The sequence below is a fragment of the Arachis stenosperma genome, chromosome 9, assembly GCF_014773155.1.
Source record: "Arachis stenosperma cultivar V10309 chromosome 9, arast.V10309.gnm1.PFL2, whole genome shotgun sequence".
NCBI lineage: Eukaryota > Viridiplantae > Streptophyta > Magnoliopsida > Fabales > Fabaceae > Arachis > Arachis stenosperma.
In genome coordinates this window covers 103,087,084-103,159,172 of record NC_080385.1, presented here as the reverse complement: position 1 = coordinate 103,159,172, position 72,089 = coordinate 103,087,084, and the positions used below count along the sequence as shown (strand labels likewise).

Below are 72,089 nucleotides of genomic sequence, written 5' to 3'. Positions count from 1 at the left end.
AACCCATCCCCTCCCTTTTAAATACATGTTCGGACATCCCCAAACCTCTACCATTCGAATATGTCTGCCCTCTAAGTTTGGTGTGTTTTTTCGTGATCACTGAGTAAAACATCACCAAGATCATGGCTAAAGGAAAACAAACCACTTTAAGAGGCAAGAAAGAGAATAATCCAAAACCACTTTGGAATCAAGAGAGGTTCTTAACCAAAGAACATGCAGACCATTATCACAAAATAATAGGTTTGAGGTCAGCGATCCCGAAAGTTAAGTTCAATCTGAAAGAAGACGAATATCCGGAGATCCAAGAACAGATTCGAAACAGAGGTTGAAAAATCTTAGCTAATCTTGAGACAAAGGTGGGAAGAAACATGGTCCAGGAATTCTACTTAAATCTATGGCTAACAGATAAACAGAGAATGACGGGAACTGCCTTCCATATCTTTCGAACTCTGGTCATAGGGAAGACTATTTACTTCCACGTCGATAATATAAGAGAGGTCTTCAAGCTGCCTCAACTACAAGATGATCCAGAATCCTTTAATAGGAGAATGGTGAGAGTAGATAAGCGTTTGGACCAAGTTCTAGAGGACATATGCCTCCCTGGAACTAATTGGATAACCAACTCAAAAGGTGTCCCAAACCAACTCAAGAGAGAAGATCGCAAACCAGTCGCTAAGGGCTGGTTGGACTTCATTGGGCATTCTATACTACCCACTAGCAACCGCTCTGAGGTCACTGTCAAAAGAGCAATAATGATTCATTGCATTATGCTGGGAAATGAAGTGGAGATTCATCATCTAATTTCTTGTGAGATTTACACAATTGCAAATAAGAACTCCACTGAAGCCAAATTGGCTTACCCAAGCTTAATCTCTCTACTATGTAAAGATGTTGGGGTAAAGATGGGAGTGGATGAGTTCATCACAGTCAAGCATCCAATCACCAAAAAGTCAATGGAGGGACAACAAGTGCACGACAACTCCATCAAAAGGAGGGCGCAGGAGTTCCTCCCAGAAATCCCTCAATTTGACTACTGGGCCCGCCTAGAAGCATCTGTCACCAAGTTGCAAGAAGCTATGGATCAACTTAAAGAAGAACAGCAAAATCAAAATAGCATGCTCTACAAACTGCTTAAGGAACAAGAAAAGCAAGGGCGTGAGCTACAGGAGCTGAAGCGCTAGAAGCTCTCCCTTGAGGGACCAGACACCCCACAGATTGAAGGAGCATCCATCTCCCAAAATAAAGGTTGTTGAGTCCTAGTCTTAATTCTGTTGTAATTTTTATTAGAAGAAACCTATCTTAAGAATTACATGAGTATTACTAATTAGGGTCTTTCTTTTTATTTTTCTTTTATTTTTATTATCTCCAAGTAAGCTATAATTTATTCTTCTCTTCATCACTAAACATGAATAAAATAATAGATTTTCTTTAGAATAAGGAGGCAATTATTTCAAGTTTTCAATAAGAAAAATTCTAATTATTTTCATGTGGTGGCAACACTTTTTGTCTTCTGAATGAATGCTTGAACAGTGCATATTTTTTATAGTGAAGTTTATGAATGTTAAAATTATTGGCTCTTGAAAGAATGATGAAAAGAAAGAAAAATGTTATTGATAATCTGAAAAATCATAAAATTGATTCTTGAAGCAAGAAAAGCAGTGAAAAATACAAAGCTTTCAAAAAAATGAAAAATAAAGAAAAAGCAAGCTTGAAAAGCCAATAGCTCTTTAAACCAAAAGGCAAGGGTAAAAAGGATATAAGGCTTTGAGCATTAATGGATAGGAGGGCCCAAAGGAATAAAATTCTGGCATAAACAGCTAAATCAAGCTGTCCCTAACCATGTGCTTGTGTCATGAAGGTCCAGGTGAAACGCTTGAGACTGAGTGGTTAAATTCGTGATCCAAAGCAAAAGAGTGTGCCTAAGAACTCTGGGCACCTCTAACTGAGGACTCTAGCAAAGCTGAGTCACAATCTGAAAGGTTCACCCAGTCATGTGTCTGTGGCATTTATGTATCCTATAGTACTACTGGAAAACAAGATGCTTAAGGTCACAGCCAAGACTCATAAAGTAGCTGTGTTCAAGAATCAACATATTAAACTAGGAGAATCAATAACACTATCTGAATTCTGGGTTCCTATGGATGCCAATCATTCTGAACTTCAAAGGATAAATTGAGATGCCAAAACTGTTTAGGAGCAAAAAGCTACTAGTCCCGCTCATCTAATTAGAATCTGAGCTTCACTTAAAACTCTGAGATGTATTGCCTCTAGATTTTCTTTATATCCTATTTTATTTATCTAGTTACTTGGGGACAAGCAACAGTTTAAGTTTGGTGTTGTGATGAGCGGATATTTTATACGCTTTTTGGTGGTATTTTCATGTAGTTTTTAGTATGCTTTAGTTATTTTTTAGTATATATTTTTTAGTTTGTATGCAAAAATCACATTTCTGGACTTTACTATGAGTTTGTGTGTTTTTATGTGATTTCAGGTATTTTTTGGCTGAAATTGAGGGACCTTGATGATTTGATTTTTGATGGTTTAGAATTTCACAAATGAATTCTCGTTGCAAGTATAGTTCCTAAACCAAACAATAATCTTTTCATACAAAAAGTTGTTTGTCACTAAAACAAACCCCTAAATTTATAAACCGAAGTATTGAAACCTCGGGTCGTTCTCCCTAGAAATTACAATAAAGTGTCTCGTTGTTGGTTGTGAGTTATTTTGGGGTTTTTGATGAGAAACATGAATAGTAAAGGGTAATGAAATTTTATTAACAAAATGATCTTGGCAAGGTTTGGTTGTCAAGGGTCTTCATCATTATCACTAGCCACAAGTATGGTAGTTGCAAGGATTAATCCCACTTAGTCATCCTTAAATCAATTAACAAAAGAAAGTCAAGTGAGTTATATCAATCCTAGTCCATAAATCCTAGCTTTTCACTAATTGGATTAATGAAGGATAGAGTCAATGGCTATCAACTATCAATCAATTGGACACTAGTAACTCAAGAAATCCTAAGTTACCTTCTCAAGGCAAGAACATAAAATTCCATTCTAACATTCTCCCAAGCATTTAATCAAACACTTGGAAGGTACAAAAGAAAAGTATAGTAAATCACAACAGGAATAAATTCTAACAACAATTGAATGCAAAGAATTAACAACAACAATCAAGGAAATCACAATTATCATGAATTACCTCAAATCGCATTATTGAAAGAGAACAAAGGAACAACAATCTATTCCAAAACAAAATGAAGAATTACAATTATTAAAACACATAACTAGAAAGAGGAAGATGAGAAGAGTAAGAATTGGTAAAGGAGAAGTAAATTAAAGCATGAATTAAACCTAGATCTAAAAGGAGAGATTAACCTAAACCTAATCCTAATTCTAGAGAGAAATGAGAGCTTCTCTCTCTAGAAAAATAACTCTAAACTAAAACTAACTCCTCGTGAATCAATCTATCTCCCTCTATCTATCTATCCATCTATCTATCTATCTATCAATCTATGCCTTCCCCTTTCATCCTTGGTCCTTTTAATACTTTCTACCAGAATTCTGGCGCCAAAATGGGTCCAGAAACTCTCCAAAATTGTCAGGCGCGTGTTGCTTTAATGAGATCACGTGAGGACTACGACGCATGCGCGCACGGTACGCGTGCGCGTCCTCGGCCGATTCTGCAATGTGCGCGCGAGCGCCTTGTGCGCGTGCACGTGCTTGGTCGAATTCTTTTCTTTGGCTTTTTATGCTTCTCTCCATTTGTATGCTTCCTTCCTTGCTCCTTTGATCCATGCCTAGCCTATTTAAATCCTAGAATTACTAGCAAACACATCAAGGCATCTTATGGAATTAAAGAGGAATTAGAATTCATCAAAATAAGGCTTAAAAAGCATGTTTTTACACTTAAGCACAAATACAAGAGAGATTACAAAATCATGATAATTCCTTGGCTAAATGTGACAAAAGGTTGATGAAATGCTCTAAATTCAATACAAGATAAACCCTAAAAATGGTGTTTATCAGACCTGAGCAGAAATCTGATTCAGAGGTTGAAAAAGGACTGTAGATGCTATTGGATTCTGACCCTCCTGCACGCAAAATGGATTTTCTGGAGCTACAGAAGCCCAATTGGCGCAAACTGGCGTTTAAACGCCAGCTTTTTACCCTTTTCTGGCGTTAAACGCCAGAACTGGTATAAAAGTTGGAGTTAAACGCCCAAACTGGCACCAAAGCTGGCGTTTAATTCCAGGAATAGCTTATGCACGTGAAAACTTCAATGCTCAGCCCAAACACACACCAAGTGCACCCCGGAAGTGGATTTCTGCACTATCTATCTTAGTTTACCCATTTTCTGTAAACCTAGGTTACTAGTTTAGTATAAAAACTACTTTTAGAGATTCATTTTGTACCTCATGACAACATCTGAATTTGTATCTTCTATGGCATGAGTCTCTAAACCCCATGGTTGTGGGTGAGGAGCTCTGCTGTGTCTTGATGGATTAATGCAAGTATTTCAGTTTTCTATTCAATCACGCTTGTTTCTATTCTAAGATATTCATTCGCACTTCAACATGATGAATGTGATGATCCGTGACACTCATCACCATTCTCAACTTATGAACACGTTCCTGACAACCACTTCTGTTCTACCTTAGATTGAGTGTGAATCTCTTGGGTTCCTGGTTCACGAGTTTGAGTGCCTCTCCTGACAACAGAGTGTTTAAATCTGTTCAACCAGAGTCTTCGTGGTATAAGCTAGAATCAATTAGCAGCACTCTTGAGATCCAAAAAGTCTAAACCTTGTCTGTGGTATTCTGAGTAGGATCTGGGAAAGGGTGACTGTGACTAGTTTCAAACTCACAAATGTTGGACGCAGTGACAGTGTGCAAAAGGATCAATGGATCCTATTCCAACACGAATGAGAACCGACGAATGATTAGCCCTACATAACCCGTAGCCAGACCATTTTCACTGAGAGGACGGATGATAGCCATTGAAAACGGTGATCCACCAACATACAACTTACCATGGAAGGAGCCTTGCATGCGTGAAGAAGACAACAGTAGGAAAGCAGAGATTCAGAAGACATAGCATCTCCAAAACCTCAACCTGTTCTCTATCACTGCATAACAATTATTATTCATTTCATGTTCTTTTACATTTTACAAACAAAACTCTTTTCATTATTAATCTCCTGACTAAGGTTTACAAGAAAACCATAGATTGCTTCAAGCCGACAATCTTTGTGGGATTGACCCTTACTCATGTAAGGTATTACTTGGACGACCCAGTGCACTTACTGGTTAGTGGTACCGGAGTTGTGAAAAGTGTGAATCACAATTCCGTGCACCAAATAGGCCATGCTTTTATGGGCACGCTTTCCTTGCTTCTTTCTTTTCTTCACCTACAATTAATCAAACCAACCAAACAAAGCATCACCAATTTCACAAGATTCATAAATCAATCAAAAACCAATTAATTCTAGTTTAAACCTTATGATTTTGTGTCAAATAAATGATGGTTGATTGAATTGACATAACCATGCAAATTCACTCCAAATCACTTACTTATAATGCAAGAAAGTGCATAAACCTTCATGAAACAAGTGAAAAATACTTGAAAAGCTAGCATAATATGACTTGTCATCAACGTTAAACATTGATATAAACTTTAATTTGCAAACTGTTGGCTTGTTCATGATTTGTGTGATTATTCGATTGACATTGAGCCTAATTTTAGCCAAATTCACAAGGAATAAATTTTATTTTTATGTACTTTAGAGTGTACTCTTTCATATTAGAAGTGAGCAATAATAAAATATCATGAATAAATTCTTTAAATTAATAAAATTTGTTGACAAATTCTTTACCACAATACAATTTGAAGGATAATGTTTCATGGCTTTTGAAAATGGGAGCAAATAGTGTTCCAAAAATTCATAAAATATTTAACTGCTTTAAAGTTGTGCATATTCAATAATAACCCTTGTAATAATGTATATTAATATTTTTTCTACCACATTATTTTATTTTATCATAATATAACATATTATAATATAATTATAATTTATATATTTTTTATCATTATTCTAAAAAGGAGTAATTATCCCTTCTAATTGATTAGGCTAGGTCTTAATTTAGTGAAATGAGTAATGTTATTATATGCGATATTTACATTGATATTAAATTGCAGATTGATATACTTTATTTATGTAACTTTCATATGGAGATGGAAACGACAAAAGTGGGTTCAGCTAATGACGATGATTGTAGCTTAGACCAAGAGATGGAAACAAAAAAATGTAAATGTGGTAGTTGCAAATAGTGTGAAATCGTTACCGCCGAAGATATTCTCAATCATACATTTCCAACATCTGAGGTAGCATATGATGTGTATGTGAGATATGCCAAATGTATTGGCTTTGGAGTTCGAAAGGGAGATTTTGTGAAAACCAAAGATGGTTGTTACTCAAGACGAAGGTTCTTTTGTAATAGGGCCGGATTGATAGAGAAGAAATACTATGATAATATTTCATGAAAAAGGGAACAAAGGGTTAAGACACGAACTAATTATCAAGATAAATTGTGTTTATACTTTGATAAAAGTGCAACTATTTTGAGGGTTAAGAATTTTTTCGATGAACATAACCATGACTTAGTTCCACAATGCATGGTTCACCTAATTCCAAACCATCAGCAGTTAACAGATGCAAATAAGGGACAAGCTGACATCATGCATATGTATGGTGTGCCAACATCTCAAATTATGGGGTTTATGGCTGGGCAAGCCAGTGGGTATGCCAGAGCTGGATTTACAAAGAAAGACTTAGATAACCACCTTGACAGGAGTTGACGCTTACGTATTTTAGGTGGTGATGCCAATGCCACCATAAGCTACCTATTTGGAAAGGCTGACATTGACCCAATGGCTATGGCACGATATAGTTCAACTGCGGAGGATCGGTTAGGTAGTTTATTTTGGGCCGATGGAATATGCCGAGCTGATTATCAATATTTTGGTGACGTCCTTGCATTTAATACTATATACAAAAAGAATAAGTACAAGAAACCATTGGTAATCTCTTCTGGGAGTAACCATCACAGGCAAACATGTATATTCGGGTTTGCCATACTTGATAATGAAATGGCATCCACGTACAAGTGGCTACTGGCTAATTTTTTGGAGGTCATGATGAACAAGCATCCTAAAGTTGTTGTGACTGATGCAGACGAGGCTATGAAAAAGGCGATTAATGAGATTTTTCCAAATACAACCCATAGATTGTGAAGATGGCATCTTCAGAAAAATGATACTAATCAAGGACCCAGGCTTATGTGAATCATTTAAGAAGTTCATTTATACCAAGTGGTATGTTGATGAATTTGAGGAGGAATGGTCAAAATTGGTTGAAGATTTTGGTGGTAGTAACATGTCATGGATTGACAAACAATGTGAAAACAAAGAAAGTTGGGCCATGGCATTTCTTTGGGGTAAATTTTGTGTTGGTTTTAGAACTACCTCACGATGTGAAGGCATTAACAACTTCATAAAGAGATTTGTTCATTCAAGGCACAGTATTTTAGAGTTGGTGGAGAATCTTGAGTGGGCTTTACGAGATTACCGTAACAATAAGATGGTTGCTCAATTCAAGACAATTAATTCTGATCCTGTTTTGCAACTAGCTTACAGTCTGACGATCGGACTTTTACCGGTAAAGAAATTCACAAATATAATCGCGTTGTAAGTATAGTTTCTAAACCAACAAAAATCCTTTCGTGCAAAAGTTTGGTTGTCACAAGTAACAAAACCCAATAAAATTTATAACCGAAGTATTTAAACCTCGGGTCATCTTCTCAAGGAATTTGCAGGGAGGTGTGTTTATTATTGGTTATGGAAAAAGGTATATTTTTGGATTTTTGAAATAGAGAACAAGTAATTTAAATAGCAAGAAAAATAAATTAATAATTACGAAAATATCTTGGCAAGGTATGAGAACTGGAAATCATATCCTAGTTATCATTATCAGGTGTGATGAGAATTGGATTTTGCTCCTACTTGGTCAACCTCTAACTATGAAGGTATGTTAAGTGGATAAATCAATTTGATTCCTCAAGTCCTAGTCAATTCCTAAGAAAAGACTAGAGTTAGGGGAATTCAAATCAATCAGCAAAGAATTCCAATTTTCAATCATCAGCTGAGTTTGATAACTCAAGTGTCACTAATTACTCAACCAAAGCTAAGAGTGTAAAAAGCTAAATAAAAATCATAAGTCTGAAATACCTCAATTTGAATTAATAAAGATATCAAATGTAAAATGGAAAAGTTTATAAATTAAATTGGGAAAATAAATAAAAGGAACATTGAACCTGAAAATTGAGATGTAGAAATCCTAATCCTAAATGAAATCCTAAATCCTAAGAGAGAGGGGAGAGCCTCTCTCTCTCTCTCTCTAAAACTACATCTAAAAACTAAAACTGTGAATTATCAATGTGTATGAATAGAGTGTCTGCATGTTCCCTGGCTTTATTCTGTGTTTCTGGGCCGAAAACTGGGTCAAAACACGGCCCAAAATCGTCCCCAGCGTGTTCTGTTAATTCTGCAGATCGCGCATGTCATGCGTACGCGTCATTCACGCGTGCGCGTCATTCAGCATTTTTCCTTGCCATGCGTACGCGTCGTCCACGCGTTTGCGTCATTCATGCAGACTCCAATCCACGCGTTCGCGTCAAGCATGCGAACGCGTCACTGCGATTTTCTCCAATTCACGCGGTCGCGTGAGCCATGCGTCCGCGTCGATGTTCGCTAGTCATCTTCTTAGTTTCTTGTGTTCCTTCCATTTTTGTAGGCTTCCTCTCCATTCTCTAAGACATTCCTGCCCTATGAAGCCTGAAACACTTAACACACGGATCACGACATCGAATGGTATAAAGGAGAATTAAAATACATAATTAAAAGATCTCTCGGAAGCAAGTTTTTGACCATAGACTAAACTAGGAAGGAATTGTAAAATCATGCAAATCATATAAATAAGTGGGCAAGAATTTGATAAAAACCACTCAATTAAACACAATATAAACCATAAAATAGTGATTTATCAACCTCCCCACACTTAAACATTAGCATGTCCTCATGCTTAGCTTAAGGAGATAAAACAAATGAGTATGAAAAAGCAAGACTCATGCAATGCAACCTATGAATGTGAATGCAACTACATGCTAAGATGTTTCTATCTACTTGGTCAAAAGCAAACAAGTTCTCCAAGACAAATACAAATCAAATTCCACTAATTCAAATTATACAGTGAAAACAAGTAAACTTGTAAGAAGATAGCTCATGAAAGCAGGGAACATAGAATCAAGCATTGAACCCTTACTGGTAGTGTATATCACTCTAATCTCTCAAGTGTATAGGGTAATTCACTCTACTCTTCTCTAATCATGCTTTCTAAACTATGTTCTTCATCTAACCAATCAACAAATATTTAGTATACCAATGCAAACATCATGATGTCTTTTCAGGGTTGTAATGGGGCTAAGGTAAAGGTGAGGGTATATGTATGGCCAAGTGAGCTATAATATGAATCTTTGACTAACCTAAGCTCTCACCTATACACACACTCTATATACTTTTAAATTCATGCCTAGCTACCCAAAATTCCCACTTTTGTATAATTCTCATACTCATGTACCAAATTTTTTATATTTCTTTACTTTTATCACATGTGCATTGATCTTTATTAAAGCTTAACATTGGGGTAGTTTTGTCCCCTTATTCACTTACTTATTTATTGAATATTTTTGGATTTTTTTTTTGAAACATAACTTATCAATGCACATGAATTTTTAATTTTTCTAGTTTTACATGAGTAGGTTCCCAAATTCCCAATATTCAAATAAAGTATAAGCACAACACATTCCCTATCAACCCATGTTCCCACAGTTTTCCCACACTTAGTTAACACACAATCTCTATCTTAAGCTAACCAAAGATTCAAACCAGGTAATTACTTGTTTTTCTGCTTAAGGCTAGTGATGTGGTAAAATATAGAACAAATGGGATTAAAAGGCTCAAAGTGGCTAACAAAGGTAATTGAAAGGGTAGGCTATTTGGGGTAAGTGAGCTAGTAATCAAATAATGGCCTCAATCATATGCATGCATTTAAATACACTAAACATTGGACATATAGGATAGAACAAAGTAAAAAAATTACCATCATAGAGAAGAAAACACACAAGAATAAAAATTTATGGCTAAATAATGTAACCATATAATTAAGCTCAAGTCTCATAGGTTATGTGTTCTTAGCTATAAACTATGTTCCAAATACAAGCTTCAAACAAGTTTAACACAAAAGTTTTGATTTAAATTAGTGAAATTTTTTAAAAATAGGGTCATAAAAAGAAACTTATTACTTCAACTAAGTCGTAGTAGAAGAACATGCACAAAATCAAACAAACATGCAATTACACATGCAAATACAGCAATGAACTAACAAAGAAAAATAAAAACTAGTGTTGAGAAGGGGCTAACTAACTTGCGGAGATCGGTATCAACCTTCCCACACTTAAAGATTGCACCGTCCTCGGTGCATGCAAAGATGTGCAGGTGGGCGGGGGTTGTGGTTCCTCAGCTGGAGCTCCTTTTGTTCCGCTCTTCGCCGGTGGCTTGTTAGAGGCTTTCTCTTTACCCCTTTTTGGTGGTCATCCTGAAAGGGAAAAGAGAAGTAGCATGTAAGTCCAAGTGTTAGCGCAAGGAAGAGGACAGTGCAAGTAATAATCGATGCCTAGGTAAGGAAAATAGTGAACGAAAGACATGGTCGCGATTTCATGTGATCAGTTCATCAATGAAAATATAGCAAGGCATGGTAAGTATTGGATGCGAGATGTTTATTAGCATGCAGGCAAAGGCATGAGTAACATAGATCAAGCATCAAAAATTAAAAATGTATTATTACTCTTAACAAACCGACAATCACATTTGTATTGACAATTATAATTAATTAATAAAATGTGGAAAGGGTTTTGTGAAAAACAGGCATTAGAGTAGAAGGATAAAATAATGAAGAATGCACAATGCCAAATGGGCTTTTTCACAAACACTTAGTATGCATGTTTAATATGATAGGGGGAGAATGAAATTGGAACATGCAAGCATTCCAAAAATAATTAATATGAATTGTCAAACAACTCCATAATAATCCACAAGCAATAGTATAAGACCGAAATAAAGTTCCAACATCAACATAAAAATGCATGAAAAAGAAAGAAAAAGAGACCATAAATAATTATGCTAAAAAGAAAATTAAGAAAGAAAAATAATTAAATGCAGTAATTAAAAGATGAATGAAAGTATGCAAATAAATTAAGTAGAAGAAAGTGAAAGAGAATAGGGATGAGAAATTAAAGAGATAAAGTAAGAAAGAAAGAAGAAAGAAGAAAAGATAGAAGAAATTAGGATTAGAAAAGAAAAGATAAGATAATTGGCACTGATCTAGATAAGTTGTGCGGCGCAGGTGACGCGGACGCGTGAGTGATGCGGTCGCATGGTGTGCGATAAGGTCAAATGACGCAGATGCGTGGGTCACACGATCGCGTGGCCTGATTTGTGTGATTGGCGCGAGTGCAGCCTCGCGTTTGCGCAACTCTCTGTTTCAAACTCATTTTGCCAAAAATCTGGTGACGCGTTCGCGTGGGTAACACGATTGCGTGAATGGCCATGTTTGAAAAAGGATACGGATGCGTGAGGCACGCGTTTGCATGGTAGGGCTTGTGCTTCTAGCACGAGTCTAGCCCTACTCCATCACAACTCTCTGCCATGCACCCGTTTACGTCGATTTTACAAGGCCATGCGTTCACGTGGGTGACGCGGACGCGTGAGGAGGCTATTTTGCAAACGACGTGAACGTGCCAGCGACGCGGTCGCGTGGGCGTATTTGTGCCAGAGACACACCTCCAGCCATGCTCTCGCGTCACTTTCTGTTCACTTTTCTTTTCTTCCTAATGCACTTGTGATGCAGACATGTCAGCGACGCTTACGCGTCGCGTGCATTTTTTTCAGTATACAGAAATTATGAATGAACACGAATAAAAATATAATAAAATAAAACTAAGAACAAAAAGGAAAGAATATACCATGGTGGGTTGTCTCCCACCTAGCACTTTTAGTTAAAGTCCTTAAGTTGGACATTTGGTGAGTCCCTTGTTATGGTGGCTTGTGCTTGAACTCATCCAGGAATCTCTACCAATGTTTGTACTTCCATTAACCTCCGGGGTCCTAGATTAGGTGCATAACACCTTCAAGCAAGTGGAAGCAAGTGACAAGGCCCCAAAAGTATTGATTGCTAGAATGAATTCCGGGGTCCGAAACTTTGCTTTTGCACCCGTCTTCTTGTTGAGCAATATTGTTCCATCCGGGTGGCAAGCAGTCTGAATTCTCACTGAAGTGGCCAAACAACATCCTAGACCCATTCAATTGAGCTCTACACCAACCTTTGCGTTTAAACTTTGAGCACACAACCATGTTGAGCCTTGCTTGACAACTCCAACCACTAACCATCTTTCTCTTACTCTTAATGCCACAAAGAGCTCTAAGTTGACCATCCGTCTCTAGAAGCCCATATTCAAGTGGGAAAGTAAAGGTCAAGGATAAGAATTTCACCCACTTGAACGTTGTGTTGGCGGTAATGGCCTTGGGAGAGGTATTTCTAATGAATTTGCAAGCTCCACTCCCTTGTGCTCTTCTCTGACAACTTCCACCTCTTTGCAAGCTTCTTCAATTTTAACCTCTTCCTCTTGGTAGCTTTCTTCCGATTCAATTTCTTTTTCATTATTCACCAAGGGCACGGAAGGTTGTGCTTCTTCTTCTTTAATCTCCATGTTAAGTCCAATGGGAAAGGATTCAAATGTAGATAAGAATTCATTAATGATTGAATCCATCTCTTGATCGTCCCCTTCAAAGTCTTCAACCATGATATGCCTTGGAGGTTGTACACCCTCCTCAACATCAATTGCAAACATCTTAGAAGGAGGCTCTATGACTTGAGTTTCCCATGGAGGTTCTGCATCTCCTAAGTCTTCAACCACTTTTTCCTCTTCAATGGCAGGCGTAGCTTCTTCCAATTGTTCCAATACAAAATCGTGATGTTCACTGTCCACCGGAGTTTCTAACTTCTCCTTCATGCCACATTCTTCAGTAAATTCTCCACATGAAGCCATGGGGGTTCCTTGAATGTCCGAACATCGGGAAGGTAATTGATTTATCGCTTGATCCAGTTGACGAAGGGTTGCATGAAGTTTTTCCACTGTTTCTTTGAGACGATCCCTTGATTCTTGTTGCGCTCGGCTATCATAAGTAGGATCATAGTGCTCTTGGATTGATGGATATGGAGATGGTGAATATTGAGGTAGTGGTTCTTGGGAGTAATTGGGTTAGAATTTGGGTGGTTCTATATATGGTTCATATGGCTCATAAGGTGGTTGGTATGGTGGTTGAGGGTTAGGGTCATATGGAGGTGAATGGCGGAAAGGGGCTTGTGAGTTTGGTGGTTCAAAGGCATGCTGTGGAGGTGGTTCATAATCATAGAGTGGGGCTTGTTGGTAACTAGAAAGGGGTCCACCATAACTATTGTCTTGGCATGCAGTGTAGAATGGTCGTCGTCCATGGTACTTTGGAAGGTGTTGTTGTTGAAAGGGTTGATCAGATCCTCGTGGCTCCTTCCATCTTTGATTGCTTTGACCTTGATGTATGTTCCTGTTATAGCTTCCATTCCTTTCAACAAAATTAGAACCAAACTCATAGCGACAGGGGTGAGAATTCATAGTAGCTAATAAAAATTAAAAATGAAAAAAAAAACAAAAACAAATAAACAAGCAAAGGAAAAATATTTACAATAACCAATAATAAGGCACACGTTTGCAATTCCCCGGCAACGGCGCCATTTTGACGATCGGACTTTTGCCGGTAAAGAAATTCAAAAATATAATCGCGTTGTAAGTATAGTTTCTAAACCAACAAAAATCCTTTCGTGTAAGAGTTTGGTTGTCACAAGTAACAAAACCAATAAAATTTATAACTGAAGTATTTAAACCTCGGGTCGTCTTCTCAAGGAATTGCAAGGAGGTATGTTTATTATTGGTTATGGAAAAAGGTATATTTTTGGGTTTTTGAAATAGAGAACAAGTAATTTAAATAGCAAGAAAAATAAATTAATAATTACGAAAATATCTTGGCAAGGTATGAGAACTGGAAATCATATCCTAGTTATCCTCAAGTCCTAGTCAATTCCTAAGAAAAGACTAGAGTTAGGCGAATTCAAATCAATCAACAAAGAATTCTAATTTTCAATCATCAGCTAAGTTTGATAACTCAAGTGTCACCAATTACTCAACCAAAGCTAAGAGTGTAAAAAGCTAAATAAAAATCATAAGTCTGAAATACCTCAATTTGAATGAATAAAGATATCAAATGTAACATGGAAAAGTTTATAAATTAAATTGGGAAAATAAATAAAAGGAACATTGAACCTGAAAATTGAGATGTAGAAATCCTAATCATAAAAGAAATCCTAAATCCTAAGAGAGAGGGGAGAGCCTCTCTCTCTCTAAAACTACATCTAAAAACTAAAATTGTGAATTATTAATGTTGTATGAATTGAGTCTCTGCATGTTCCCTGGCTTTATTCTGTGTTTCTGGGCCAAAAACTGGGTCAAAACGCGGCCCAAAATCGTCCCCAGCGTGTTCTGTTAATTCTGCAGATCGCGCATGTCATGCGTACGCGTCATTCACGCGTGCGCGTCATTCAGCATTTTTCCTTGCCACGCGTATGCATCATCGACGCGTTCGCGTCATTCGTGCAGACTCCAATCCACGCGTTCACGTTAAGCACGCGAACGCGTCACTGCGATTTTCTCCAATTTGAGCGGTCGCGTGAGCCATGCATCCGCGTCGGTGTTAGCTGGTCATCTCCTTAGTTTCTTGTGTTCCTTCCATTTTTGCAAGCTTCCTCTCTATTCTCTAAGTCATTCCTGCCCTATGAAGCCTGAAACACTTAACACACGAATCGTGGCATCGAATGGTATAAAGGAGAATTAAAATACGTAATTAAAAGATCTTTAGGAAGCAAGTTTTCGACCATAGAACTAAACTAGGAAGGAATTGTAAAATTATGCAAATCATATGAATAAGTGGGCAAGAATTTGATAAAAACCACTCAATTAAACACAATATAAACCATAAAATAGTGGTTTATCACAGTCTCTCGAGCTTTGTGCTGCAAACATCTACACTAGAGAGATATTTAAACTTGTGAGGAAGCAAATTGAAGAAGTGGTTTCTTTAGACATTATAAATAGTCAGCCCCTTTCCACAACTATGGTATACAAGATTTGTGCTTTTCAATAGAGGGTCAAAATATTTGCAGTTGTATATGACAGCAATGAGAAAAAATTGGAGTGTGAATGCTGTCATTGGGATCATAAAGGGTATCCTTGTAGTCATATGTTGTGTGTGTTGAGACGAGAGGATGTAGATGAATTGCCAAAAAGTCTAATTCTAAAAAGATAGACCTGAGATGCAAAGAAGTATACTAATGATCAAACAATCGAAAGCACTGTAAATGATACTGAGAAAGGTTTCTTAATGAGATATGGTGCTATGTTAGTTGCCACAATGTGGATGTCATTCCTTGTGGCTCAAGAAGTTCCACTTTTTGGTGATACGATGAATGAAGTTACTAGATGGACCAAAAATCTAGAGAAAAGGTGCAACATTAAAAGGCAAAATGTTGTTACTAATGTATTGCATCCTGCTGCTGAATTTATTGGTGATCCATGTGTCGCTAAGACTAAAGGTGCACCCAAACTCAAGAAGAATGAAACTAGGAAAAGGTCATGTTCAAATTGCTTCGTGAAGGGTCATACAAAGAGGTTTTGTCCAAAGTTGGTTGATGAAGGTGACCAGAGCCATGACCATCTCCCTTCTCGATGTACAGACACAGATGAGGTTATTTATGCAAAGATTGCTAAATTTTGTTTGTTGAAAAAAATTTGATCAATTATTTTCATATTAGTATGTTAATCATATTTATTCTCCTAGCATGGTTAAAAATTTTGGTTGTGTAATTCCGTCTATTTATAGACGTAAAAATTAAGAAATGTAACATTAGGTTGTAATGAATTGTTTTTTTATTTATTTGACATGCTTGATAGGCAGCAAAAGAACCTCTTGGTGCCACTAGGAGTGAGAGTAATGGGCGCAACTGTACTGCAGAATCTAGTACTAAGCTCATGGGTTCTCAATCGAATCTGGCAGGTATAGGAGCATTTTCAGGGGTCCAATTTTATCCAACACTTAGTAACTTATTTCCAATGCCACAGGGCGGAGTACCTGGCCAACCAACCACTCTGCAAAATATTGGGCATCAATGGCTCTTACAAGTGAAAATTATTTGTATTTTATGCTTTAACCGTTACAAAATAATTCTTCATGATTTTTGACATAACTATTCATATGTTTATATAGGCCATGGAAGCCAGGAATACCTTGAAACAATAGTGAAAAATAACTTATTTATGGAGCAGATGAGCTTTTTGCTTCTGGGATGTTACATTACCTTGCTGAACCATTCCAGTGTTAGTATGCGAATTGTGCATATATTTTTTCTTTTTGTAATTTATTTTTGTTAAATGTATTGTACTCAATACTCACAGTATTGGTTCAATGAATTCTGATGGTTGTGTTCAAGTATTTGATTTGGAGATTCTTGTGAATAGTGACACACTCCCTGGTAGTTGAGTAACGAAAGCTTCAAAGTATCTATTTTATTATTTAGTTGTTTAGATCAACTACTCCGATAAGATAATACCATGAGTTTATGACTTGTAAATTCTATCGAATTATCGTCATCAATGCCTTTTTTAAGTTGTATATTCAAATACAACTTGATTTTCCTAGTAAATTTTTTGCTGAAAAATATTGAACGAACCAATCCAATTACAAAAGCATTTTTGTAATGGAAAAGTACTTATGAAAATAAAGTAAAGAAACCAATCCAAATGTACATCTTAATCTAAATAGTCTATCAAGTATTTATAGGAGGTATGTGAGTAGAAGACTCCGACTAAAGAAGAACGCGAGCACAGCTCCCACGAGCAAAGATGAGTACTAACGCAGAAGAAGGAACAAGGCAATCAAAGAGGAATGTAGGTCCACGCCATCAATGTTGCTAGTAGCCACCCCATCTACTGCATAGATTTGGAAATTTGCAAAGGGAGTTGGGGTTAGGGTTGGAATTGGGCTTAGGACTAGGATTAGCCATTCTGATGCAAAATTGTTAGGACTTGGAATTGGAATTTTTCCAAAGATTAAAAGAAACTGTTTTAGTATTTACCGTAATTTGAAAGAAAAAGTAGATAATAAAAATATTTTAAAGTTTTTTTTGTTATTCTTTTTATAATTTATGTTTAATAAAAGAATAAAAAGAATGTCGAGTGATATTTTGTTGATTGCAAATTATTTTTGTATCCACAAATCAAATATTAATACAAATTCAAAAGGTCATCTATGAATTTTTATAATGTTAAATAACCTAAACCATAATTACTAATTGACATATATATCTAATTTCGACAACATATTAATTTCTGATTTTTCTTTAAAAAATAAATAACTCAATACAATCAAAATTTATTTGGGTAAATTTTTCAAAGATTTTCGTAAGTGATTTTTTAAAGATCTTTAATAAAGTTTTTTTTATCAATTCATGTTTTATATTTAATCCCATAAAAAACAAATTGATGCTAATTTTTAGATGTAAGAGTAAATTTGCTATGAAATAATATTATAAATTTGATATTAACACTTAATCAGAGAAATAATAGTAAAATTCACATCAAATAATATTCTAAATACTATCTCAAATTAACTTTTAGTTTTAGGTTTACAAATAATCATACATTTAATTCAAATTAATAATTTATAAATGTATGAGAGTATATTTCAGATCAAAATTACTTTTTAAATTTTATCTAAATCATTAATTTACATATAATAGAACTCTAAATTTATTCTAAATCACTAATTCACACTTAATTAGAGATTCAACGGTAAACTTAACATTGAATTATGTTCTATATTGATCTCAACTTCTAATTAATATTAATTTTCAGTGTATAAGAGTAAATTTCATATATAGTAATGCTTTATCTTTGATTGAAATCACTAATTTACATTTAATTAAAAGTGCAAAACAGAAATTCATATAACTACATCAAATCATACTCTAAATCTGATATTAAGAACTAATTAACAATTTTTTTATTATGATTATGAATTATGTTCAATTTTTTATATGATCAGATCACTAATTATAATTTATTTATATGTAAAAATAAAATTTTCATGTCAAATCATACTCTAAATTTAAGTGAGTCTTTTAAGATTTTTAATTTATACATTGCAAGAAAAAAGGCCTGTCGGCATATTTTTTTTGCCACGCTTTTAAAGCGTGTCCAAAAGTGGTCTATGGCCACGCTTTTGTGAGGGTGGCCACTAATTTGTGATTTGGCCACGCTTGAAAAGGGTGGCCACATAGTGAAATTGGCACGCTTTTACAAAGGTGCCCACTTATTTGAAATTTGGCCATACTTTTTTTACTGCCACGCTTGAAAAGCGTGGCGATAGGGGGGAATCGGGATGCTTTTACGAAGGTGGCCACTGATTAAAAAGTTGGCCACGTTCTTTTTTATGCGACACTTTAAAAGCGTAACCATAGAGAGCAACAGAAACGCTTTTTAAAGCGTGCCAATAGAATTAGGGTACCGTAACATTTTTAAAGCGTGCCAAAAGGGTATCTAACTTTGGAAAGCAAAAGCACTTCACTAGGTAAACCTAAACGCATACCTGCACTTAACGTTTTTCATCAAATACATACACTACTTCATCCATAGCCTTTTCATTGTGTACCTCCAACCCTAACCCAGAGCTTCTTCATCGCGCCTCCAACCCTAATACCAGAGCTTCATCGCGCCTCCAACGCTTCCATCAAGCTTGGCTACCGTCATGTTCATCTTCATCATCTCCTCCTCGTGACCCAGACCCGAAAAGCCCTAAGCCATCTTAGTCCATTCCATCGTCGCTGTCTTAGTCCGTTCCATCGCCGCCTTTGAACCCTAAGCACCAACTCGGGTTCTTCTCCTCCTCTACTCTCTCACACTCCCTCCGATTACACAACACACCAACCTAGATCTATTCTTATTTTGTGTTTTATTCTGTCGCTCACTGGAAACTCGTTCGGCACCTATTCATCGTCTTCCAGGTATTCCTTCCCTCTCCTTTTTGCCAATTCGTTCGCGTTCTATTATTTCATCGTTTATTTCTTCAAATATATTGTCTCATTGTACCGTAGCTTTTTCTAATGCGATGATTTTCTTGTCAAGTCCTTAATGAGTAGCTGGTACTATCATATGTTTGTACTGTCAATGTTTATTCTGCGGAAATTATGAAAATATTTGCTGTAAAGTTTCGTAGCACAAGATCTGATTTTTCGGTATATTATTGTTGTTTTGTTTCCCTGTACAGTGAAGAAGAGATTGCTCTTTTTTCCTATCAACAAGGATGTCTGGGTATGTTCCATTTTATTTATCTCATGCCTTATTTATTCAATTTTCTTTCTCATATGGTTCTTAATGTCGTGCTGTTGTTCATATTATGCTTTTCATACTGCTTGCAATCTAATTGACTTGAAAATTGAACACGATGAACTGAACACGAGCTATTTGCCACTTATGAAGAAAATAGCTTATTTTGTCAAACTGAAATCATCTTTGGGAGCCAAAATGTCATTTTTCCCTTTTTTAGCAAGGTCATTTTGTCAAAACTTGAATTTTTGAAAGCCAAAATGGTAGTTACTCATTGACCAAACCATCAAATGAATTGTGTTTTGAGAAAGTTATGCTCTTGAATATTGGTTCTTAAAAATGTTTTCCAAGTTATTCTTTTGCCTGGTAACTCCTTTGTATTAGTTGTGGGAGTGGAACTTTTTGGCATTTTGGCAGTCTCTTTTGGGAGTAAAATGATGTATTTTAGAAGATGTAAGAGCTGCCTCTAAGTACTAAGATTTTGAGTACATGCTTTGACATTTCCTCCTAATACATGAATGACCATGAATCTTGCACTACTGCACTGTGTTAGGTACTAAGATTTGTGAACCAGATTTATACAACATTCAGTTCTTACTTCTGAGCTTGATTAGTGAGTATTATACTATCGTTATTACTTTTTCATTCACCTTGATGAAGACTAAAGGTTATAAGATTAATCTTTGTTTTTTAGATTTAATTTTTGATGTTGTAACGAACATTTAGACATATAGTTCCCTATAGATTGGTTGTTAATTGGTTTTAAAAATAGAATATAAGATTGTAACGAAAATTGGATTTGCAATTAGAAAAAAGATTTAAAAACCAGATCTATTATTGGATTTTCAGTCAAAACCAGATTTGCAGCAAAAACTGGATTTAAAACTGGTTGACAACAAAAACCAATTTGAAAATTCAAAACCAGTTTTAAACATGTTTATTTTTTCAAACTGATTGAAACCAGTTTCATCTATAAAACCAGGTATGGTTTGGATTTAGAACCATATAATTGGTTTCAATTTGGATTGTCTTTGGATTTCTTCAAAAAAATTTTATCCAAACCATACACACCCCAATAGTGTATGGCACAATCTGTGAATTCATTTGAGCACAAAATTCTGGTGCTGGTTTGTGTTGATTGTTGATTGCGGTCTGAATCTTTGCAGAGCCCAATTGCATCCCAACCTGTTGGTGCACAGCTTCCAACGGTCCATCCAGTGGGGAAACAGAATAAGCATGCCTTGGTCCAAACACATAATATGCCAAATCCACCTGGACATCCAGTGAGGTTGTAGGATTCTGCTTCTAGTCAGCCTCAATCTCCATGGCCAAGGATGACTTCAACTGATATTCAAAAGTATACAAAAGTATTTGTTGCAGTAGATACAGATAGGGATAGGAAAATCACTGGGGAACAAGCCCGGAACTTGTTCCTTAGCTGGAGATTACCATGGGGTATATTTTTCTTATACTTCTGTTCTTGCTTCGACAGGAGACTTTAAATGCTTTCTTTATGTTTTCTTCTTCATTTCATGGGCTGTCAGCTTAAGAATGATTGATTTGCTTTTGATAGCATTTGTTTTTTATTTTTGTCCTTTTTGTTTATGGATTTCTTTTAGGCAATGCCTATTTTATCATCCTATTTTTCACATGTTCCATGTTTATAATTTTTCAGTGGCTAGCGTATTCCCTGATAATGAGTTCTACATATGATTATATTTTCTAGAGGTTTTAAAGCAGGTATGGGACTTATCTGATCAAAATAATGATAGCATGCTTTCTCTCATGGAGTTTTGTATTGCACTGTACCTAATGGAACAACACAGCGAAGGACGTGCTCTTCTAGGAGTATTTCCAAGTAACATTCTCCTTGCTTTACTACCTTCTGGCCTACCTGCCACTCAGTACAGTTCTGTAACTTGGGGAAATCCATCAGGTTGGTGTCCGAGAATTACTGGTTCTCCCCTTCCCCCTTTTTCTCTTACTCTCACACACACGCACGCAATCATTTGTATATATGGAAGATATTTAAACTAGTATTTTTCTCTATACCCTCTATTTTTGGAAGGTTTTCAACAAGAGGAAGAGATGAGTGACCCTGGTGCTCAACGAGTGAACCCAACTACAGGCCGGCCACCAAGGCCAGCTTCTGTTTTTCTATCTGATGAAGGACTTCAAAAACAGCAAAAGTCCCAAGTTCCAGTGTTGGAGAAGCACGTCATTAATCAGTTGAGATCAAATGAGCAAAATTCAATTAATTCGAAGTTTCAAGAAGCCTCAGAAGTTGATAAGAAGGTAACCATCCGCTTTTTGTTTCTGTGCTTAATATTATACGATAATTTACATTTGTTTCGGCATATCTAGTAGGTTTGATGTTATCGAGCATTTATATCCATCCTAAGAAATTCTAATCATATCTAATGAAGTCATCTACAATTTTCAGACTCATGCTGATTATATCCAATCAGACCTTGATGAACTGGTAAAATCTCTAAACAACCGGTGTAAGAAGTATGGATTACGTGCAAAGTCAACAACACTTGTGGAACTATGGTAGTTAGTTGATACCTTTTTTTATCATACTCTTAATCTACAGTGAAGAAGGTCCTGTTGTGGCAACTGAGCAAGTAGCTCCTTGGTGCGCGAAATTGTGATCACTACACAACTTTGCACAACTAACCAGCAAGTGCACTGGGTCATCCAAGTAATACCTTACGTGAGTAAGGGTCGATCCCACGGAGATTGTCGGTATGAAGCAAGCTATGGTCACCTTGTAAATCTTAGTCAGGCAGACTCAAATGGGTATAGTGATATACGAATAAAGCATAAAGATAAAGATAGAGGTACTTATGTAATTCATTGGTAGGAACTTCAGATAAGCGTATGAAGATGCCTTCCCTTCCGTCTCTCTGCTTTCCTACTGTCTTCATCCAATCCTTCTTACTCCTTTCCATGGCAAGCTTATGTAGGGTTTCACCGTTGTCAGTGGCTACCTCCCATCCTCTCAGTGAAAATGTTCCTATGCTCTGTCACAGCATATGGCTAATCAGCTGTCGGTTCTCGGTCAGGCCGGAATAGAATCCATTGATTCTTTTGCGTCTGTCACTAACGCCCCGCCTGCTAGGAGTTTGAAGCACGTCACAGTCATCAATCATTGAATCCTACTCAGAATACCACAGACAAGGTTAGACCTTCCGGATTCTCTTGAATGCCGCCATCAGTTCTTGCCTATACCACGAAGACTCTGATCTCACAGAATGGCTGGCTCGTTTGTCAGGCGAGCACTCGGTTGTCAGGCGATCAACCATGCATCGTGTATCAGGAATCCAAGAGATAAACATTAGAGCCTCGTTTGCTTGTAGAACAAGAGTGGTTGTCAGTCACTTTGTTCATGAGTGAGAATGATGATGAGCGTCACATAATCATCACATTCATCATGTTCTTGGGTGCAAATGAATATCTTGGACAAAGAACAAGCGGAATTGAATAGAAGAACAATAGTAATTGCATTAATACTCGAGGTACAGCAGAGTTCCACACCTTAATCTATGGTGTGTAGAAACTCCACCATTGAAAATACATAAGAACAAGAGTGATCATTGGTTTCGGCCCCAGAGAGGGAACCAGAAGAACCAAGATGAAAATACAATAGTAAAAGATCCTATATATAGAGAACTAGTAGCCTAGGATGTACAGAGATGAGTAAATGACATAAAAATCTACTTCCGGGCCCACTTGGTGTGTGCTTGGGCTGAGCAATGAAGCATTTTCGTGTAGAGACTCTTCTTGGAGTTAAACGCCAGCTTTTATGCCAGTTTGGGCGTTTAACTCCCATTTAGGTGCCAGTTCCGGCGTTTAACGCTGGGATTTCTGAGGGTGACTTTGAACGCCGGTTTGGGCTATCAAATCTTGGGCAAAGTATAGACTATCATATATTGCTGGAAAGCCCAGGATGTCTACTTTCCAACGCCGTTAAGAATGCGCCAATTGGGCTTCTGTAGCTCCAGAAAATCCACTTCGAGTGTAGGGAGGTCAGAATCCAACAGCATCTGCAGTCCTTTTGAGTCTCTGGATCAGATTTTTGCTCAGATCCCTCAATTTCAGCCAGAAAATACCTAAAATCACAGAAAAACACACAAACTCATAGTAAAGTCCAGAAAAGTGAATTTTAACTAAAAACTAATAAAAATATACTAAGAATCTTAACTAAAACTACTAAAAACATACTAAAAACAATGCCAAAAAGGGTACAAATTATCCGCTCATCACAACACCAAACTTAAATTGTTGCTTGTCCCCAAGCAACTGAAAATCAAAAGATAAAAAGAAGAGAATATACTATAGACTCCAAATTATCAATGAAACTTAGCTCCAAATTAGATGAGCGGCTCTTTCTTCCTCTTGAAGATCCTATGGAGTGCTTGAGCTCCTCAATGTCTCTTCCTTGTCTTTGTTGCTCCTCTCTCATGATTCTTTGATCTTCTCTAATTTCATGGAGGATGATGGAGTGTTCTTGATGCTCCACCCTTAGTTGTCCCATGTTAGAACTCAGTTCTCCTAGGGAGGTGTTCAGTTGCTCCCAATAGTTTTGTGGAGGAAAGTGCATCCCTTGAGGCATCTCAGGGATCTCACCCTTAGTTGTCCCATGTTAGAACTCAGTTCTCCTAGGGAGGTGTTCAGTTGCTCCCAATAGTTTTGTGGAGGAAAGTGCATCCCTTGAGGCATCTCAGGGATCTCATGATGAGTGGGGTCTCTTGTGTGCTCCATCCTTTTCTTAGTGATGGGCTTATCCTCATCAATGGGGATGTCTCCCTCTATGTCAACTCCAACTGAATAACAGAGGTGACAAATGATGAGGAAGGCTAACCTTGCTAAGGTAGAGGACTTGTCCGCCACCTTATAGAGTTCTTGGGCTATAACCTCATGAACTTCCACTTCTTCTCCAATCATGATGCTATGAATCATGATGGCCCGGTCTAGAGTAACTTCGGACCGGTTGCTAATGGGAATGATTGAGCGTTGGATAAACTCCAACCATCCTCTAGCCACGGGTTTGAGGTCATGCCTTCTCAATTGAACCGCTTGCCTCTTGAATCTCTCTTCCATTGAGCGCCCTCTTCACAAATGTCTGTGAGGACTTGGTCTGATCATGGTTCTTGGTGATCCATGCATTGGCATAGAACTCTTGAACCATCAAGATTCCGACTTGTTGAATGGGGTTGGTAAGAACTTCCCAACCTCTTCTTCGGATCTCATGCCGGATCTCCGGATATTTACCCTTTTTGAGTGAAAAGGGGACCTCGGGGATCACCTTCTTCAAGGCCACAACTTCATAGAAGTGGTCTTGATGCACCTTGAGATGAATCTATCCATCTCCCATGACTCATAGTGGAAGCTTTTGCCTTCCCTTTCCTCTTTTAGAGGTTTCTCGGCCTTGGATGCCATAAATGGTTTGGAAAAACAAAAGCAATGCTTTTACCACACCAAACTTAAAAGATTTGCTCGTCCTCGAGCAAAAGAAGAAAGAAGAGAGTAGAAAAGAAGAAATGAGGAAGGGAGTGGCTTATGTATTCGGCCAAAGAGGGGGAGAAGTGGTGTTTTAGGTTGTGTGAAAATGAAGGGGTGAAGAAGGGTTTATATAGAGGGGGGAGATGGGGTTCGGCCATTATGGGTGGGTTTGGGAGGGAAAGTGGTTTGAATTTGAAGGGTGAGGTTGGTGGGGTTTTATGAAGGATGGATGTGAGTGGTGAAGAGAAAGATGGGATTTGATAGGTGAGGGGTTTTTTTTTGGGGAAGAGGTATTGAGGTGATTGGTGAATGGGTCAAGAAGAGAGAGGGTGGTGGTGGGGTTGGTGGGGGTCCTGTGGGGTCCACAGATCCTGTGGTGTCAAGGAAAAGTCATCCCTGCACCAAATGGCATTCAAAATCATGTTTTGAGCCATTTCTGGCGTTAAACGCCGGGCTGGTGCCCATTCCTGGCGTTTAACGCCAGGTTCTTGCCCCTTTTCTGGCGTTTAACGCCAGTCTGGTGCCCCTTTCTTGGCGTTAAACGCCCAGAATGGTGCCAGACTGGGCGTTAAATGCCCAACTGCTAGCCTTACTGGCGTTTAAACGCCAGTGAGTTCTTCCTCCAGGGTGTGCTATTTTTCTTCCTGTTTTTCATTCTGTTTTTGCTTTTTCAATTGATTTTGTGATTTCTTATGATCATCAACCTACAAAAAACATAAAATAACAAAGAGAAATAGATAAAATATAATCATTGGGTTGCCTCCCAACAAGCGCTTCTTTAATGTCAGTAGCTTGACAGAGGGCTCTCATGGAGCCTCACAGATACTCAGAGCAATGTTGGAACCTCCCAACACCAAACTTAGAGTTTGGATGTGGGGGTTCAACACCAAACTTAGAGTTTGGTTGTGGCCTCCCAACACCAAACTTAGAGTTTGACTGTGGGGGCTCTGTTTGACTCTGAATTGAGAGAAGCTCTTCATGCTTCCTCTCCATGGTGACAGAGGGATATCCTTGAGCCTTAAACACAAAGGATTCTTCATTCACTTGAATGATCAGTTCACCTCCATCAACATCAATCACAGCCTTTGCTGTGGCTAGGAAGGGTCTGCCAAGGATGATGGATTCATCCATGCATTTCCCAGTCTCTAGGACTATGAAATCAGTAGGGATGTAATGGTCTTCAACTTTTACCAAAACATCCTCTACAAGTCCATGAGCTTGTTTTCTTGAGTTGTCTGCCATCTCCAGTGAGATTCTTGCAGCTTGTACCTCAAAGATCCCTAGCTTCTCCATTACAGAGAGAGGCATGAGGTTTACACTTGACCCTAAGTCACACAGAGCCTTCTTGAAGGTCATGGTGCCTATGGTACAAGGTATGGAAAATTTCCCAAGATCTTGTCTCTTTTGAGGTAATTTCTGCCTAGACAAGTCATCCAGTTCTTTGGTGAGCAAAGGGGGTTCATCCTCCCAAGTCTCATTTCCAAATAACTTGTCATTTAGTTTCATGATTGCTCCAAGGTATTAGCAACTTGCTCTTCAGTGACATACTCATCCTCTTCAGAGAAGAATACTCATCAGAGCTCATGAATGGCAGAAGTAAATCCAATGGAATCTCTATGGTCTCAAATTTGAGCCTCAGATTCCATGGTTCCTTAGTAGGGAACTCAGTAGAGGCTAGTGCACGTCCATTGAGGCCTTCCTCAGTGGCGTTCACTGCCTCTCCTTCCTCTCCAAATTCGGCCATGTTGATGGCCTTGCACTCTCCTTTTGGATTTTCTTCTGTATTGCTTGGAAGAGTACTTGGAGGGAGTTCAGTAATTTTCTTGCTCAGCTGTCCCACTTGTGCCTCCAAATTCCTAATGGAGGACTTGTTTCAGTCATGAAACTTTGAGTGGTTTTGATTAGATCAGAGACCATGGTTGCTAAGTCAGAGGGGTTCTGCTTAGAATTCTCTGTCTGTTGCTGAGAAGATGATGGAAAAGGCTTGCTATTGCTAAACCTGTTTCTTCCACCATTATTGTTGTTGAAACCTTGTTGAGGTCTCTCTTGATTCTTCCATGAGAAATTTGGGTGATTTCTCCAAGAAGAATTATAGGTGTTTCCATAGGGTTCTCCTAGGTAATTCACCTCTTCCATTGAAGGGGTTCTCAGGATCATAAGCTTCTTCTTCAGATGAAGCATCCTTAGTACTGCTTGGTGCATTTTGCATTCCAGACAGACTTTGAGAAATCAAATTGACTTGTTGAGTCAATATTTTATTCTGAGCCAGTATGGCATTCAGAGTATCAATCTCAAAAACTCCTTTCTTCTGACTAGTCCCATTGTTCACAGGATTCCTTTCAGAAGTGTACATGAATTGGTTATTTGCAACCATTTCAATTAGCTCTTGAGCCTCTGTAGGCGTCTTCTTCAGATGAAGAGATCCTCCAGCAGAGCTATCCAAAGACATCTTGGACAGTTCAGAGAGACCATCATAGAAAATACCTATGATGCTCCATTCAGAAAGCATGTCTGAGGGACACTTTCTGGTCAATTGTTTGTATCTTTCCCAAGCTTCATAGAGGGATTCACCATCCTTTTGTCTGAAGGTTTGGACTTCCACTCTAGGCTTACTCAATTTTTGAGGTGGAAAGAACTTTGCCAAGAAGGCATTGACTAGCTTTTCCCAAGAGTCCAGGCTTTCTTTAGGTTGAGAGTCCAACCATATTCTAGCTCTGTCTCTTACAGCAAAAGGGAATAGCATCAGTCTGTAGACCTCAGGGTCAACCCCATTAGTCTTGACTGTGTCACAGATTTGCAAGAATTCAGCTAAAAACTGATGAGGATCTTCCAATGGAAGTCCATGGAACTTGCAATTCTGTTGCATTAGAGAAACTAATTGAGGCTTAAGCTCAAAGTTGTTTGCTCCAATGGCAGGGATAGAGATGATTTTCCCATAGAAGTCGGGAGTAGGTGCAGTAAAGTCACCCAGCACCTTCCTTGCATTGTTGGCATTGTTGTTGTTTTCGGCTGCCATGTCTTCTTCTTTGAAGAATTCGGTCAGGTCCTCAACAGAGAGTTGTGCCTTAGCTTCTCTTAGCTTTCGCTTCAAGGTCCTTTCAGGTTCAGGGTCAGCTTCAACAAGAATGCCTTTGTCTCTGCTCCTGCTCATATGAAAGAGAAGAGAACAAGAAAATATGGAATCCTCTATGTCACAGTATAGAGATTCCTTGAGGTGTCAGAGGAAGAAGAAATAGAAGACAGAAGTAGAAAATTCGAACTTATCAAAGAAGATGGAGTTCGAATTTTGCATTAAGGAATAGTGTTAGTCCATCATAGAAGGATGTGGGAAGAAGGGAAGTGATTTTCGAAAATTAAGTAGATTTTTAAAAACATTTTTGAAAAACACTAATTGATTTTCGAAAATAAGAGTGGGAAAGAAATCAAGTGATTTTTGAAAAAGATTTTGAAATTAGAAGTCAAAAAGATTTGATTAAAAACTATTTTGAAAAAGATGAGGTTAAGAAGATATGATTGGTTTTAAAAAGATGTGATTGAGAAAATATGATTTGAAAACAATTTTTTAAAAAAATTTGAAAAAAATTAATGACTTGCCTAACAAGAAAAGATATGATTCAAACATTAAACCTTTCTCAACAGAAAAGGCAACATACTTGAAATGTTCAATCAAATCATTATTGTTAGCAAGTATCTTTGAAAAGGAAAGAAATTGATTTTGAAAACATTTGATTGAAAAGATATGATTTGAAAAAGATTTGATTTTGAAAAACTTTGAAAACTTGAAAAAAAATTGATTTGAAAACAAAATCCTCCCCCTTGTGCCATCCTGGCGTTAAACGCCCAGAATGGTGCACATTCTGGCGTTTAACGCCCAAAATACTACCCTTTTGGGCGTTAAACGCCCAACCAGGTACCCTGGCTGGCGTTTAAACGCCAGTCTGTCCTTCTTCACTGGGCGTTTTGAACGCCCAGCTTTTTCTGTGCAATTCCTCTGCTGTATGTTCTGAATCTTCAATTCTCTGTATTATTGACTTGAAAAGACACAAATTAAAAATATTTTTGGATTTTTTTTATAATCAAAATGCAACTAAAATCAAATAACAATGCATGCAAGACACCAAACTTAGCAGTTTGTATACTACTGACACTAATGAGAATGCATATGAGACACACAAAACACTCAAGTCAAGAGAATTTAAAGATTAGAGTAAGAAATAATCAAGAATTACTTGAAGATCCTTAAGAAACATGAATGAATGCATGCAATTGACACCAAACTTAAGATGAGACACTAGACTCAAACAAGAAACATAAAATATTTTTGGTTTTTATGATTTTGTAATTTTTTTTTGTGCTTTTTTTTTTCGAAAATTATATGGAAAAGAAAAACAAAGGTATCAAAATTCTTAATGAGAATTCCAGGAATCATGCAATGTTAGTCTAAAGCTTTAGTCTAAAGGAATTAGACATAGCTAGCCAAGCTTCAGCAGGACATTGCATTCAAGAGCTAAATTGATGAGGATCAATCAGCTTTGGTGATGATAAGAACATCACCTTGAAACACTAGAATTCATTCTTAAGAACTCTGGCCAAGCTTCAGCAGACATTGCATCAAGAGCTAAATTGATGAGGATCAATCAGCTTTGGTGATGATAAGAACATCACCTTGAAACACTAGAATTCATTCTTAAGAACTCTGAAAAAAATACCTAATCTAAGCAACAAGATGAACCGTCAGTTGTCCATACACAAACAATCCCCGCAACGGCCCAAAAACTTGGTGCGCGAAATTGTGATCACTACACAACTTTGCACAACTAACCCAGTGCACTGGGTCGTCCAAGTAATACCTACGTGAGTAAGGGTCGATCCCACGGAGATTGTCGGTATGAGCAAGCTATGGTCACCTTGTAAATCTTAGTCAGGCAGACTCAAATGGTATAGTGATATACGAATAAAGCATAAAGATAAAGATAGAGGTACTTATTAATTCATTGTAGGAACTTCAGATAAGCGTATGAAGATGCCTTCCCTTCCGTCTCTCTGCTTTCCTACTGTCTTCATCCAATCCTTCTTACTCCTTTCCATGGCAAGCTTATGTAGGGTTTCACCGTGGTCAGTGGCTACCTCCCATCCTCTCAGTGAAAATGTTCCTATGCTCTGTCACAGCATATGGCTAATCAGCTGTCGGTTCTCGGTCAGGCCGGAATAGAATCCATTGATTCTTTTGCGTCTGTCACTAACGCCCCGCCTGCTAGGAGTTTGAAGCACGTCACAGTCATTCAATCATTGAATCCTACTCAGAATACCACAGACAAGGTTAGGCCTTCCGGATTCTCTTGAATGCCGCCATCAGTTCTTGCCTATACCACGAAGACTCTGATCTCACGGAATGGCTGGCTCGTTTGTCAGGCGAGCACTCGGTTGTCAGGCGATCAACCATGCATCGTGTATCAGGAATCCAAGAGATAAACATTAGAGCCTCGTTTGCTTGTAGAACAAGGGTGGTTGTCAGTCACTTTGTTCATGAGTGAGAATGATGATGAGCGTCACATAATCATCACATTCATCATGTTCTTGGGTGCAAATGAATATCTTGGACAAAGAACAAGCGGAATTGAATAGAAGAACAATAGTAATTGCATTAATACTCGAGGTACAGCAGAGCTCCACACCTTAATCTATGGTGTGTAGAAACTCCACCGTTGAAAATACATAAGAACAAGAGTGATCATTGGTTTCAGCCCCAGAGAGGGAACCAGAAGAACCAAGATGAAAATACAATAGTAAAAGGTCCATATATAAGAACTAGTAGCCTGTGTACAGAGATGAGTAAATGACATAAAAATCTACTTCCGGGCCCACTTGGTGTGTGCTTGGGCTGAGCAATGAAGCATTTTCGTGTAGAGACTCTTCTTGGAGTTAAACGTCAGCTTTTATGCCAGTTTGGGCGTTTAACTCCCATTTAGGTGCCAGTTCCGGCGTTTAACGCTGGGATTTCTGAGGGTGACTTTGAACGCCGGTTTGGGCCATCAAATCTTGGGCAAAGTATGGACTATCATAAATTGCGGGAAAGCCCAGGATGTCTACTTTCCAACGCCGTTGAGAGCGCGCCAATTGGGCTTCTTTAGCTCCAGAAAATCCACTTCGAGTGCAGGGAGGTCAGAATCCAACAGCATCTGCAGTCCTTTTGAGTCTCTGGATCAGATTTTTGCTCAGATCCCTCAATTTCAGCCATAAAATACCTGAAATCACAGAAAAACACACAAACTCATAGTAAAGTCCAGAAAAGTGAATTTTAACTAAAAACTAATAAAAATATACTAAGAATCTTAACTAAAACTACTAAAAACATACTAAAAACAATGCCAAAAAGGGTACAAATTATCCGCTCATCACTCCTGCCATCGGCGAGCCAATGGATATCATGACTGCCTTATAGCTAACACTTAGTAAGTCACTTGCTTATGGTGGTCTTGCACGAGGCCTTTATGAGGGTGCCAAGGTGATCGAGAAGCGTACTGCTCAGCTCATTGTTCTTGCCAAGGATTGTGACCAACCTGACTATGTTAAACTCGTCAAGGCCCTTTGTACTGAGCATTTGTGATTTGAGTCTTTCTTGCTGAGGATTGTGAGTTTTTTCCTATAAACCGCGAAATTCAACAATATTATGTTTGGATTATTGATATTTATTTTTTAATTTTTTTATTTTCTACACAAAAAATGATAAAGAGATAGAATAAGTTAATAACTTTTAATAAGTTTTATATGTATTGATATTTTTTATCCCAATATATTTTATAAGTACTTTGGTTATAAGAGATTGATATAGCTAATTTGGTTTAAATTTTATTAATGTAATACTAATTTTCATTAATTGATTTTTTAAAATAATATTTACAGATTTTTGTCAATATTTTTTATTGTTTTTAGAGTGCATTAGAGTATGTGTAAAAGAGCATGCCAGATTTCTTTTTAATTTGATAGGGATATACCCACGCTTTAAAAGCGTGGCAATAGGTCCATATTTCTTCGATTATTGGCACGTTTCAAAAGCGTAGCCATATCTTTCACTTTTCGGTACGTTTTTAAAGTGTGCCGATAGGTTAATACATATGGCCACGCTTTTAAGCGTGACAAGAGTTGAAAGCGTGGCAAAAAAGAAAACGTGCCGATAGATCCACAAAAGCGTGGCGATAGAGCAATCGGCACGCTTGCGGATGTGACCATTTCAAAAACGTGCCGATAGCTCAAAAAACGTGACAAAAAACAGTCGGCACCCTTTTTAGCACTTTTCGGCGCGCTTTAAAAGCGTGACAAAAAGTTTATTTTCTTGTAGTGATAAATTCTTATGAATTCACATTCTAAATTTAATCTCATAAATTAATACTAATTTTTGAATGTCAGAGTAAACTATTCTAAACTTGATATCACAGTTAATTAGAGAAATAATAACAAAATTCACATCAAATAATGTTCTGATTGTTATCTCCATAACAAATTAACTTTTAATTTATGTTCATAATAATCACATACACTTAGTTATATATGAAGTGATATTCTATATTTAATTCAAATTACTAATCGATACTTAATTACATGTGTAAGAGCATATGTCACATCAAAATTAAAGTGATGCTCTAAATTTAATCTAAATCACTAACTCGCACTTAATTAGACGTTTAAGGAGAACTTTTCATCAAATTGTGGTTTATATTGGATCTCAACAACAAAATAACACTTAGATTTGAGTGCTAGCTAGATTAAACTTTACATGTAATAATAATTTAAGTTCCATCAAAATTTCAAAATTACTAATTGATACTTAATTAAAAGTGTAAAATACAACTTTAGATGATCACATCAAATTATATCTAAGTTTGATATTAAGAACTAATTAACATTTTTTCTTGTTGTTATGATTATGAACTTGATTAAATGATATTAAATTTTTTATTCGATCAGATAATTAATTATCATTTATTTATATCTACAAACAAAAATTTTAGATCAAATCATATTCTAAATTCATCTTAAAGATATAATATCATTTTGATAAAGAACTAATAAAATTTTGTTATTCGAATAATTATGTTGATAAAATAATTAAAAAAATTTAAAATTTTAAGTGAACTAAGATTGAGTAATGGAGGAACAAATTTTCACTTTGAATTTTAAATTACTATTTATAATATATGATCCTACAAATATTTTTGTAGAATCGAGAATGAAATTGAAACTAGTACTAACATTAGAGATACTCTAATGTATAATCAATCTTATAATTACAATACTGCATTTTAAATAAATAAAATAATACTTTATTTTAAATAAAAATTATACTTAACAATTAATTACAATTGAAACACTATTCTTAACTTTAACTAATAAAATTATAATTGATAACACTTAGTAAAAAATTATTTAATTATAAATATAACTAATTATCTAATTTTTTAGTTTAAATTAACTGTTTAATTAATTAATATTTTTAATATAATTTATTTTATTATAATTTATTTATATTTAGATATATAAATTATAAATTACTTTTTAGTTATTTTATTTTTATTATTGATGGACAAAAATATTAAGCAAATTTACTAGTAAAAATATTATCCTAAAAATATATTAGTATTTTTTAATTTAAACCTATAATTTGGTTTAATAAAATTCAATAAAATGATTTGGTTCAATACGGTTCAATAAAATCAAACCAAGTTAATAAAAAAATCATGATGAGACACTTGTTCAAATTAGAATGGCAACTTTTTTTTTTTTTTTTTTGGTCTTGGGCTAAGCCCTTCAACCTTACCCAAACCTAACAACTTACCCACCCCAAATTCAGATCCCCTTTTTTTACATAAACTTTCATAACAGCCTAGCAGTTTGACTTTGCTAACGTAATTCCTGTAGAAGATGAAATTAGTGGGAGTTGTAAAACAAATCTCCCATAGCTTCCTTTTTAGACTGCTCTTCTTCTCTTCATCATTTTCTTTTTTCTTATTTTATTCTTTTTTTTAAGATCTGAATTCGATGCATGGTATGATTGTGCCGGTTTGTTCAGGTCTCCTCTGCTGGTAGCGCCCCTGATGAAAGCTCTGTTGCAAAGGGTGAAGGAACCCACAATTTTTCAGTGGGAGTCCTCTCTACTAAATTGCTCGATTCCAATATACAATCTTTGTTTCAGATTAAGCTTGAAAAGTAAGTTGATTGTCTTTCTCGTTTTTTTAACCGTCTTTCTGTTATATTTAAATCTCGTATCTGTTTGTGACGGTCTTCTGGTTCAAATGCAAGTTGCTCCTCTGTCCGCTGCCCCCTCCGGTTCCTTCCCTGACTTCAATGACCACCTGATTGGGTACCGTTAAAACCTGGTTTTCATTTTGCTCGATTGCACCTTCGTGTTGTGTAGGCCTTCCTTCAATTTTTCTAACTTTCTCTGCTTCTTTTCTCAATTGGGTTTCAATTTTTTCTGGTAATCTCACTGACCAATTGCTTGAAAGTGTACCTGCTGCTCTTTGTGTTACTATGAGATGTGCTAAATGATTTCTCTCTCTTGGAGTCCAGGTTATCCCGGCATCTGGTAGATCTTTCAAAAGATGTGCTATGTCCTTTAAATAAGCTAGTATTTCGCCTATATAATTTTTCACGACTTTATTTAAGTTGCCGCCTTAAAAATAAGGCCTAGGAACTTGTGAACTACTAAAAAATGGGTTCGACAGTGGCTGAATAAACTCTGTTGATAGAACCTCACAAAAATTGATTTCTGGGACAAATTTTATCTCTCTGCCACCATCAATATTAGAACTAGCTTGGATTACTCCTCTTCTGTCTTTGATAACTGGTTAATTATTGGTTCTAACAATACCACACTTGGGCCATTAGTATTGCAGGGTTGTACCTGTCTTAGAATTGCGGTGTCATCGCCTGTGATATTCGACTAAATTTTTGTGTGTTTCTAACTAATTTACCATGCTATTATTTTGTTTCATTCAATTGATAAATATACATATTTCAAAACAATGTTAAAATAAATAAACATTAAGAAGCAGGAGAAAGAGAGGCTAATATTGAAGTCACCATATGTTCTTCAAGTCGCTGCCATTTTCATCTCTAGCGTCAGGAAGTGAGTTTAATTGAATTTTGATATATAAAATCGTTCAAAATATATAAACCAATTTTCTTTAGCTCTTGTCACAGTAAAAAATCAGTAAAGAAAGAGAAAATCATTAAAAAAATAAATCTTAGCACTCATAAAAATTTTATTATATTCTTAAAGAATCTTAGATTTATGCAAGTTAAGAAGTCGTTGTACGAGTGAAAAAAAAAAAGAATAAATGGATTAAAAAAAAAAAACAAAAACAAAGTGGCACATATAAGCAACATAGTCTAGCATGCCATTGACCCTAGGAACTTTTAATTTTAATTGTTTCCTCGTTTGATAAACAAAGAAACACTCTGCATATACCAAAACACTAATTAAAAATTATTAGAGTGCCTCCTCAGAATTATCAAGAAACTAAAATGCCGAAAATTTCATATATGCTCTCAACAAGTGAATACTCTTATTCTATGTTGAATTTAGTTTTTATTGTATTAATATTTTGAGCAATGCTAGGAACCAAAAGGGTATTAATAAAAAATCAGCAAAATACCTTTAGGTGAATTTAAAATCTCTACGAGTTAATATGTATGAATGTTTCTTTTACTAAGTATAATAACGTTTCTTTTTCATACTAAATGGATGTTCTTTTATATATTTTTCGAATTTTTTTGTATTACAAATATGAATGTCTCTATTTTTTTAAAAATTTCATATTTTTTTTTAAATTTTATAGATTTTTAATTATTTTTGCTAAAATATAATTGGATGTTTTTTTTTGTTAAATATTAGGATGTTTTTTTTCATATTAAATGAATATTTTTTTTATAATTCATGACATTCACATTAACAAATAGGATCATCAATGGAGAGTTAAGAAGTGTGAACTCCCTATCAAATCCTAAATATTTTGATCCGATTCGCATATCATCACAATTAGGAAAGTCAACGAAATACAAATTTGTCACCCCACATGTCCTGTCCAAGGCATGCAGTCCATACCCTTATAAAGATAACACAACAACCAAAGGCATTGGTGTTTATCAAGGGAAAAGATTTCTGTAAAATCCTTGAAGAAATTACCAGAGAACAGCCTCTAAATGTCGTGCCGAACTGGAGATGCAACGGCATTGATGATTTCTACAGTAAGTTAGGTCCCTTTTTATCTGATAAGGCAATCAAAATAATAGATGGAGGGTTTCAAGATGTTAAACTTTATATGCGCTTGTGGAGGGCGTCGCGGAGAGCATGGAAGTCGCCGGCGCTTCCAGCAACATTGCTAAAAGAGAGAGGTCTGTGTGTGATTGTTGGAGGTGGGTAGGTTAATGTGAGAGAGAAGAGAAATGTTTCTATAGATTTTAATTAGGTTTACTTAATCAATTTTAAATTTTTTAAATTTTGAAATTAAAAATTTTAAAATTAATAATTAATACAAATTAATGTGATTTTGTTTAGTTTTTGGTTAGTAACTTTTGATTTCATATACTTTTCTTAATATTTTTAATTTGATACAGAAGACAATTAATTATCTTGTTATTCTTTGAGGGTTATAGTATTCAATATTTTCTCACTTTTTTATAAATAATATTACATAATTAATAAATATTATTATTTTATTAGTATTTAATTACTAATAATTTGTATTAATATTTATAGAAATTTTATACAAAAAAAATATAATTAATTAATAGCAAATACCCTGGTTGCAACTCCCATGTATTACCGTACCACTCACGCCAACAACGCTTCCAAATTCTGATTTCGTATTTTGAATTTATCTTCATGCAAAAGACGCAAAACAGTGTTACAGATTAAGCTTTTTGACCCGAAGAAAGGGTAGCCATAGAACTATGATGAAGCGTATATATTCACAAACACCATTCAATTCTACATTATTTGAAGCATGGCAAAAGCAAAATACACGAATCCGAAGGCGCAGTTGAAGAAATGGATCTCGTTGAGGAAGCTGGTTTTGCCGATGCTTTTGATTTTCACGATTGTGCTTCTGGTGTTACTTTCTATCGGTGTTGTTAATCTTCCTATTACCGCTAATGATTCTCCGATCAAGGATATCGGTGCTGTTAGGCGGCGCAGAACTTCTGAGAGGTAGCTTCCACCGCTAACGATTCTGTTTTTATTTTTCTAGTTATAAGGCGAAAATGCGTTTAACATTACTACTTTATTGTTGTTGCTTTTAAAAGAGGTTACGGTTTGGTAGAGCAAAAGAAAAAGTGGACCGAAATTCTTTCGTGGGAGCCAAGAGCTTTCATGTACCACAATTTCCTGGTTAGTTTTTCAGATCTGTTAATTCACCTGTTATGGATTAGGCACTGATTTTTTTCATGTACACACCTGTTTGGTGCAACGTGGCGGTTACCAGCTCAGTTCAGATCTAGAATTTTCCTTCAAAACGTGTTATAAGGATGTCTTTTAGGCGAGGCTCAAGAAAATTAGTTATATTCATGAATGGAATACCGAATTGTGACTGAAAAGGTTCAACAAGCTTGAGCGTCTTGTCTTATTTTGCGATATTAGATTCATGTAGCAGTAAACTGTTGAAAGTGAAGCTCATCTATTTTGTATTAGAATATTAATATTAATTAATTCTGCCTCTCATTTGGATCAGTCCAAAGAAGAATGTGAACACTTGATCAACGTTGCCAAACCACATATGGAAAAATCACAAGTTGCTGATAGTGATACTGGACAGAGTATAGATAGCAGGTTTGCCTCTATTTTGCGTGTTCATTTATGGTAACAATAGTTGTAAGCTGTGTTTTGGTTTAGATACTTGCTCCTGAGAGACTAGTGGTGGTAATGCAATTCTATACAATCCATGCCTCCAGTGATCGTACTAGCTCAGGAGCGTTTCTGAGAAGAGGATTGGACAAAGTTGTCCAAAGCATAGAAAAAAAGATTGCTGATCTTACTTTCGTACCAATAGGTATGACTGTATGATGAGTTCCTGTATGCGTCTGCTTATCTCTTTCTTTTGTCTTTCTAAGTTTGATATAGGATAATGTCAGGGACACAATAACCTAAAATTATCTTATCTAATTTAATGTTTATAATTTTATAAATATAACATCTATAATTATAGACTTATTACATTTAATATTATTCAGTTATTCCAGCAGTAATTAAAGATTGAAAAATAAAATAATTTTTTATTGTTTTACACTGATTTTCTATTGCTTCCTGAATATTTTTGTCGGTTAAACTAAGATCATTTTAGTGTGTCCGATTCCTTTTTGCTTACTCAGGGTCACTTTATAAAATATGAGGGTTCTTTCTTGCTCAGTCATATGAGGCAGTATATGATGAAGTTAATGTAATGAGTTTGTGTCATTTTAATATTTTTGTAGATCCCATTAGTGTTTGAATTTTTGTACCTTGGATCTCACTATATGTGATATGGTGGTTAAGCCGGAAATGGAATACAATTTGAATATATTAAACAGGAATGGAAATACCTCCTAATATAGTATACTTATCGTCTGGTATGAATGAATTACTTCAAAAGTTTTTTAGTTACTAATGAATAACTCATAATATGTAGAGAATGGAGAAGGACTTCAGGTTCTTCACTATGAAGTTGGCCAAAAATATGAACCTCACTTTGATTACTTCTTAGATAAGGTCAACACTAAGGATGGAAACCACCGTGTTGCTACAGTTCTTATGTACCTGTAAACACATGTCTCTTTTCAATTATAGTTCTATTTTGCGTTAGTTAAGCTTTAAAGTAGTCTTTCAAATTGGTCTCGTGCACTAGAATAGTTTCTTAAATTCTAATTATATCAATTACGTTTCTAAAATCGGCAAAAGTGTACATGTTAGTCCTTATCAGCATTATGAATCACGCTAAGGAACTAACGTGGTACACTTTTGCCAATTTCATGGACGTAACTAAGCAATTGAGAATTCAAAGACTATTTTAGTATAGGCGCTAATCTCAGGTACTACTTTCGGATTTAACTCACTTGTGCTTTATGGTGGATTTTCTTTGGAAATATACTGATTGTTTAATTTTTATGTGTTTTGTGCAGTTCAGATGTTGAAGAAGGTGGCGAGACCGTATTTCCTGATGCCAATGTAAGTTTTACTTCTGTTCCATGGCAGAATGATTTGTCTGAATGCGCTAAAAATGGTCTCGCGGTGAAGCCAAAAATGGGTGATGCTATATTGTTTTGGAGCATGAAGCCAGATCTCACCCTAGATCCTTCTTCTCTACATGGTTACAAACTTCACAAAATTTAATTTAGTAATTCATACTGACCCCAATTTGCAATTTTGTTACTCTACTATCTGTTTCAAATTGATTTTTTTTTTTTTTTTTTTGTTTAATGCTTCCAGGTAGTTGCCCTGTTATTAGAGGAAATAAATGGGCTTCAGCAAAGTGGCTACGTCTTGGGGTGTTCAACTAATAAGGATATTATTAAGCCATCTCGTGTGCAGATACTTGTAGAGAGTAAGGATCATTCCAACGCACTCTTACAAGAATTCAAAAATGATTTTTATCTTAAAGTATAAGCGACAATTTCATCCATTTCGTGCAACAATTTCCTCGCTCAACATATTTGCATAGGATTGCATTATAAAAATACTTTATATTTATTAAAAATAGTGTAACTAAATATCCTTTAAATATGATTTTTTATTTACTTTTTTTTTTTAAAATAAATAACTTCTCTAATTTTTTGAATAACCTGACCTCCGTAAAAATATTTAAATTAATTAAATAATAATAAATTTTTAAAAATAAGAGACATAATTAATTAAAAAACTAAAATAATATATAATTAAATTTAATGACTGAATTTTAAAAAACAAATAATATTTTTCTATTAAAAATAAGACATCAAATTAACAAATATGTATTTATATTTATATATACATATTAATTTATATAATTTTCTAATTAATCAAATTTATTATAACAATAATTAAATCTACAATAGATGAATAATTAAATCGTTCTCTTTGTCAAAATACTTTTATTTATGTGATAATATACTATTTAAATATGTGTGGAACAATATTTTTTTAAAATTTCTTTTATGCTGACCATCCTCTATACAAAAAGCATGTGGAAGTAATCATAGATCAGTTTACAAAAGAATTTGTCTAGTGACATCGATATACTAATTTTTCATCTCTCTGTTTATACCACAACTAATGTATTTGGTATTGAGGAACAATGAAAATTCTTCCAACATTAATAAAATTCTCAACCCCATTATTTGACAATTTGGGTTTTTCACCATAGCCATCATCTGCTGTTGACACATCTAACTGTTTGCCACTATACCAACACATGCTAATCGCCATGTTTAAAAGCTTCTCCATCTGCTTTTGACTAAGATTAGACGCACCACCTACTGCCTTGGTTTCAGCCTAAGGGCAGCACTGAAAGAAACATAACACCAAACATAACTTCTCTGGACAAATGTGGCCCACTCTATGAAAAAAAAAAATTGACCAAATTGAAGTAATTATTGGATTCAGAATTTTGGATCCTCTCATGTTCAAAATAAACATGACCTTCTATTGTTTACATCACAATGATAAAATTTGACTTGCTGATTAACCGAATTAAGGCTTTGGGTTAGTTGCCTCATTGGTTCAATCAATTGGTTTTAGGTCAAATCACTTAATTAAATAGGATTTAGTAAATAAATATATAACGATATAATATGATTCAAACAGATGCCCCATATGTAATATGAATTTAATTTTGATACATTGACCATATAAAAGAATTTTACACGCGCATCTAATTACGTATCACTAAGTCAATAAAAATAACTACTTTTTTACAATTAACACATGTATGGTCATTGATTTACGTTGTTAGTGCATCAAAATTAAACTCATAATATTTGACAAAATATATAACAAATGACTAGCCCGTTTGGAATCGTTAGGTGGTTTGTGATTCTTTTACCAATCTCTCTATGCCTCAACCAACGGGTCTGGTCTTAGGTCTAATAACTATAATTAACATCTCCACATTCTACAATGATTCTTTTTTAACATTTTATAATTTTGAGAGTAATTATATCAATGAAGAAGATGTGAACATGACAAAGATCATGCTAATTTTCAACATGAGAGGATCCAAATCCATGATGATTAATTACCTGTTGATACAATAACGCTTTCCAGTGGGTGGAGGACCATCATCAAACACATGTCCAAGATGAGCATCACAGACAGCACAAAGAACTTCCTGGCGCGGCATGAATATAATGGACAAATCTAATTTTGACTTCACATTGTTCCCAATTGGCTGGTAATACGATGGCCATCCAGTTCCACTATTAAACTTAGTAGATGATCTAGAGAGAAAAAAACAATGCAAAAGAATTAAATCAGTTCAAGATGAATGTGATCAGTGAAAGAAAAATGTAGTTTGGTGAACTGCATATAAAGTACTTACTCAAATAGAGGGGTGTCACAACATATGCAATGGTAAGTCCCCTCGGTTTTGGTATTCCAATACTCCCTGGAATTATTCAAAATAATGAAAGTTAAAACAACAGTTGCATAAAAAAAAATAAAAAAAGAACCTCATATATAGCACTGTGTATTATGTTAACTGTGTATCACCGTGCAATTCTTTAGATTTTAGTAAGATGCAAAATTATACTTGCTATTGATAACCAGAAATTCTAACTACAGCAAAGAAAATTGACAATGATACATGGAGACTTGAAGGTGAAGAAATTGACAATCTCAATCTGCTGGATTATACCAGGCTTATTATGAATCATGATCAAAATTGTGCAGTACAAAAATATGAATGCCTCTCATGGTGGTTAGAAGATTTTTGGAATATAATATGCAGCATATTGTATCCTTACATAGCCTTAAACAAGAGACAATAAATATTAAATCCATATGTACACTAGACTAAACCAACACTCTCTAGCCCCCTGCCAATGGTTCTAGATTTCGAGACATAAAACCAATAATGTGTCTCTAGTGTAGCTTTTAAGAGAGATGGTTTCATGACAAGCATATCAGTTACAATAAGACGAGTCAAATTTGAAAAAAAAAAAAGAAAAAAAAAAGATTGTTCAAGAGCCATCTAAAACGAAAACCATGCAATATGCAAGATGAATGAAATATGTAACAAATGCTTTTATTATCAAATTAGTAATAGAGTTAGAACGTACCCAGTGAAAGCTCTCTCAGTCCCCTTTTGACGGGTAATGTAGAATTGTTCACTTGTTAGGCGCTTCTTCCACTCTTCATCCCTATAATCAACAGTGTCAGCACCTAAAAGGCCCAATAAAGAGTATGTCAGATAAAACATTGGCAAACCTTGCTAGGAAGGGTAATGCTATAAAAACAATAAGGTAAAATTATCTTATTTAACTTAACATCGATAATTTGGTACCATATAATAATTAAGAAATATAAAATAGTAATGGACTAAAATAAGAAATATAAAATATTGTATAATAAAACTGTTCTGAGTTTATTTAATTATATTTAAATCTAATACTAACTAATTATTCTAATAGTAATTAAGAAATATAAAATAAGACACTTTGAGCAGCTGTGAATTGATTCTCTATTGTCTCCTCAGTGTTTTTGAGCAAGAAATCCCAATAACAAAGCCTATGCCACATTTTGCCCCCAAAACCAAAAGCAATTGATGTATCTTAATTCAAATTTAATGGACTAAATTACTCCGTTGAAATTCAAACACAGAGGACCATTCACTAATGACAAATCAAAATCTAAATAACTACCGCCACTTACTCCTGCAATTTTCTACTAAACTAACTGGCTAAGCGAAACTAAATAAAAACCAAAAAGCTATCTCCTAAGAATAAACAAGACCAAGAGGAGAACCCAATTACTATACAAATTAATGTTAGTATTAATATGATAATCAAAATACCTGATTCAAAGGAAGTGTTGTCTGCTTGCTGGGATTGGGAAGAAGCAGAGGAACCCATTGAATGGATTGAATAACAAAATTTCTTTCCGGAACCGTCAATAGCACGTGAAGGAAAACATACCAAGACCTTAGAATTATGAATAAACCTCTGGCAAGGAATATGAGATGTTGGTAAACTCAAAGCACGAGAAGCCATCTTACCCAAAAAGAATACGTGGCCACTTTAATAAATTCATATATCTAAGTAAATTAGTACGTGAGGCTGTCCTTATCGTTTTTAATCACTAATCACTGAAGAGATTACGAGTTAGCCACGTAGAGATTTCCAAGCCACGAAAGTTGAGATGCAAAACTTGTCAATTTTTTTTTTTTTTTTTTTGCAATCTTACTTCACCAACAATATTTATCATTTTTTTTTGTCACTATTCGCTAAATAGTGAAGTTGTGGTAGAAATTTATGTGCAGTTAATTTTATAGGAAATTAATAATTAAGAATTATTAGATAAAAATTTAGTCAAATTATTTAAATTATTTAATAATTTTTAATTATTAATTTTGTTGATTATATCTGATTTTTTACTTTATATAAAGAAGAAATTTAGATGCAGTCAATTTTACCTAAAATTAATAATTGAGAGTCGTTAGATAAAAATTTAGTCAAATTATTTAACGATTTTTATCTATTAACTTTATGTGAAGTTGAATTTTCACCTTACATAAAAAATCTTAACGATAAATAAATTTTAAAAATTTGATAAAAAAATAAATATTAAATATATATTCTAAAAAAAGATTTTAGAAATATATTGCTCTCCAAACATTATTAAAAAATAATATTTTTTATCCTTAAATTTTAATAATTTTATATCCGTTAAATTTTTTAAAAACATTTTATTACCATATTTTTTAAAAAATAAAAAGTCTAAACATTAAATTTTGTTTCGAACATTTTTTTGTATATTTTTTAAATATTTATTTAAATATTGTCACAAAAATTTAGATCAAATAATAGATAAATAATTTGTTAAATATAAAAAACTTTTTTAATTATAAAAATATAATATTTAATAATTTTTTATCACATTTTTAAATTATTTAAATATTGTTTAATCGATAACATTTTTTAAAAATCATTTTATTAATAGACAATAATAAATTCTTTTTGCGTACTAAATTAGTAGTTAACTCTATTCTAAACTCTAAGTACTAAAATATAGATTTTAAACTATAAATCTTATATTTTAATAATATAATAATAAAATATCAATCAAAATATTGACTAATATTGATAAAACATATTAGTACTAAATATTTTTCTTTTACAAACTATCATTAAATGATATTATTAAATGTATTTTTGTGTAATATTTTTTCATGTTTTTTTAATTTAAAAAATATATAAATAATTACATTTGATAAGTGAAAATTTTTAAAAATAAAATATTAACAAAAAATGTTGATTAGAATAAATCTTTAAGATGCACTTTGAAAATTCTAATATTGATAAAAGATTTTGAAAAAAAAAAGCTAGAGGGTTAAAGTAATCAATTATGTTCTTAGATTCTTAAATCTTTCTTTCTCACAGCGACGTCTCTCTCTATTCAGCTGTGGAGTATTTGTCGCGCTGTCATCTTCCTTTCTCTTTCATCGCCGGTAAGCACTACTGCTTTAATTTATTTTTGGTTATTTTGTTAATTTTATTTATTCTGATTTTTGAGTTATTAGCCGTTGAGTTGGTCGTTAATGAATATTGTTAATGCTAGAATTTTTTCTGATTTTGAGTTATTTATGTTAATTATAAGTTGTTCATGTTGATTTTTCTGATTCTGAGTTGTTAATTTTGATTGCTAATTTTTTTTATTCTGAATTATTGATGATGGTATGGTAAAATTGTTTTCCATCCTTTCTAATCTTTGAATAGCACAAATTACATTTCTTTCTTGTACATTTTATGTTTAAATTTATACACTTTTTTTAACTTTAAAGTATGCTAAAAAGAGTGTTTCAAATTTTTTTTTTGCATAGAAAATTCTAAAAAAGTCCTTTTTATACTGGGTTTGTCAAAATTTTTGGTTTTAATGTTGGTGAAATTCTCAATGTAAGTGGAAAATAATAATAATAACTTTTGGTTTATATCTTTTATGATTATGAATATTTAGTTGAGAAATGCTAGAGCGTCTGCAACTTTTGGGATTTGTAGCCATCAAATAGCCATCGATGATGATTTTAATGGTGTGAGATTTTATCCAATAGCTCACTATTTTTTGCTGGTTACATGCTGGCCAGAATTTAATGAAGTTGCTGGCCCCTAGGCTTTTCCTATTTAGTTTATTTGTTGTTATTCCTTATTAAAGTAAATACTAAATCGGTACCCAAAAGATTCTCATGCTAACAAAATAGTACCTGATTTTTGTTATTGATAAAATAGTCCCCAAAAAATTTTTAAATTTGACAAAATCACCCTTAACATTAAAATGCTTGGAAAAGAGCTCCGGCGACGTTAAAACCACCACCAATCCCTCCAACCCATTCTTCTTCTTCTTCTTCTTCTTATTCTTCTCTGGTGCCAGCGAGGGAGGCAGGACGCATGCGACGGCGAGCAAGCGAGGACCCACCGTGGTGTAACGGAGGAGGGCGACACGTTTTCTCATTGCCGCTGCTTCATTTTTCAATCTCTGTTTTCCTCTCGTATCAACTGCCGCACGCCACCTCTACCACCACCAACTATATTTCCAAACCCTCTTCTTTCCCTTTCTGCCACAACAAAACCCTCTCTAAACCCACTGCCACCATCACAACACGTGTCGCTGGCTCTGACAACCACAACTCTCTAATTCACAAGCCATAACAGCACCAACACTTGTCTCTCTTCTCCTTTTCCGATGACGATGAAAAACCACATGAAGAGTGCGGCATTGCTGGAATCTACGATGACCCCGAAGCCTCCCACTTCTGCTACCTGATGACTCCGGTTCACTACCCCTTTTTAAAAATTTAGTGAACGAGTTCTTTTGGCAAGTGCACTAAAATTATTGCCAAGTAATAACCCACAGAGGAGTGGGATCGTATCCACAAAGATTGGCAAATCCAAGCAGTTTTAATTGATTGATGAATTAGTCAAGCGGATCAATAAGATTGTGAAGTGCAAAATTGTAAATGACATAAATGTAAATGCCTAGAATGTAAAGAAAAGCAATAAAGTGCAGAAATGGAAATTGCTGAATATAAAGTGTTGAATCATAAATGACTTGAATGTGAATGGGAATGGGAAATTACAGAATGTAAAATTAAGCTATAAAGAAATAGATAGATAAGAATGGGGAAATTCATTGAGATTGGGAGATGTTGTCTCTTTGGATCAAATCTAGCTTAGATCTTCTTCAATCAGGCAACTCATTGACCTCTTGGCAATCATAATTGATTGAGCCCCAATCTCTTGGTGACTCAATCTCTCAGATCTTGATCAATAGCCAATTCCTTGGTCTAATTGCTCATGAAGAGAGATATACTTGGTCCCTGATTATACCACACACCCTTGTAGGTCTAGGTAGAGGGGGGATTATATGTCACGTATCCCATCACCAAAACCCAAAATCTACTCAAATGTGAGAAGGAATTTCAAGCATGGTTTCATGTTTCCTTTTCCAAGGTTCCCATGAAACCCAATTGCATTCAATGTGTTTCCCAAGATGATTGAACACTAAGCATTAAGAAAGAAATTCCTCCTAGCAAATCAAGAGAAGATGAAGAGAAGAAGAATTTCACTATTATCAATCCATCAAGTACAACAGAGCTCCCTCTCTCAATGAGAGGGAAGTTAGCTACTCATAGCTTAGAAAGTACTCAAAAGTGGAATGTAAAAGTGGATCTAGAACTAACTGCTTAACCCTTCTTCAATACTCTTTGGGGGTATTTATACTACTCCTAGTGAAAATAAAGAAATTACAAAAGTGAAAAAGGAAAAATTACATTTTGGAGGGAAAGAAAGCACTCAATAAACGTGACTCCTTAGCTGGCGTGTGGCTGGCGCTCCATCAGCGTGTCACGTGTCCTTCAAAATGGCTTGGCGTGCCACGCTCAATCCTTCAAGTGGCACGCTCGTCCCTTGTCAACCCTGGCGTGCCACGCCTTCGAACTCAAGTGGCACACCATAGTGACATTCTTATATTGGCGTGCCATGCTGGTGCACAAAATTGCAATCACACTTTTGCAATCCGCACAACTAACCAGCAAGTGCACTGGGTCGTCCAAGTAATACCTTACGTGAGTAAGGGTCGATCCCACGGAGATTGTTGGCTTGAAGCAAGCAATGATTATTTTATTATTCTTAGTCAGGATATCAATTATGATTATCAATTTGAATTACTAAAAAAATTAAAAGAGCGTGAAATAATTACTTGTTGTTCAATAATGGAGAACATGTTGGAGTTTTGGAGATGCTTTGTCTTCAGAATTCCTGTAACATAATATTCCTCTCATGCAAAAGTGCAAAGTTCCTTCTATGGCAAGCTCTATGTAGGGTGTCACCGTTGTCAATGGCTACTTCCCATCCTCTCAGTGAAAATGGTCCAAATGTTCTGTCACAGCACGGGTAATCAGTTGTTGGTTCTCGATCATGTCGGAATAGAATCCATTGATTCTTTTGCGTTTGTCATCACGCCCAACACTCGCGAGTTTGAAGCTCATCACAGTCATCCAATCCCATAATCCTACTCGGAATACCACAGACAAGGTTTAGACTTTCCGGATTCTCATGAATGCCGCCATCAATTCTAGCTTATACCACGAAGATCCTGATTTAAAATAAGTCTCTAAAAGTTGTTTAAATACTAAACTAGTGACCTAGGTTTACAGAAAATGAGTAAACTAAGATGGATAGTGCAGAAATCCACTTCTGGGGCCCACTTGGTGTGTGCTGGAGCTGAGACTTAAGCTTCTCACGTGCCTGGGCTGTTTCTGGAGTTGAACGCCAGGTTGTAACCTGTTTCTAGCATTGAACTCCAACTTGTAACCTGTTTCTGGCGCTGAACGCCAGATTGTAACATGAAACTGGCGTTGAACGCCAGTTTACGTCATCTATCTTCACGCAAAGTATGGACTATTATATATTGCTGGAAAGCCCTGGATGTCTACTTTCCATCCCAATTGAGAGCGCGCCAATTGGACTCCTGTATCTCCAAAAAATCTACTCCAAGTGCAGGGAGGTCAGAATCCAACAACATCAGTAGTCCTTTTTCAGCCTAAATCAGATTTTTACTCAGCTCCCTCAATTTCAGCCAGAAAATACCTAAAATCACAGAAAAACATATGAACTCATAGTAAAATCCAGAAATATAATTTTTGCTTAAAAACTAATAAAATTCTATTAAAAACTAATTAAAACATGCTAAAATCTACATGAAATTACCCCCAAAAAGCGTATAAAATATCCGCTCATCACAACACCAAACTTAAACTATTGCTTGTCCCCAAGCAACTAGATAAATAAAACAGGATAAAAAGAAATTAAGAAGCAATAATATCTCAGAGTTTTAAGTGAAGCTCAGATTCTAATTTAGATGAGCGGGGCTAGTAGCCTTTTGTTTCTGAATAGTTTTGGCATCTCGCTTTATCCTTTGAAATTCAGAATGATTGGCATCCATAGGAACTCAGAATTCAGATAGTATTATTGATTCTCTTAGTTTAGTATGTTGATTCTTGAGCACAACTACTTTATAAGTCTTGGCCGTGGCCCTAAGCACTTTGTTTTCCAGTATTACCATCGGATACATAAATGCCACAGACACATAATTGGGTGAACCTTTTCAGATTGTGACTTAGCTTTGCTAAAGTCCCCAATTAGAGGTGTCCAGAGTTTTTAAGCACACTCTTTTGCCTTGGATCACGACTTTAACTACTCAGTCTCAAGCTTTTCACTTGGACCTGCATGCCACAAGCACATGGTTAGGAACAGCTTGATTTAGCCGCTTAGGCCAGGATTTACTTCCTTAGGCCCTCCTATCCACTGATGCTCAAAGCCTTGGATCCTTTTCACCCTTGCCTTTTGGTTTTAAGGGCTATTGGCTTTTTCTTTTTCTTGATCCAATGATTCCTTGTAAATTTTTTTTTTCACTGCTTTTTCTTGCTTCAAGAATCAAATTCATGATTTTTCAGATCAGCAATAATATTTCTCGTGTTCCTCATTCTTTCAAGAGCCAATAATTTTAACATTCATAAAATTCAAGATAAAAATATGCACTGTTCAAGCATTCATTCAGAAGACAAAAAGTATTGCCACCACATATAATTAATTATAATTTTTCTTATTAAGAACTCAAAAGATATAAATTACCTCTTTATTCTAAAAATCTACTATTTTATTCATGTTTGATGATGATGATGAGAAAAATAAATTATAACTTAATTGAAAATAAAATCAAAATAGATATACTAATTACCACTACTCCTATATAACTTCTAAGGTAAATTCCTATAGTAACAACTATCACAGAGTTAAAGCTAAGATTAGAACTCAACAACCTGTATTTTGGGAAGTGGATGTTCCTCTAGTCTGTGGGGTGCTTTGGTCCTTCAAGAATCAATTTCTGACGCTTCAGTTCCCTCAAGTCACGCCTTTGCTCCTCTTGTTCCCTAAGCAATTTGCAAAGCATGCTATTTTGATTATTCTGTTCTTCCTTTATTTGGTCCATAGCTTCTTGCAACCTGGAAATAGATGCCTCAAGATGCTCCCAGTATTCAAATTGAGGGATTTCTGGGAGGAATTTCTGTGCTCTCCTCTTGATGGGGTCATCCTGCAACTGTTGTTTTTCCATTGATATTTTAGTGATTGGCCGCTCAACTGAGATATACTTAGTTATTCCCATCCTCACTCCGGCATCTTTGCAGAGTATAGAAATTAAGCTTGGATAAGCCAATTTGGCATCTTTGGAGTTCTTGTTTGCTATTTTGTAAAGTTCACACGAGATTAGTTGATGAACTTCTACTTCTCTTCCCAACATGATGCAGTGAATCATCACTGCTCTTTTAACAGTGACTTCAGAACGGTTGCTAGTGGGCAATATAGAACGCCCAATGAAGTCTAACCAGCCTCTGGCGACTGGTTTGAGATCTTCTTTCTTGAGTTGAATTGGGATGCTAGTGGTGCTGGTGGTCCACCTGGCTCCAGGGATGCATATATCCTCAAGAATCTTATCCAGGCCCTTGTTTGTTCTCATCATTCTCCTATTAAAGGAGTTTGGGTCATCTTTCAGCTGAGGCAGCTTAAAGATCTCCCTGATTTTGTCAGGGTGGATGTGAACAATCTATCCTCTGACCAAAGTCCGATAGTCATAGTGGGCAGTTCCAGATATTCTCTGCCTGTCTGTTTGCCACAGATTAGCATAGAACTCCTGAACCATGTTCCTTCCTACTTTTGTTTCAGGATTAGCTAGGATTTCCCAGTTCCTGTTTCGACTTTGCTCTTGGATCTCTGGATATTCATCTTCTTTTAGATCGAACTTGACTTCCGGGATCACTGATCTTAGACCCATTATTTTGTAGTAATGGTCTGAATGTTCTTTGGTTAAGAACTTCCCTTGATTCCAAAGTGGTTTTAGAATACTCTCTTTCTTGCCTCTTGAAGTGGGTTGTTTTCCTTTAGGAGCCATGATCTTAGTGGGTATAGTTTAGTGATCACGGATAAACACACCAAACTTAGAGGGTTGCTTGTCCCCAAGCAAAAGAAAATAAAGGAGAGGGATAGAAGGAGTGCTAGTGTGGAATGGTGGATGAGAAGGGGGAGGCCGAATGGGGATTTAAAAGGGAGGGGGTGGTTTTTTTTTTCAAATTTTTTTTAAGAAGATAAGATAGAAGATATAATTTATGAAAGATAAATATGATAAGAAAAAGATATAATTTAAAAATAAAAAGTTGTGAATGATATTGGAAAAGATAAATCTGAATTTTTATTTTGAAAAAGATTTTAAAAGATAATTGATTTTTGAAAAATTTGAAAAAGAGTTGGATTGGATTGGAAAAGGATTTGTGTTTATGGATTAAGATACATTTGATATTTTTGAAAAAGAGATTTTAGAAATTAGGGCTTTTAGAAATTAGGATTAAAATTTTTGGAATTGAAGGATGAGAATTTGGAACGTGTTTATGCAAGAAATCTTGAATTGAAACACAAAAAAAATTAAAAATTTGTGAAGAAAAAATGAATTTACCTCCTCCCCACCATCCTGGCGTTAAACGCCCAAACGCTGCATGTTTTGGGCGTTTAACGCCCAAACAATGCTTCTCCTGGGTGTTCAACGCCCAGCTGTTGCTTCTTTCTAGCGTTGAACGCCAGGAAGTCCTTTGTCACTGGGCGTTTTTCTGAACGCCCAGGACGCTGTAAATCTGGCGTTAAACGCCCAGAAGGTGCTTCTTTCTGGCGTTCAACGCCCAGAAGATGCTTCTTTCTGGCGTTTAACGCCCAGATGGCTATCCTTACTGGCGTTGAATGCCCAGTGGATGCTTCTTTTGGGCGTTCAACGCCCAAAACAGCTTTTACTGGCTTTTTCGCACCAGTGAGCTTCCTTTTTGCTGTTTTATCCTGCGAATCCTTCTGTAACTCTGTGAACTTAAGCAATTGCTATTTTACCTTGAAAATACTTGACATATACCTGTAAAAATCAATTAATTAACAAATAAACTTTGTAAATGGCTGGGTTGCCTCCCAGCAAGCGCTTCTTTATTGTCTTTAGCTGGACTGTTACTGAGCTTTAATCAAGCCTCAGTTTTGAGCATTCTTGCTCAAAATAGCTTTCAAGATAATGTTTAACTCTCTATCCATTAACAATGAACTTTTTGTTAGAATCATTATCCTGAAGCTCTACGTATCCATATGGTGACACACTTGTAATCACATATGGTCCTGTCCACCGGGATTTCAATTTCCCGGGAAATAATCTGAGCCTAGAATTAAATAACAGAACTTTCTGCCCTGGCTCAAAGACTCTGGATGACAGTTTCTTATCATGCCATCTTTTTGCTTTCTCTTTGTAAATTTTTGCATTCTCGAAAGCATTGAGTCTAAATTCCTTTAGCTCATTTAACTGGAGCATTCATTTTTCTCCAGCTAACTTGGCATCAAGGTTCAGGAATCTGGTTGCCCAGTAGGCCTTATGTTCCAGTTCCACTGGCAAGTGACATGCCTTTCCATACACAAGCTGGTATGGAGAGGTCCCTATAGGGGTCTTGAATGCAATTCTGTATGCCCACAGGGCATCATCCAAGTTTCTTGCCCATTCCCTTCTACGGTTAATCACAGTCCATTCCAGGATTCTTTTAAGTTCTCTATTTGAGACTTCAGCTTGCCCATTTGTCTGTGGATGATATGGAGTGGCCACCCTATGGCTAACTCCATAACCAACCAAAGCAGAGTAAAGCTATTTATTGCAGAAATGAGTGCCCCCATCACTAATTAATACTCTAGGGGTACCAAATCTGCTGAAGATGTGTTTCTGGAGGAATTTTAACACTGTCTTAGTGTCATTAGTGGTGTTGCAATAGCTTCTACCCATTTGGATACATAATCCACTGCCACCAGAATATAAGTATTTGAGTATGATGGTGGGAAAGGCCCCATGAAGTCAATACCCCATACATCAAACAACTCAATCTCCAAGATCTCTTGTTGAGGCATGGCATAACTGTGAGGCAGATTACCAGATCTTTGGCAACTGTCACAATTAAGTACAAACACTCGGGAATCTTTATAGAGAGTAGGCCAGTAGAAGCCACATTGGAGGACTCTTGTGGCTGTTCGCTCACTTCCAAAATGTCCTCCATACTGTGATCTATGGCAGTGCTAGAGGATCTTCTGTGCTTCTTCTTTAGGCACACATCTACGGGATTACTCCGTCTGCACATTTCTTGAAGAGATATGGTTCATCCCAAAGATAGTACTTTGCATCTGAGATCAATTTCTTTGATTGCTGCCTACTGTACTCTTTGGGTATGAATCTCACTGCCTTGTAGTTTGCAATGTCTGCAAACCATGGCACTTCCTGGATGGCAAAGAGTTGCTTATCTGGAAAGTTTTCAGAGATCTCAGTAAGAGGGAGGGATGCCCCTTCTACTGGTTCTATTCAGGACAGGTGATCTGCTACTTGGTTCTCTGTCCCTTTTCTGTCTCTTATTTCTATATCAAACTCTTGTAGAAGCAACACCCCTCTGATGAGTCTGGGTTTTGAATCCTGCTTTGTGAGTAGATATTTAAGAGCAGCATGGTCAGTATACACAATCACTTTTGATCCCACTAAATAGGATCTGAACTTGTCAATAGCGTAAACCACTGCAAGTAACTCTTTTTCTGTGGTTGTGTAGTTCTTCTGTGCGTCATTTAGAATACGAATGGCATAATAAATGACGTACAGAAGCTTGTCATGCCTTTGTCCCAACACTGCACCAATGGCATGGTCACTGGCATCACACATTAATTCAAATGGTAATGTCTAGTTTGGTACAGAGATGACTGGTGTTGTGACCAGCTTAGCTTTTAGAGTCTCAAACGCCTGCAGACACTCTTGATCAAAGATAAATGGCGTGTCAGCAGCTAGCAGATTACTTAGAGGTTTGGCGATTTTTGAAAAATCCTTTATAAACCTTCTATAGAATCCTGCATGCCCCAGAAAGCTTCTGATTGCCTTAACATTGGCTGGTGGTGGTAATTTTTCAATTACCTCTACCTTAGCTTGATCCACCTCTATTCCCTTGTTCGAAATTTTGTGCCCAAGGACAATTCCTTCACTCACCATAAAGTGACATTTCTCCCAGTTTAAAACTAGGTTAGTCTCTTGGCACCTCTTTAGAACAAGTGCTAGATGGTCAAGACAGGAGCTGAATGAGTCTCCAAATACTGAAAAGTCATCCATGAAGACTTCCAGAAATTTTTCCACCATATCAGAGAAAATAGAGAGCATGCACCTTTGAAAGGTTGCAGGTGCATTGCACAGACCAAATGGCATCCTTCTGTATGCAAATACTCCGGATGGACATGTGAATGTTGTTTTCTCTTGATCCTGGGGATCTACTACAATTTGATTATAACCTGAATATCCATCCAGGAAGCAGTAATATTCATGACCTGCCAGTCTTTCTAGCATCTGGTCTATAAATGGTAAAGGAAAATGATCCTTTCTATTGGCTGTATTGAGTCTTCTGTAATCAATACACATACGCCACCCTGTAACTGCTTAGGGACGACTTGGACAGGGCTTACCCAGGAGCTATCAGAAATAGGATAGATAATCCCAGCCTCTAGTAATTTAGTGACCTCTTTCTGCACCACCTCCTTCATGGTTGGATTCAGTCGCCTTTGTGGTTGAACCACTGGCTTAGCGTCACCCTCCAATAGGATCTTGTGCATGCATCTGGCTGGGCTAATGCCCTTAAGATCACTGATGGACCACCCAAGAGCTGTCTTGTGTGTCCTTAGCACTTGAATTAGTGCTTCCTCTTCCTGTGGCTCTAAGGTAGAGCTTATGATTACAGGAAAGGTATCACCTTCTCCCAGAAATGCATATTTCAGGGATGGTGGTAATGGTTTGAGCTCGGGTTTGGGAGGTTTCTCCTCTTCCCGAGGGATTTTTAGAGGTTCTATTATTCTCTCTGGTTCCTCCAGATCAGGCTGAACATCTTTAAAGATATCCTCTAGCTCTGATTCGAGACTCTCAGCCATATTGACTTCTTTTACCAGAGAGTCAATAATATCAATGCTCATGCAGTCATTTTGGGTGTCTGGATGCTGCATGGCTTTGACAACATTCAATTTGAACTCATCCTCATTGACTCTCAGGGTTACTTCCCCTTTTTGAACATCAATAAGGGTTCGGCCAGTTCCTAGGAAAGGTCTTCCTAGAATGAGAGTTGCACTCTTGTGCTCCTCCATTTCCAGCACCACAAAGTCAATAGGAAAAGCAAATGGCCCAACCTTGACAATAATGTCTTCAATCACGCCTGATGGGTATTTAATGGAGCCATCAGCAAGTTGGAGACATATCCAGGTTGGTTTGACTTCTTCAGTCAAACAAGCTTTTTGATAGTAGATGCAGGTATTAGGTTGATACTTGCCCCAAGATCACATAGAGCTTGCTTGGTACAAGTACCCTATAATGTACATGGTATCATAAAGCTTCCGAGATCTTTGAGCTTCTCAGGTAAGCTTTTCAGAATGATTGCACTGCATTCTTTAGTGAGGTAAACTTTTTCAGTTTCCCTCTAATCCTTCTTATGACTTAAGATCTCTTTCATGAACTTAGCATAAGAAGGCATTTGCTCAAGTGCCTCTGCAAACAGAATCTTTATTTCAAGAGTCCTGAGATAGTCTGCAAAGCGGACAAATTGCTTATCCTGTTCTGCTTGGCGGAGTTTCTAAGGATAACGCATTTTGGCTTTGTATTCCTCAACCTTAGTTGCTGCAGGTTTATTGCCTACAGATGTGTGTTGAGAAGCCTTTTTAGATGGGTTATTATCAGTACTTGTATGTGTCTGATCCCTCACTGGCATTTGAATGCCAGGGGTAGAAGCTGGAGTGGCGTTAGACGCCAACTCCTTACTTGTTTCTGGCGTCTGAACCCAGAAATGTACTCCTTTTGGGCGTTCAACGCCACATCCTTGCTTGTTTCTGGCGTTGAACGCCAGGACTGAGCATGGTTTGGGCGTTCAATGCCAGCTTTCCACCCATTCTCTGGCGTTTGAGTGCCAGAATTATTTCTCTCTGGGCTCTTACTGTCCTCAGAGGGATTTTGGTTAGTTTGCTCATTTCTTGGCTTCCTGCTATCTTGAAGTGAGGTATTTAATATTTTCCCACCTCTTAATTGAACTGCTTGGCACTCTTCTATTATTTGTTTTGATAATTGCTGTTCTGTTTGCTTCAATTATACTTCCATATTCATATTAGCTATTCTTGTTTCTTGTAGTATTTCCTTGAATTCGGCTAACTATTTTGTTAGAAAATCTAGTTGCTGATTGAATTCAGTAACTTGTTCTGTAGGACTCAGTTTAGCAGTTATTGTCTTAACCTCTTCTTTCATAGAAGGTTCACTGCTTAGGTACAGATGCTGATTTCTGGCAACTGTATCAATGAGCTCTTGAGCTTCTTCTATTGTCTTTCTCATGTGTATAGATCCACCAGCTGAGTGGTCTAGAGAAATCTGAGCTCTTTCTGTAAGCCCATAGTAGATGATGTCTAACTGCACCCACTCTGAAAATATTTCAGAGGGGCATTTTCTTAGCATCTCTCTGTATCTCTCCCAAGCATTATAAAGAGATTCATTATCTCCTTGTTTGAAGCCTTGGATGCTCAGCCTTAGCTGTGTCATCCGTTTTAGAGGAAAATAGTGATTCAGGAATTTTTCTGATAGCTATTTCTATGTCTTTATGCTGTCCTTATGTTGGTTATTTAACCACCTTTTAGCTTGGTCTTTTATAGCAAACGGGAACAGTAATAGCCTGTAGACATCCTGATCTACCTCCTTATCATGTACTGTGTCAGCAATTTGTAAAAACTGTGCCAGAAACTCTGTAGGTTCTTCCTGTGGAAGACCGAAATACTGGCAACTTTGCTGCACCATGATGATGAGCTGAGGATTCAACTCAAAACTACTGACTCCGATGGAGGGTATACAGATATTACTCCCATATGAAGCAGTAGTAGGGTTAGCATATGACCCCAGAGTCCTTCTGGACTATTCATTTTCACTTAGGTCCATGTTGGAGTAAAGGAGGTAATGTGGATTTAAATTATTTATTTTATTATATATAAAAATTTATTTTCGAAATAATAAAATAAAATAAAATAAGATAAAATAAAAAGGAAATAAAAATAAAAATAAAAAATAAAAATTTGAAAATGTTTTGTGAAGATTTTCGAAAAATTGAGTAGAGAGAAAGTGGTTAGGATATTTTTGAAAAAGATATTTTTTATTTATTTATTTTTTTTAAAAGGATAAGATTTGAAAAACTTTGAAATTGAAATCTGAATTTAAAAAAAAAAATAAAAAATATAGTTTAAAATTAGTTAGAAAAGATAATTTTTTTGAATTTTAAATTTTATGATGAAAGAGAAAAACACACAAAAGACACAAGACGTGAAATTTTTTAGATCTAATGCTCCTTGTTTTCGAAAATTTTGGAGGGAAAACACCAAGGAACACCAAACTTAAAAATTTTAAGATCAAAACACAAAGAAGACTCAAGAACACTTTGAAGATTCACAAGAACAACAAGAATAAAAGAAAGAACACCAAACTTAAAATTTTTAGAAAACCACAATAAAATTTTCGAAAATTATAGAAAGATTAACAAGAAAACACCAAACTTAAAGTTTGGCACAAGATTAAATCAAGAAAAATTATTTTTGAAAAGGATTTTTAAAAGAACCGGTGCCCAATCATCAAGAACATAAACCAATGCTCTAGCCAATTGAGCTGTAAATGTAACACTTGTTTTGAAGAGGTATATTTTTTTTTGGAAGACTAATGCTTTGGAAAAGCACAAGAAAAATAAGAAAAGACACAGAACAAGAAAAACTAAAGATCAAACAAGAAATATAAACAAGAACAACTTGAAGATCAAGGAAGAATGAAGAACACAAATTCAAAAAATTAAAAGGAAAATATAAAATATGCAATTGACACCAAACTTAGAACAAAACACTAAACTCACGAAAAAAATTGAAAATTGATAAAGAAAAATAGTAATTTTGAAAATTTTTGAAAAGAAAATAAAGGACTCAGATTTAATGACTCTATAGCAACAATACTCTATTCCTAATCTAAGCAACAAAATAAACCTTTAGTTGTTCAAACTCAAACAATCCCCGGCAACGGCGCCAAAAACTTGGTGCACGAAATTGCAATCACACATTTGCAATCCGCACAACTAACCAGCAAGTGCACTGGGTCGTCCAAGTAATACCTTACGTGAGTAAGGGTCGATTCCACGGAGATTGTTGGCTTGAAGCAAGCTATGATTATTTTATTATTCTTAGTCAGGATATCAATTATGATTATCAGTTTGAGTTACTAAAAAAATTAAAAGAGCGTGAAATAATTACTTGTTGTTCAATAATGGAGAACATGTTGGAGTTTTGGAGATGCTTTGTCTTCTGAATTCCTGTAACATAATATTCCTCTCATGCAAAAGTGCAAAGTTCCTTCTATGGCAAGCTCTATGTAGGGTGTCACCGTTGTCAATGGCTACTTCCCATCCTCTCAGTGAAAATGGTCCAAATGTTCTGTCACAGCACGGCTAATCAGCTGTTGGTTCTCGATCATGTCGGAATAGAATCCATTGATTCTTTTGCGTTTGTCATCACGCCCAACACTCGCGAGTTTGAAGCTTGCCACAGTCATCCAATCCCAGAATCCTACTCGGAATACCACAGAGAAGGTTTAGACTTTTCGGATTCTCATGAATGCCGCCATCAATTCTAGCTTATACCACGAAGATTCTGATTTAGGAATCTAAGAGATACTCATTCAATCTGATGTAGAACGGAGGTGGTTGTCAGACACACGTTCATGAATTGAGGAAGGTGATGAGTGTCACGGATCACCACCTTCTCCATAGTTAAGCGCGAATGAACATCTTAGATAGGAACACGCATGTTTGAATGGAAAAACAGAAATAATTGTATTAATTCATCGAGACGCTGCAGAGCTCCTCACCCCCAAAAATGGAGTTTAGAGACTCATACTGCCAAAAGGTACGAATTTCAGATCTAAAAATGTCATGAGAGATACAAAATAAGTCTCTAAAAGTTGTTTAAATACTAAACTAGTAACCTAGGTTTACAGAAAATGAGTAAACTAAGATAATTGGTGCAGAAATCTACTTCTGGGGCCCACTTGGTGTGTGCTGGGGCTGAGACTTAAGCTTTTCATGTGCCTGGGCTGTTTCTGGAGTTGAACGCCAGGTTGTAACCTGTTTCTGGCGTTGAACTCTAACTTGTAACCTGTTTCTGGCGCTGAACGCCAGACTACAACATGGAAGTGGCGTTGAACACCAGTTTACGTCATCTATCTTTGCGCAAAGTATGGACTATTATATATTGCTGGAAAGCCCTGGATGTCTACTTTCCAACCCAATTAAGAGCGCGCAAATTGGACTCCTGTATCTCCAAAACATCCATTCCAAGTGCAGGGAGGTCAGAATCCAACAGTATCAGCAGTCCTTTTTCAGCCTAAATCAGATTTTTGCTCAGCTCCCTCAATTTCAGCCAAAAAATACCTGAAATCACAGAAAAACACACAAACTCATAGTAAAATCCAGAAATATGATTTTTTCTTAAAAACTAATAAAATTCTATTAAAAACTAATTAAAACATGCTAAAATCTACATGAAATTACCCCCAAAAAGCATATAAAATATCCGCTCATCACACGCCTTCAAGCTCAAGTGGCACGCTATAGTGACATTTTTGTATTAGCGTGCCACGCCTTTGAGCTCAAGTGGCACGCCCTTTGATTTTTCCACTTCGTTTGCCTCTGGAAACTTGAACTAGCGTGGCACGCCCAGGGTCTGGCGTGCCACGCCCAGGGTCTGGCGTGCCACGCCCTTTGTGATGTGCTTGGCTATGCTCTCTGGAAAGTTACACTAGCGTGGCACGCCCAGGGTCTGGCGTGCCACGTCCCTTTGTGAGTGAGTGGTTCCTCTGTTTGGCGTGCCACGCCACGAACTCAAGTGGCACACCGTAATGATGCTTTGGCCTTTGAATGACACTGGCGTGCCACGCCTAGTTGCTCAAGTGGCACGCCTAAGTGAAGAATAGTGATTGGCGTGCCACGCCTTTGATGGCAAGTGGCATGCCCCATGTAATTGGCCTCTTCCACCTTCTCTGGAAACTTATACCAGCGTGCCACATCTAAAGGTTGGCGTGCCACGCCTATGATCTTGTCTCGCTCCAGTAAGTGGCCTGCCACGCCTTGGCCTTCAAGTGGCATGCCAAAGTAACTTTTTGGAACTGGCGTGCTGGAGCACGAAATTGCAATCACACATTTGCAATCCGCACAACTAACCAGCAAGTGCACTGGGTCATCCAAGTAATACCTTACGTGAGTAAGGGTCGAATCCTACGGAGATTGTTGGCTTGAAGCAAACTATGGTTATCTTATTAATCTTAGTCAGGATACCAATTATAGTTATCAATTGACTTGCAAATAAACAAGAGAGCATGGATTAATTAATACTTATTATGCAGTAATGGAGAATATGTTGGAGTTTTGGAGATGCTTTGTCTTCTGAATTCCTGTAACATAATGCTTCTTCACTTTCAAACATGCAAGGCTCCTTCCATGGTAAGCTGTATGTAGGGTGTCACCGTTGTCAATGGCTACTTCCCATCCTCTCAGTGAAAATGGTCTAAATGCTCTGTCACAGCACGACTAATCATCTGTCGGTTCTCGATCATGTCGGAATAGGATCCATTGATCCTTTTGTGCCTGTCACTACGCCCAACACTCGCGAGTTTGAAGCTCATTACAGTCATCCAATCCTTGAATCCTACTCAGAATACCACAGACAAGGTTTAGACCTTCCGGATTCTCAAGGATGCTGCCAATGGATTCTAGCTTATACCACGAAGATTCTGATTAAGGAATCTAAGAGATACTCATTCAGTCTAATGTAGAATGGAGGTGGTTGTCAGGTATACGTTCATGGGTTGAGAATTATGATGAGTGTCACGGATCATCACCTTCTTCATATTGAAGCGCGAATGAACATCTTAGATAGGAACAAGTGTGTTTGAATAGAAAATAGAAATAATTGCATTAATTCATTGAGACGCTGCAGAGCTCCTCACCCCCAACAATGGAGTTTAGAGACTTATGCCGTCAAAAGTATAAATTTCAGATCTAAAAAAGTCATGAGATACAAAATAAGTCCCTAAAAGTTGTTTAAATACTAAACTAGTAACCTAGGTCTACAGAAAATGAGTAAACTAAGATAGATAGTGCAAAAATCCACTTCTGGAGTCCACTTGGTGTGTGCTGGGGCTGAGACTTGAGCTTCTCACGTGCCTGGGCTATTTCTGGAGTTAAACGCCAGGTTGTAACCTGTTTCTGGCGTTTTACTCCAACTTGCAACTTGTTTCTGGCGCTGAACGCCAGAATGCAACATGGAATTGGCGTTAAACGTCAGTTTACGTCATTTATCTTCGCGCAAAGTATGAACTATTATATATTTCTGGAAAGCCCTGGATGTCTACTTTCCAACCCAATTGAGAGCGCGCCAATTGGACTTCTGTAGCTCCAAAAAATCCATTCCGAGTGCAGGGAGGTCAGAATCTAACATCATCAGCAGTCATTTTTTAGCCTAAATCAGATTTTTGCTCAGCTCCCTCAATTTCAGCCAGAAAATACATGAAATCACAGAAAAACACACAAACTCATAGTAAAGTCCAGAAATATGAATTTTGCCTAAAAACTAATAAAAATATACTAAAAACTAACTAAAACATACTAAAAACTATATGAAATTACCCCCAAAAAGCGTATAAAATATCCGCTCATCACGTGCCACGCCTTCGACACCAAGTGGCATGCCCAGTCCTTATTTGCCTTCAGCCCCTTCTCTGGATCATTGAACCAGCGTGCCACGCCATGTTGCTCAAGTGGCACACCCATGTATTTGTGCAATCTTCAAGCTTGACATGCCACGGCTGGGTCTTCAAGTGGCACGCCAAAGAGACTTTTGGAGCTGGCGACTGGCGTGCCACGCCTTCGACACCAAGTGGCACGCCCAAGTGAGGTTGAGGGGTCAGGTGTGCCACGCCCAACCTGGCATGTCATGCCCCTTTTGTGTCCTTCGTTTTGCTCTCTAATATTTTGTACTAGCGTGCAACATCTAGTCCCTGGTGTGCCACGCCTACATGCATGCTTGGATCTCCCTTCTGGAATTTAGTACTGGCGTGCCACGCTTAGCTCCTGGCGTGCCACGCTAGTGCATTTTTGTGGTGTTTTCCCCCAAGTGACACGCCAGTCTCACACGCCCAGCTTCTTGTTTGTCTTCTTCCCATTTTTGACACTTTTTTCACCTATAATTCAGCACAACTCATCTCAAAGTAGTGTACCATAATATTCATCGAGTAATGCATGAATTGTACTGATCAAATGAGATTTGTGCTCTTTTATGGTCTTCTTTATGCAAGAAAGAAGGGTAGATGATGCAAGTCATCACAACACCAAACTTAAGTTTTGCTTGTCCCAAGCAAATTAATGTGAGTAACCCTTTTTATCTTGAGGCCTTGGCTTCGAAAGATTGCAATACAACTAAGAGTAAAGCTAAGTGCCTAACACATGTATGAATGTTTTAATTGTCATGGGAAGCTCTTGGGTCCTTGAGGGTTCACTCAGGTAAAGACTTTAGGGGTCCTTTCTATTGATTGTCACCTTGAAGTAGTAAAGGTTGCTTTGCTTTCTTGACCACGACTCTAAGTGTTTTGTCTCAAGACAATCCTTTAATTAGGCTTTCAATTAGCACTCCCAAACCAGTTGGTTTTAGGGTACTGGGTGTTGAGACACCATTAAGAATTTACTTGCCTAGGTCTCTTCTTGACACATCTTCACCACAAGCATCTACTTAGGATCATTGATTCTTTTTGAGCTTTTTAATGTTTCTTTTTTTTCTTTTCTATCCCAGTAGTTGATGCTCAGAACCTTGGATCTTTATTGCTTACTACTTCTTGGTTCTATGGATATTCAAGGAACACCCGTTAGTCTTTCCTTTGTTATACCTTCTAAGACTAGTTCTCTCCATGATTCATTTTCTTTTTAGTTCATCCAAGGTTCTACACTTAGCTTCTTGTTTCTTAATTTGTTTGATGATCTCTCTTGGCCTTGGTCTCTCTTATTATTTTTTTGCACAACTCACAATAACTCTTATGGAGACAAACTCTACTTTTATTGAAGTTGTAAAGAAGACTTGAAATACATGGCATTTTCTTTCTTAAAAAAAAGACTCATAAAAGCTTTAAACAGGAATTGGAAATAAGCATAAAACATAAACTATCCTAGTATGATTATTCAAAAAGTAAATAAAGCAAAAGCTTAAACAGAATTCAGAAATTGGAGAGTGTCAACCATGGGACTCAACAACCTTGAGCAGCTTCATCTTCAGTTCATTGGCCCCTTCCTTTTGTCCTTCTTCTTGGGAGGGGATGAGCCACCTTCACCTGGCTTGGATGAACCTTCTTGAGCCTTGGTGTCCTTGGGCTTCAGCTTCCAATATCCTAGCCTCCTCATATAGGATTTCACATTCTCCTTGTGTTGGTATGCTATTTCTTCTTGCCTTGAGCTGAGTTCCTCCAACTTCTGCATATAGGTAGGGTAATTGGGGTTCATGTTAGCCATTGCATTGCACAAGTAGCTCAACTTTGTTTGTGAATAGCAATCATATTCTACTCTGGCTATAGTCCTTGCTTTATAAAGGTGTCTGAATTCAGCAAGGCTCCCTATTTGTTGTAATTGTCGCTCCAAAATCATTCTTAGGCTGCCTTGCATTTCTCTCTAATTAATCTAATCTTGCTGTTCCTTGAGGTTCTCAAAACCCCTTTGGAGTTGTTGAATGTTTTGGTTGACTTGGCTCCATTGTTGTTGCTAAGCCTCCTTGAATTGGTTAACATCCTCCCTTAAGTGGTGTAGGTCTCCCCTCATTTGGTGTACATCTCCTTGCATTTGTTCTCAATTGAATCCCTCTAGAAATTGTTGATATTGATATTGTGGTGGTGGGGGTTGAAGTGCTAAAAATTGAGGTTGTTCTTGTGCCTCCCCCTCTTTTTGTTGTTGTTGTTGTTCATGAGCATGGGCTCTTCGTTCTCTAGCCCTGTTGAGTGGGTGGATAGCCACCTCCTTTTTCCATCACACAATCTTTGTATGAGGCTGGGGAATGCCAACCTAGTGTTGTCACTGGTGCTTTTCAGCACTTTGTTGATGTTGTTGGCAATCATCTCCCCCATATTGATGTTCTCTCCTCTCATGATGCTGTAGATGAGCACAGCTCTCTCCTTGGTCACCTCCGAAGTGTTGGATGTGGGGATTAGGGACCTCCTCACAAATTCTAGCCACCCTCTAGCTTGGGGGCTCAAATCTCTTCTCCTCAATTGGTTGGGTATCCCATCCTTGTCATTGATCCACTGCACGTTCATCACACATATTTTGTTCAAAATTTCCTCAAACCCAGGGTCTTGTTGCTTCATTCTCTCTTCAATGCTCCGAGTGGAGCTTGTCCTCTTCACCATTAGCATTCTTTCTATCCTAGAGGGGCTGTAGTCAATAGATTTACCCCTCACATAGCTAATGTAGCCATATTGTTACCCTGGTTGAGGTACCGCGTTGGCATAAAACTCCCTCACCAAGCTTTCTACCACTTTCCTTGGTGGGTTGCATAGAAGTAACCAACCCCTCTGTTCAATCTCAATGTTGATTTTGATATGTTCATTCCTCCCTAGTTGGAATCCAACTTCTGGAATGATTTCTCTCTCACTCACCCAACCATAAAATTGGTTTTGGTTGAATGTGGAGAAAAACTTGTAGGTGTTGAAAGAGCTTGAGGATCTAGAGGTTGGTGCCCTGGTTCTTCTTTTCTTTGAGCCTGAGCTTTTTGGTGGTGCCATTAGGTTGGGAGAGTGTGAAAAAAATAGGGTGGGTGAAAGAAAGAGAAGGCAAAACAAGGTTTTGCTCCAACACCAAACTTAGGACTTGATTGTCCCAATCAATAAAAATAAAGAAAATAGGGGATAGAAAAAGAAGAAAGGATATGAGAAGGTGAGTGTTGTAGGGGTTGTTGAAGTGGGAGAGGAGATAGGGAGTGAGGCTTTTATAATGGGTGAATAATGTTGTTCGAAGGTGGGAAATAAAAGGGATTAAATATTTTCCCACATTGGGAAGTGGCGCCTAGCGTGGGAAGAGGCGCCAACTCTTTTCTCACTGTGTCTTCTGCGTGTGTTGAGTTCCAAAGTGCAAGTACACTTTGACTTCCTTATTTTGTGAGTTGTTTACCATGTGGGCCCCATTTTCTCTCCTGAAATTGAAACTGAACCCATTAGTGATGATAAAATAACTCCTTCACATTCCTACTTATTAAGAATAAAATGGGTTGCAACTGATGGGTGTCCCTTGGGACACCAAACTTAATTCCTTGGCATCTTAATAAATTGATTTCATCACTGTGTATTTAATGTGTTCATGAGAGTGGAATAATATCAATCTTTTCATTTTCTTTTGATTCCAAACTCCTCTGAACTCATTAAATCACGTTCATTACCCAAAATATTAAGTGCTTTCAAATTGGGTGATTTGGGCTGCTATGTTATCATTGGTGGTGGCCAAACCAAACTTAATCTCTGGGCTTACTCTTTAAAATCAAACTTGTTATTTGTTTGTAAGCCTAGATTAAGTGAGTGAGAGGCCACACCAAATTTAGCACTTTAGCTAGTTCTCAGCCCATTCACTCATCATTAGTTATGCATTCATCAAGTTGCAAATATCAAATAAAAAGAAACAAAAGAGTGTAAAGAAGATATAACTATCAAAGCTAACATCAAACTTTCTAATCTACAATTATAAACTAATTCCTAATTACTGAAAATTAAGCTATCTAATTCACATAATTTAAACTACATCTAAGAAAAGCAATTAAATAAAAAGGATAAAGTGTTGGGGAGCCTCCCAACTAGCGCTTCTTTATTGTCATTAGCTAGACATTCCATCATCTTTAGCTGAGCTTGTAGCTCACTCTCTGCTCCTCTAAGGAGCCTCCCAAGTAGTGTTTGAGTCTATGTCCGTTGACAGAAAAAGTTCTCTGGGTCTTGTCTTCCATGAGCTCCACATGACCATAGGAAAACACCTTGAGTATGGTGAAAGGTCCTGACCATCGAGACTTAAGTTTTCCAGGGAAGTACTTGAGTCTTGAGTTGTAGAGTAACACCTTCTGCCCTTCAGTGAACTCTCTTCTTGCTATCTTTTGGTCATGCCACCTTTTTGTGTTTTCTTTGTAGATTTTTGCATTCTCATATGCTTGATTTCTAAACTCTTCCAATTCATTGAGTTGCATCAATCTCTTCTCTCCAGTAGCTTTCTCATCAAAATTCAGTAGTTTTAGAACCCAGAAGGCTCTATGCTCTAGTTCAACCAGTAAGTGTCAAGCCTTGCCAAATACTAGTTGGTATGGTGACATCCCAATGGGAGTCTTGAAGGCTGTCCTGTAGGCCCATAGAGCATCGTCTAGCTTCCTAGACCAGTCTTTTGCTGAACTTCCAACAGTTTTTTCAAGTATTCGTTTCAGCTCTCTGTTGGAGATCTTAGCTTGCCCGTTGGTCTGTGGGTGGTATGGAGTTGCCACTTTGTGTTTGACTCCATATTTGAGAAGGAGTGCTTCCAATTGTTTGTTGCAGAAATGTGACCCTCCATCGCTAATGAGAGCTCTGGGAACTCCAAATCTGCTGAAGATATTCCTTCTCAAGAAGCTTATCACAATCTTGTTGTCATTTATTGCAGTAGCTATGGCCTCTACCCATCTTGAAACAAAATCAATAGCCACTAATATGTAGCTATTTGAGTAGGAGGTTGGGAAAGGTCCCATGAAATCTATTCCCCATACATCAAATAGTTCCAGCTCTAGTATGTATTGCTGCAGCATCTCATTCTTCTTGGTTAGATTACCAGCCCTTTGACATTCATCACATCTTGACACCATTTCCTTGGCATCCTTAAAAACTGTTGGCCAGTAAAATCTGGATTGGAGCACTTTTGCTGCTGTCCTTTCTCCACTGAAGTAACCTCCATATGCTGACCCATGGCACTGCCATAATACTTCCTGCCCTTCTTCATGGGATATACATCTTCTTAGGAGACCATCAGTACACTTCTTGAACAAGTAGGGGTCGTCCCAGATGTAGTATTTGGCATCCTTGATTAGCTTCCTCCTCATGTGCTTATTGATGTTAGTTAGCAGCTCCCCAATAGCCTTGAAGTTAGCTATGTCTGCAAACCAAGGGGCTACTCGAGTCATCATCAATTGTTCATCAGGAAAGCTTTCATTTACTGCTACTTGCTGCATTTCTTCTTTTTGTGGAATCCTTGAGAGGTGGTCAGCTACCTTATTCTCTGCTCCGCTCCTATCTTTAATCTCAATATCAAATTCTTGGAGTAGCAGGATCCACCTTATCAATCTGGGCTTAGATTCTTGTTTGGTAAGCAAGTACTTGAGTGCTGCATGATCAGTGAACACAATTACTTTTGAGCCAATGAGATATGATCTAAATTTATCAAAAGCAAAAACCATGGCCAAAAGTTCTTTCTCTGTGGTGGTATATTTCCTTTGATTCTCATTAAGGACCTTGCTAGCATAGTAGATTACATGTACTAGCTTGTCTTTCCTCTGTCCTAGGACAGCACCAACAGCAAAATCAGATGCATCACACATTAGTTCAAAGGGAAGATCCTAATTTGGTGGTGCTATAATAGATGCAGAGGACTGTCTCTTTTTGAGTTCATCAAAGGCTACCATGCATTCTCTATCAAAAACAAAAGGAGTATTTGAGACACGTAGGTTGCTAAGGGATTTCGCAATCTTTGAAAAATCTTTAATAAACCTCCTATAGAACCCAGCATGTCCCAAAAAGCTTCTGATTGCTTTGACATTGCAAGGTGGAGGTAATTTTTCAATTACTTCCACTTTTTCTCTATCTACTTTTATGCCATCTTTTGATATCTTGTGACCAAGAACCACCCCTTCAGTCACCATAAAGTGGTACTTCTCCCAATTTAAAACAAGGTTGGTTTCTTGACACCTTTTAAGCACAAGAGAAAGATGGTATAGACAATCCGAATATTAGTCCCCAAAAACTGAGAAATCGTCCATAAATACTTCTATGAACTTCTCAATCATATCTAAAAAAATAGAGAGCATGCACCTTTGGAATATGGCAGGTGCATTGCACAATCCAAAGGGCATCCTCCTATAAGCAAAAACGCCATATAGACAAATAAATGAAGTTTTTTCCTGATCCTTAGGGTCTATAACAATCTGGCTGTAGCCCAAATACTCGTCCAGAAAATAGTAATACTCATGTCCTGCCAATCTTTCAAGCATTTGGTCCATGAAGGGCAGGGGAAAGTGATCCTTTCGTGTGGCTTCATTAAGATTTCGGTAGTCAATGCACATATGCCATCTAGTTACCGTTCTTGTGGGTATTGGTTCATTCTTCTCATTTGCCACAACAGTGATCCCTCCCTTCTTAGGAACTACTTGCACTGGACTTACCCAAGGGCTGTCTGAGATGGGGTAGATCACCTCTGCTTGCCACAACCTCAACACTTCTTTCTGAACCATTTCATTCATAGTTGGATTCAGCCTTCTTTGTTGCTGTCTTGAAGGTTTGGCATCCTCTTCAAGTAAGATTTTATGCATGCACATTGAAGGGCTGATCCCTTTTAAATCTGAAAGTGTCCAGCCTATGGCATCTTTATGTTGTCTCAACACTTGAAGAAGTTCCTCTTCTTGTTCCTTACTCAGGCTTGAATTTATGATTACTGGGTATGTGTTGTTAGCACCCAGATATGCATACTTCAAGCTGGGTGGTAAGGCTTTCAGCTCTAGCTTTGGTGACTCTGCATCTTTGTTGTCTGTGGTAGTTGGCATGATTGAGTTCCTCATGGTTTCTTGTGGTAATTTTCCTTCTGATTCTTGCTCCAGCTCAATATTTTCTTCGTATTGTTCTTCTCCCATAACTTCTTGAACTATCTGTTCCATGGTGTCTACCAGCATGCATTCTCCTATAAGTTCCTTGGGGTAACTCATTGCTTTGAAGACGTTGAATACCATTTTTTCTTCATGTAATCTCAAGACTAATTCCTCTTTCTGCACATCATTGATGGCTCCAGCAATAGCTAGAAATGGTCTTCCTAGGATAATTGACGTGTTGGCCTCTTCTTCCATGTCCAGCACAACAAAATCAGCAGGGAAAATTAACTCCCCCACTTTCACTAGTAAGTCTTCCACCACCCCATGTGGAAACTTAAATGTTCTGTCAGCCAATTGAAGTGCCATTCTTGTTGGCTTGACTTCCTCAATCTTCATCCTTCTCATCATAGTTAGAGACATAAGATTTATGCTGGCTCCCAAATCACACAAAGCTTTCTCAATAGTGATGTCCCCTATGATGCAGGGGATTTGAAAACTCCTTGGGTCTTTCAACTTTTGAGGCAACTTCTTTTGTATGATGGTGCTACATTCTTCAGTCAATACTATGGTTTCTTTTGCCTCCCAGTTCCTCTTTTTGGTTATAAGCTCCTTCAAGAACTTGGCATAGAGTAACATTTGTTCTAATGCCTCAACAAATGGTATATTGATTTGGAGCCTCTTGAAGATCTCTAGGAACTTAGAGAACTGGCCATCCTTCCCATCTTTTCTCAATCTTTGTGGGTATGGTGCCTTTGGCACATAGGGCTTCAAAACTGGTTTTGGTGGAGGTGAAACTGGGGTCTCCCCTTCATCATCGTTTCTATGTTTTGGTGCAACCTCTTCATGATGATCTTTGCTTGGGGCTCCTTCCTATACAACTTTCCCACTTCTTAGAGTTATGGCTTTGCATTCCCCTCTTGGGTTTGCCATGGTATCGCTGGGAAATGTGTGTGTGAAAAGTGGAATTTGTTTGGACAAAATTCCCACTTGTGCTTCCAACTTTGAGATTGCTGCACCTTGATTTTTCAGATTTGACCTGTATTCCTCTTGATTAGCGTCTATCCTTCTGTCAGTTTGTGCTTGTCTGTCCATGAGGGAGGAAACTGCCCTTGAAATCTGGGATGATAGTTGTGCTATTACAGCCTCCATCCTCTCAAAGTTGCTATTGATTTAGCATGGTTGCATAGTTGAGGGTGGTGCATCTTGATTGAGATTGTTGTGCATGGGTTGGTTGTTATGGTATGATGTGTTTTGTGAGTTATGGTAGGGTCTATGGTTCCTTGTTTGATGGTTGGGGTTGTGGTTTTGTTCATTTGATGGATAAGGCTTGCTGTGGTCCTGGTTGTGGTTTTGTTGATTTCTCCATCCAAAGTTTGGTGGTTCTTCCAACATGGGTTGTATGTCTTAGAGTGTGGGTCATATGGTGTTATAGATAAATTGTGCACATAATTGACTTGTTCCCAGTTACCTTCAGATTCTGATGTATTTCCTTCTTGTTGAGGAGTTTGGTCTTGAATGACTGAGGCTTGGTTGACCTCTATCCTATTGGTTAAGGCTACTATTTGTGCTACAATTGCCTTGTTCTGAGCTAACAAAGCATCTACAGAGTTGAGTTCCAACACTCCATTCTTCTGAGTTCTTTCTGAGGCATAGAAATACTCATTTTTAGCTACAGTCTCAATGACATCTATGGCCTCTTCAATGGTTTTCATTTTGTTGAGTGAGCCTCCTGAAGAGTGATCCACTGCCTTCTTTGCTTCATAGGATAGTCCCTCATAAAAGATATGTAGTTATACCCATTCATTGAACATTTCTGGTGGGCATCTTCTTGTCAGATCTTTGAATCTCTCCCAGGCCTCATAGAGTGTTTCTCCATCTTGTTGTCTGAAAGTTTGCACTTCAGCTCTCAGCCTATTGATTCTCTGTGGGGGGTAAAATCTTGCAAGGAATCTGTTTACGACCTCCTCCTTTGTAGTTAGGCTATCCTTGGGGAATGATTCCAACCACTTTGCTGCCTTATCTCTGAGTGAGAAAGGGAACAAGAGAAGTTTGTAGATGTCGGGGTGTACCACGTTAGACTTTACGGTATCACATATCATCAAGAATATGCTGAGATGTTGATTAGGATCTTCTTGGGCACTTCCTCCATATGAACAATTATTCTGAACAAGTGTGATGAGCTGAGGCTTCAGCTCAAAGTTATTGGCATGAATTGTTGGCTTTAGGATGCTGCTGCCACAATTCCTTGGGTTTGGGTTGATGTAAGAGCCTAAGACTCTCCTTTCTTGCCCATCATGATTGATTGGGCCTCCTCTGGCATGGTTATGAACTTCTTCCTCATGGTGATTCTCCATATTCTCCTCCATGCTTGTTTCAAAATACTCTTCCTCTTCCTTAGCACCAACGACTCTCTTTCCTCTTGTTTCCTTCCTTAATCTAAAGAAGGATCTCTCAGGTTCAGAATCAAAGGAAGTTGAAGCTCTGCTTCTCCTACCTGTCATACAACCAATCAAGACAAAAATCAAGAAAGAAAGAGGGTGAATGAATTACTTTGTTAGAGTGGCTGTTAGTGTGAGTGGTGTAAATGATCAAAAGTTAGAAGGATGGGAATGTGGATAATCAAAGAAGAAAGAAATAGAGCTTAAAATAAAATAATAAAAAAATGCTAAATAAAAGAAATTAAAATAACAAGGAAATTAAATTGCTTAATCTAGCTCTCCAATCAATTTAGTCACTGTCAAATTTAAGCCAATCCCCGGCAACGGCGCCATAAAACTTGATGACTCCGGTTCACTACCCCTTTTTAAAAATTTAGTGAACGAGTTCTTTTGGCAAGCGCACCAAAATTATCACCAAGTAATAACCCACAGAAGAGTGGGATCGTATCCACAGGGATTGGCAAATCCAAGCAATTTTAATTGATTGATGAATTAGTCAAGCGGATCAATAAGATTGTGAAGTGCAGAATTGTAAATGACATAAATGTAATTGACTAGAATGTAAAGAAAAGCAATAAAGTGAATAAATGGAAATTGCTGAATATAAAGTGCTGAATCATAAATGACTTGAATGTAAATGGGAATGGAGAATTGTAGAATATAAAATTAAACTATAAAGAAATAGATAGATAAGAATAGGGAAATTCATTGAGATTGGGAGATATTGTCTCTTTGGATCAAATCTAGCTTAGATCATCTTCAATCATGCAACTCAT

The 72,089-nt window shown here is 36.9% G+C and overlaps 2 protein-coding genes across 6 annotated transcripts; one reads left to right on the top strand and one right to left on the bottom strand.

Annotated features, from left to right (window-relative positions):
• Positions 1-34,036: 34,036 nt before the first annotated feature.
• On the top strand, positions 34,037-44,833 carry LOC130948383 (probable prolyl 4-hydroxylase 3). 4 transcript variants are annotated; one of them, XM_057877099.1, is made up of 10 exons: positions 34,037-34,351; positions 34,445-34,505; positions 37,152-37,355; positions 37,451-37,535; positions 37,876-37,973; positions 38,096-38,193; positions 38,809-38,938; positions 39,299-39,486; positions 39,606-39,720; positions 44,750-44,833. In XM_057877099.1, exons 1-9 carry the CDS (start codon positions 34,240-34,242, stop codon positions 39,674-39,676), a joined length of 1,047 nt encoding a protein of 348 aa, XP_057733082.1. In that variant the 5' UTR covers positions 34,037-34,239; the 3' UTR covers positions 39,677-39,720; positions 44,750-44,833. The 4 variants fall into 4 exon arrangements, with proteins under 4 accessions (XP_057733082.1, XP_057733081.1, XP_057733083.1 ...); XM_057877098.1 differs by lacking the exon at positions 44,750-44,833 and having other exon boundaries at positions 39,606-40,262; XM_057877100.1 differs by lacking the exons at positions 38,809-38,938; positions 44,750-44,833 and having other exon boundaries at positions 39,304-39,486; positions 39,606-40,262.
• Positions 40,328-43,401, bottom strand: LOC130948384 (uncharacterized). Of its 2 annotated transcripts, none has more exons than XM_057877102.1 (5): positions 43,165-43,401; positions 42,431-42,533; positions 41,692-41,757; positions 41,393-41,590; positions 40,328-40,710 (listed from the first exon to the last, which is right to left on the bottom strand). In XM_057877102.1, the coding sequence occupies exons 1-5, from the start codon at positions 43,358-43,360 to the stop codon at positions 40,647-40,649; spliced, it is 627 nt and encodes a 208-aa protein (XP_057733085.1). In that variant the 5' UTR covers positions 43,361-43,401; the 3' UTR covers positions 40,328-40,646. The 2 variants fall into 2 exon arrangements, with proteins under 2 accessions (XP_057733085.1, XP_057733086.1); XM_057877103.1 differs by having other exon boundaries at positions 40,359-40,658.
• Positions 44,834-72,089: the final 27,256 nt, after the last annotated feature.

Coding starts and splice junctions, on each gene's coding strand:
- LOC130948383 (XM_057877099.1), top strand. CDS start 34,240: ATGAAAGCTCTGTTGCAAAGGGTGAAGGAACCCACAATTTTTCAGTGG. Junction 34,506..37,151: donor TTCAATGACCACCTGATTGG/GTACCGTTAAAA, acceptor CATTATTTGAAG/CATGGCAAAAGCAAAATACA. Junction 37,974..38,095: donor GGACAGAGTATAGATAGCAG/GTTTGCCTCTAT, acceptor CCATGCCTCCAG/TGATCGTACTAGCTCAGGAG.
- LOC130948384 (XM_057877102.1), bottom strand. CDS start 43,360: ATGGCTTCTCGTGCTTTGAGTTTACCAACATCTCATATTCCTTGCCAG. Junction 41,591..41,691: donor TGTGACACCCCTCTATTTGA/GTAAGTACTTTA, acceptor TTTTCTCTCTAG/ATCATCTACTAAGTTTAATA. Junction 40,711..41,392: donor AAGCGTTATTGTATCAACAG/GTAATTAATCAT, acceptor TTTTTTTCATAG/AGTGGGCCACATTTGTCCAG.